This window comes from Quercus robur, chromosome 7, assembly GCF_932294415.1.
Source record: "Quercus robur chromosome 7, dhQueRobu3.1, whole genome shotgun sequence".
Taxonomy (NCBI): domain Eukaryota; kingdom Viridiplantae; phylum Streptophyta; class Magnoliopsida; order Fagales; family Fagaceae; genus Quercus; species Quercus robur.
Genome location: NC_065540.1, coordinates 28,741,195 through 28,813,283, shown reverse-complemented (window position 1 = coordinate 28,813,283; position 72,089 = coordinate 28,741,195). Strand labels below are relative to the sequence as shown.

The following is a 72,089-nucleotide window of genomic DNA, read 5'->3' as shown; positions in this document are numbered from 1 at the left end:
AACATTATCTTGTGTGGATGTTAAAAAAAATAAAAAATAAAAAAATTAAGTACTAAAAAAGAAAAGGAAAAAAAATTTAAATAGTACTTAGAAGAAAATCAACCAACAATTAGAGATCATCCCAAAAAAGATAATGTCAGTCTATTAAATATGCGCGCCATTAACGTTTTAAATGATACCATCTTTTTCCTAATGATTGATGAATTTAACGTTGATGAGCAATTTTCAAGCTCCCACAATCGAAATTTAAATTTGAAATGTTGTTTTCTTAAGTCAAAGATCACATGTATCCTTTAAACCAAAAAAAAAATAAAAATAAAAAGATCACATGTATGACCGTATCGCTTTTCAGATAAAGTACCAATGCACTAATTATTAATTTATTATGCATAGGAGGTGGCTTGCGGGCTGAATTGTTAATTTATGGACACCTTGTTACAGATTTTAATTTCATGCAAAAATTGCAATGAAATCATGACTTCACTCCAATTTTAAGTTACTATTTTTATGAAACGATTGCAGGTACTGGTTAAAAATCCATTTAAAAAATGTTTTTATGAGAAAAGAAAAAATAATAATATTTTGACAATTTTTTTTCTTTTTCCATAAAAGTTGTGTCAAAACTTTCTTAAAATGAATTGTTAACAAATGTTCTAAGGGCACTTGTTAGCATGACACTTCTATAAATGCAAAGTGTGTACAGTAAGGTGTGTATAATATTATAAGTTTTCACTTTTCACTTATCACATCCACTAGAGAAGCATGAGTGTCATTATTCTGTTGGTAGGGGGGAGTAATGCTAAAGACACACTTCAATTCACACCCAAATTCACACTTTGTTTAGAGCATCCACAGTCGGAATTCTTATCTCATCTTATTTTACCATTTCAAAAAGTCACTTTATCAATTATACAATACAATTTTACAATACTCCCAGTATCCCAACTTTTATTTTCCTATTCTACTCATTAAAATAATATTTTCACACAATAAAATAATATATCCCTAAACCCAAATAAAAACAAAAACCCAAGACCCAAGACCCAAATCACAACCACCTGTTACTAGAACATACCCAAACTGTTGCTTGAAACCCCTGCCACAAACTCCGGCAACCACGGCAACCCACAAAATCAAAATCAAAATCAAACCAAACCACAGCAATCCCCAACTCCACCACCATGAACCCACAAAAAAAAAAAAATCAAACCAATTCCTTTAAGCACCGATCACAGCAAAAAAAAAAAAAAAAAAAAATTACCCAATCCAGAACTCAGAGAAGACAGTCCAAGGAGAAGATGATCCACCACGATCCACGGAGAAGACGAGAAGCTTGGCGTTGGCAGCGATGTCGAGAGAGAGAGGGGATGAGAGAGAAGAGAAAGGATTGGTCAGGTGGCTTGCGGTGGCCTTGACGGTGGCTTGCGATGGGGCCTGTGACAATGAGTTCGGCCATGGTAGTTTGGTGATGGCGTTCATGTCCACCATGGTTTTGGGCCTGAAGAGGAGAGAACAAACAAGAGAGAAGAAGACAAGAGAGAGAAGGAAATGAAAGAATGAGAAAGGAAGATAGAGAAGAATCAGATAATATAATAATAATTTATAATTATACAATGTTGCTACAGTACCATCTTATTTGTAAGATGGTACTGTAGCAGTATTGTAAAATTTTTTACAATTGACACATTTTGCAAGTCCGGCTGGAGCAACATTTGAAGGCTGAAATGCTAAAATATCTCAACATATGCCATATAGCATTTGGGTTGCAGATGCTCTTATGTGTCAACTCTTAATTAGATTTTAACATTTTCACATGGATCTACCATATTTATTTGAAAAAACTAAAATCCAACAAAAAGTTAACAAGTAGGTGTAAATTTAGGTCTAGGATTAGGGATTATCGTTGTAGGGGTTTTGAAATGTTCTATTTTTTATTTATTTATAATGTTTTGTAACTTTTGTGTGCCAAGTGGTCCATCAAAGAGAGAGAGAGAGAGAGAGAGAGAGAGAGAGCCTATCAACTTAGAAGTTGCAACTGGTCTAGTAGTATGTAGGAGGCCCCATCTAAGTAAAAACACCCAATTGACCGGTAGCATTTTTCATCCAAATGGAGGACCCTTTAGGGGAATTCATCCATTAGACCAATTATCAAATGCTTTCAAATGCTGAAAAGGCCTTTTGGATCATTGAGGAGTGGCGAGGGTTATAGTTTTAAAGAAAAACTCTAGTATATTAAACTATGAACAGTAGAGAAAAAATAATGAGTTCATGTGAAAGTGACAAACAACCAGTTACAATCTACTATATAAATTAGTTTACAAAAATGTGGCAAAAATAAAATAAAATTTTGGGTACAATTCATTATACCCAACTTCAATTCACACCCAAATTCACCCTTTATTTATGTATCAACTCTCGATTGGATTTTAACATTTTCACATAAATCTACCATATTTATTTGAAAAAGCTAAAATCCAATCAAAAGTTAACAAGTAGGCGTAAATTTAGGTGTGGGATTCGTGTGAAAATGGAGAACCCTTTGGGGGAATTCATCCATTGGACCAATTATCAAATGCTTTCAAATGCCTCATCATTTTGTACCAAACTTTAGTATATTAAACTATAAATAGTTGAGAAAAAAATATGGGTTCATGTAAAAGTGACAAACAATTAGTTACAATCTACTATATAAAATAGTTTTAAAAAATATGGTCTTCAAATTACTCAATTCTAAAAGGACAAGATTTAGGTACTGTTCCTTAGATTCTCTTCTTAAGATTCTGCCATGTGGATTTTTCTTATAGGATGTAAGTTTATTTTTTAGTTAAGTAGTTACATGGCTGAATCTTAAAAGAGGAATCTAAGGAACAACACATAAGGTACTGTACCTAAGTTTTGTCCATCCTAAAAAATATGTACATGGGAGAGAATTTGCAGCACTCATGCTATGGGTTGAGTTGGGTATAATGAAACGTACCCAAAATTTTATTTTATTTTTGCTAAGACTATCATGCTAGTCTATTATGACTAAATATTTTTTCTAATATGTGCGTAACTATTACATGTGTAATAGAAGAAATTCTTAGACAAGTTGATGCTCGGGCCTTACAAATTCTAGAACAATCCAGTTATTTATTGACGTGAACATTTGTAATAATATCAAATCTAGCTTGTGCTTTGGGAGATCCGAATAACACAATGAAACCAACCAATCCGAAGGCTTGGGTTGGTTTGGTCTCAGGAATTCAGAATTTTGTCAGGTTGATTCAATTTTGGTTTGGATTTTTGACTTTTACAAACAATGAGTCCGAACTAACTTGACTTATTAGTAACTTGACTTATTAGTATCTTAGGGCACGTTTGATAGACTGTAATAGGCACTGTAATGTAATAGTTATTCCTATGGTTTAGTTATTCAATAATTTGGTTATGTTTTCATTACAGAGAATAGTCATTCCTTATGAATAGTTATTCTTTAAAATGAGGAATAACTATTCCTCTCTAAAAGGGTTGTAATAGTTATTCCTTAGTAGATATAATAATTTCTAACATTAATATATTTCCAAATAAATAAACTTTCCATATCCACCTAACAATTATGGAAATAAAAAATCATCAAAAAATAACTCATCTCTCTAAAATTTAAAATATATTATTTTCTAGGAAATATATTTGTATAAATGAGATATTTCCTAAAATAGATCATAAGTTTTATTCTAATATTACAACTCACAATCAAACTAATAAATAGGTTTAGTTATTCCATTACAATACCTTTTATTCTTGGTAATAAAGATTACCATTCTTGTTGTAATCCACATTCAGTGTACCAAGCGTACCTTTATACATCATTAGACTACTGTCAATTTTAGTAGGCTTTTATTGTGGGTTTCAGTTAGTTCAACTGGTAAGGTCTCCGATAGTTGTATAAGAGATTTAGGGTTCAATCTCTACCTACACCAAAAATTGATTGGTATCTTGGTCTAAACCATAGGTTGAAACTCTCTCTCAAAAAAAAAAAAAATAGTAGGCTGTTATTAATGAAGACTCAATTCAAATTAATTCAATTTTATTAATGATAAAAATGTTTTGAGTGGGCCTAAGCCTAATAGTATAAGTAATACAGACAACCGACCCAATTACCTACAGTAGGTATGGTTCAAATTGATAATTTTCCTAATTGATGAGGTGGGTTGGGTTGAGAAAATCCCAAAACTAATCCAACCCAATGATATACACTGCTTAGCTTTCGTTAATCATTATGGGTGTACACAATTCAGTACGATTGGTTTTGACTCGGTTTCTTAAATAAGTCAAAAACAATTGCTACAATAATCAAAATATCTATGGGTGGTGTCCCTCAGTGTTTCAACTAACAGTAAGAAAAAGAGGAAAAAAAAATTCTACTAGCATTGATATAATTTTTTTTTTTGAGAAAGACTAGCATTAATATAATTAATATAACATATAAAACCACTATTTTAATAAATAAATAAAACTTAAATCTATGAATTTGAACTCAACTATATTATATTAATCATTCGCTCTTGTTATTATTATTTAATATAGGATTTCATTCACACGTTAAAAAAACCAAAAGGCCATATTTTGGGAGTGGGGGAATATGGTTCTAGGAGAGGTCGATGGTTTTCAAAAACCATCATTGAGCAAAAGGTTGTCCCTAGGCCTAGGGCACTTAGACCATGGCTTAATGTCCCCTGCTTGAGAAAGGCCCCAAAATGTGGGGGCAATAAGTGATTTTTTTTCTCATATATATAAATAATAATAAAGTTGTTGATTTTATAGTTTTCCAATGGCTTTCAAGCCGAGGCTGGCCCTAGGCCTAGACCACTTAGGCCATGGCTTAGCACTATTTGAGAAAGACCCCAAAATGCATTTTGGGGGCAACAAGCGATTTTCTTTTCAAAGATATATATCTTTTATAAATTGATGTGGCAATGAAGATGATCGGTGGACTTCAATAACCTAATAAATGCATATTTGAAATTTTTTTTTTTTTTTTTTTTTTTTGTGACTAGTGATACATCTTTCTAATAATCATGTTGTGAAATTTGTAGGATCTCTAACATCATTCATTCAAATATTCATTTATTATCTTCTTTTGTGTATTATTATTATCTTCTTGAAGTATCATCAATTACATTTATTGTCACATCAACTTGTAAGATTTTTGTAATAACATTTGTTATTACAAAATGATTTTTCCACACACACACACAAACAAAAAAAAAAAAAAAAAAAAAAAAAAAAAAAAGAAGAAAGAAAGAAAGAAAGGGAAGAAGAAGAAGAAAGAAGACTAATAGAATCTAACTTAATCACTATTAAGTTAATTAGTCATAGTAAGAAAAATGGACTTTAAATAATACATATATAAAACACTAGCTAAATATTATTTAAGTGATATTTAAAATACATAAAGGCCCAATTAAAATTATCGCCTATGCCACAAGGCTAGCCCTACCACTAGGCCAATTAATTAGACAATCGTTTAAGGTTCTCAAGTGAAACAAGGCCCCCAAATTTTAACCAATAGAGATATCTATACCTTTTTTTTTTCTTTTTTGATGAACGAAGAATGGGTAGGGGGATTTGAGTTGGCGTCTTCTAGCTAGACATATCCATAATGGTACCCAACCCACTAGGTCCAAGTTTGTGGAAGCAAAGGATCTAAATAAACCATAACTGTGCACCCAGTCCCATCGAGAACACTAGTAAGCATGAGCCAAGAGTATGGTGTTTAGGCTCATAAGAGTATTAATTAGGCCTAAATATTAGCCAATAGATTAAAAAAATAATAATAATAATGCTAGGGACACAACAAATTGTACAATAATTTCACATCTATAGACACTCAATTTTGCACCCATAATTTAATCTTGGAAGATGATTGAAATGACCATTTCAAGTACCCAAAAAATCATAGTTGCATTTCATGCATTAAATCATTCATCACATATCATAAAAATGATCTTGAGGTTCTAACAGTCACGACGATATGTCCAATTCCCAAAACAGACCATCAAATTGAAAGATATCACGAGATCAAGTTTTCATAGTCTGCATGCATTTGTGGGTGAAGCTGATCACGTGTGATTAATTAAAATTAATTTTGATTGGTAAATAATTAAAATTAGTTAAGTAATTTTATGTGATTGGCTATTGGATTTGATCAAAAATAAGCTTGGTTGCATAGGAATAAATAGATGATCAGATAATAAGGGAGTTGTTGATAATTGAGTTTTTTTTAATAATTATCTTTCAAATAATTATTATTTTAAGGACCTAAAAACTGGGCCGAGCATCAAAGAGTGCCAATCAGCACTTGGCAAGTGCTGATCGGCACTTCCACAATGCCGATTGGCACAAGCTCCAAATCCGGCCCAAAAACTGGATCAAGCCAAAGCACATCTGATTCGATTTTTTAGGCGTAAGAATTCAATCTAATTTGTATTTAATCAAACCTAACTTATTTTCTAAGCACCAAACCTCTATAAATAGGAAGTTAAAATCATAAATCAGCACCCTCTCTCTCTCCTCTTACGTTAAAGAAATTCTGGAAACTTTGCTTTAGGAATTTCTTTTTTGTTAAGTGGCTCCTATTTTAGATCTTTAAAAAATTCATTCTCCTTGATTTTTGTAGTAATTCTCTCCTTGTGGAATACGTTCATGCAGTAAGTTTCCATCTCTTAATTTACATGTTCATATAACTGATTCAATTCTCCATGCTCTTAACATGTTCTTCCTTTTGTTTGCCTTGATACTTTTTTTTTTTTTTTTGTTATATGATGTATGTTTGTTTATGCATATATGTTGTGTGTGTTCATGTAGTTATGTGATGCATATGATTAAATACTAAATCTGTTACCTTATGTAAAACAAAATTAGATATGAATTATTTTTCAAAACCTCATTGTTTTCTTAAAACAAAATCAGATCTAAATTATTTTTTTCAAATCTTCATTGTTTTATGTAAACCAAAAATCAAATCTGAATTTATTTCTCAAATCTCCATTGTTTTCAAAAACCAAAAATCAGATTTTAATTTATTTTTCAAATCTCCATAGTTTTCTTAAAACAAAATCAGATCTGAATTTATTTTTCAAAGCCCCATTGTTTTCTTAAACTAAAAATCAGATCTAAATTATTTTTCAAAACCTCATAGTTTTCTTAAAACAAAAATCAGATCTGAATTATTTTTCAAAATCTTCATTGTTTTCCAAAACTACAAATCATATCTGAATTTTATTTTAAAAATTCATTCCTTTTTACTTTGAAAAATCATATTTGCAATTTTTTTTTAAACCATTTTGTTTCTTAATTAAACAATCAGATTTGGATTTTCCTTTTGGAGATTCATTCTCTTATTTAATTAAGAAATCAGATTTGGGAACTCTTTTTTTAGCAAAAAAATCCATTCCTTGTTATTTTAAAAAATCATATTTGAATTTTTTATCAAAAAATTCATTTTGCTTAATTTGAAACTTCTCTTAAAAATCCTTTTCCCTAAGTAAACTTCAGATGTGATTTCTCCTTGCATAAATACAATAAATCTAGTATTTTCCACATTAACCAACTTTAGATCTAGGAATATTGATACAATAATTTGCATATCATTTTTTAATGGGTATTTTAAAGGTCATTTAAAGTCTAAAAGACCAAACTCTGTCTAGGCAGGGTGGGTGCCTAACACCTTCCCACCCTGTAACCTAGTCCCTGAACATTAGAATTTTAGGTTGGTAGATTTTGTGTCTTATTTTATTTTTGGTAGATTGTAACTAGGAAACAAGGCTTTGTATTTTTCCCTTTTTTTACTAGATTGTACCTAGGAATCAAAGCAATGTAAAGTTCTTTCTACCTAGATCTAATTGTTTCCAATTAATAAGAATGCAAACTATTCCAGATATATTATAGTTTGTAAAGTTTTCTTATTTTACTGATAAAATAAGTGGCGACTCCATATGATCCTGAAAATGGAATGTGCCGATGCCTACACCCTTTTCTGAGAACAACCGAGTTTTCTGATCTCTCACAACAACATTCTTAAATTAACACGCCAACTCAAATATAGGCCCAACATAATCACTAATTTAAATTTTTTGCTATGCTAATTTAAGAATGTTGTGAAATTGTTGTGAAACTTTATTTTGTCTCTAGTACTACTCGAAAGAAATTGTTTAAAAAAAAAAAAAACTCATAGTATGACCTCTGAACTCGGGTTGTGAACCTGATTATTTTGTATTCATATCATTGCTGTTAACTTTTTGCCTCAAAAAGCTAATTTTTTAAAGATTGGTAGTTGCTTCATTTGTGTTTTACTCCGAAACCTTCTTCTCTGTTCTCCCACACAGGTTTGGCTTTGAGTCTCTCTCAGTCATTCTGGTTGTTGTGGTTGTAAACTAGTTGTTAAAAAACTTTGTTTTATCCTTAACAGTAGTATGACTTTATGAAACCACATAATTATTCACTATTGCAAGTAAAATGAAAACTGTGTAAAATGGGTCCACGTTCTTTACACGGACTTATTGCCTCTGCCATTCGTAATTTGGAAACAGATATTCATATAGGTTTTTTGCTTTGTTTTTTTTTTAATTGAAGTAATATAGGTTGATTCTCAAAATAATAATAATATAGGATTTTAGCTATTAAAAAATGGCGAAAGAGTAGTGGACCACTGTCTACTACTTTCTTTATTTATTATTTTTTAATGAAATTTTACCTTTCTTAATCTCTTTATTATTGCTTTTGAAACAGATATTTAGTATGGGCTTTTTTAGCCTAAAGAAAAGATTAGCAAAGTTTAGGTAAATCACCGTCCACTCATTTCTTTTTCTTTTCTTTTTTTAAATAAAATTTTATCTTCGTAACTTTATATATATATATATATATATATATTTTAAAAAAGTTTTGTGAAAAATTAATCAAGTCTCAAACGGGTTCTCTAGATAATTTGTTACAATGAACACAACATTATTAATAATAATAAAATTAGGTGAAAATCTCACAAACAAATAAGAAATTTTTCAGAAAAAAGTTTTTTTTTTAAATTAGATGAACAGTTCACAAAAAAAAACTAAATTTTTTTCCATCTAAACAAATTAGAAGAATAGATTTTAAGTAAAATGGTATTATTTAATTAAATTTAAATATATAAAATGCCTCAATTTAAAGCTCCAAAATCTCTTGGATCGACCTTGCTACGTCGCTATCCTTGATTTCAGGCTTTTAACTATTGATTACCGTTGTCAATCTCATTAGAAGCCACTCTTGTTGGGTTGCTCAACTTGACAAGATTGTCCCATTAACAGTTATCAAGTGAAAAGCCTTATTAATTACCCATACCTTCAAAACTAGTCCAACTCAACCCGTATTCACCTATACTTTTGGTAATCACCCAATGTGCCAAATTTACCCAGGTGATAAATGTGAAACACACGGCTTAATAACTCAATAACCTCATCCATTTATAATACGTCATTTTCCTTGATTTCAGGCTTTTAACTATTGATCACTGTTGTCAATCTCATTAGAAGCCACTCTTGTTGGGTTGCTCAACTTGACAAGATTATCTCATTAACAGTTTTCAAGTGTTCACCTTATTAATTACCCATACCTATACTTTTGGTAATCACCCAATGTGCCAAATTTACCCAGGTGATGAATGTGAAACACATGACTTTTTTTTTTGATGAAGTGAAACACATGACTTAATAACTCAATAACCTCATCCGTTTATAATAATTTTGTAACAAAATTGGTATCAGACGTATGAGTATCGTCACTCATTAGTGTCAATTTGAGTACAAATGTATATATGTACCGGAAAATGAGAGTATGGCATTGGACTCCTATAAGCCCAATGATTAATCATCCAAAAACAGTATAACCAGCTTGCGCCTCTCATTCCTGGCATGATGGGTAATCATTTCTTCCCAGAGTAGCATTCAAAAGAATCAAAACCTCATGATTCAATCGCCGATAACATTAGAACAAAATGCTTTTTCACTCACCTACCTTCACTTTCTGAAAGCTTTCATCACTAGGCTTAGAAAAATTTCCTAACTTTTAAAAGCTCATCAAGTCACTGAGCTCAGCATTGGTAAACTGATGTTATAAACAAAAAATAAAAAATAAATTCACAACTTCTTGTGATAGCAAATGCTATTTATTTTCACAGCCAATTTTCCATTTATTATTATTAAATCATAGGGTGACTTTGACACTACTCTTATTGCACACAATCCAGGAACTTCCATAACGTTCGCTTGATTTGGTTTGAGGAATGGATCCTGATACATCTTCATAATGAAAAAAGAGTGAAAACATGAGTTGGCTTTACAGTATCCATAGAATAAGCACTGTGAACTATCTGGTTCAAAAAGATAGTTGTAAGAATAAAAATTCATCCTTCTTTCTTCTATCAATCCACTACTGAAATCACTTTATTATCTACTATTAAAATTGTCTCTAGACTAATTGAATTAACATCGAAGAAATCTTCTAGGGAAAACAAAGTGGATCTAAACATGTTCCAAGTTTTTTGATTCAGGTAAACAAGACCACTGTAGGATCGTTCATCACATCATAACAAATCTAACCCCACATACAAAGAATTAGATGCTTATTAGCAATACGATTTATAGATCCTAGGAAGTTTTTTATCAAATGAATCTGCATGGTAAAAATAATCCAAAAAGTTGTAACAATAGAAACTAACAAAAATAAAATTACAGTACACCTGATATATCTACAAAAACAATTCTATACTAACAGAAACATGAAGAGAGTTATAAATACTGAAGTCACCAGTGAAGACCCCCGTGAAGAAGAAGATGTAGCTATCTGAATGGTAAAATTGCAATTTGCTTGTGAGATATTCTGTGTAGTCACTTGGGCCAACCCTTGAAAATTACAGGCCATTGGATCCTGATTCTGTATCTGGAAATACATATTAAATGCATATGAGGCATTCCCATTGGCATCCAAATTATTACAAGAGGACCCATATCCAAGTGTGGTGCAATCTGCGAAGGTGCAAGCAAAATTTATGTTGTCTGCTAGTTTGCTCAGATCTTTGGCATTTGGATTGAACACACACCATTTGTTGGAAAGATATTCCACATTCTGTGCAGGCAGAAGAAATTTATTTTGACTCTGACCAGAAACATCTATCGCATATTTTGGCTGGCCATCATACCTATAAATTCCCCAATGGCGTTCAAAATTTCCCGGAGCAACGCTCTTGGCATCCTCATCTATAAGACCAAACAAGTAAACTTCTATATATCCAGGGTGTAGTGGGGTACCCTTATTGGCTGCAAGTTTTGCTATAAGCCCGTTGTAAAATCTATAAGCGTTACCTACATTAGCATTCTTGTCCCCATCTGTAGGCCACCCAACCTCCCCTACAATAATGGTCATGTTAGAAATCCCAACAGCTTTCAGAGCAGAAACCAAGGTATCAAAGTTAGCATCGAACACATTGGTGTATTGAATCCCATTAATGTCAACGACGGGCTTGCTTACTCCATCAAAGAAGGCATAGTCAATTGGGAAATCGTCATTACCATAAAGACTTAGGAAAGGGTAAATGTTTACTGTGAAAGGTGCATTATTCTTGCTTAGAAACTGGGCAATCTGAGTCATTAAGTCAGTGATATCAGCCCGAAACCTTCCGGCAGAGGGATAGGCGGAGGTTGTTGGAGAGAAGTAGACATCAGCATTTAAAGGCACAGTGGCCTTGATAGAGTCTCCAACACCAGCTTCATTAAGGGCATTTTGAATATTCTGAAGTGCTGGGAAGGTGATATTCAGGAATGAGCCATTGTAGGATGTCAGGAAAGGCTCATTCCCAACTGCTGCATACCTGTGCAAAAGAGACAATATGATAAGAAAGAGAAGCTTAATTGCAAGTTTTTTGCCTCAATGCATCTGCAATGCCAAATTTACAAAAAGAATAGCAACAACAACGCAGACAAATCAAAATTGTATGTTGAGTAGAAAAGTTAGCCGTGCAACCAGTTTGCTTGAAAGTGAGGACATTGATTGAAGGTCTAAATATTATTCCTTACTTTTACCAGCTAGTAAATTTAAAACAGAAGAAACAAAATTTTATAACATTGCCCATCTTCAGGGGTTTAGCACTTTAAGAACGATAAGCTTGAGATCTTGTTCTAAGCAAATGGTCCAAGTCACATCATTGACAAGAAAGGTTTATCCCATCAGTAAAGAAAAAGTGCAGGTTGCACTCGAACAAAATGGTCGTCTGTTTTTAAAATGTAAAAATTATTAAGTTCCCCATCTAAAGCTAAAATTAGTAAATCTAATAATGATCCATATCCTTCAACTCTTCAATAAACATGAACACTTCACAAGTGGTGTCCAATATAATATTTTGCACTACTCTGTTATTGAAAAAAAAAATCTCATCGTTAATTATCCTATCAAACACCGCTAACCTCTCTTCCAAATGTCAGTGGTGAAGAGCTGGAAATAATGCCCAAAAAGGAAAGAAGAAAATAAAGTCACACTTCCATTTTCTCCTTCATCTTTCCCTGCTATTCTTATTGTTATGTTTCTAAGAATTAGGGTCTCTCAAAATCTCAAAATTTGGAAAGACACATCACATTGCAATCAACTTTCTGGATGGGAAATTATCACCGTGCTAATCATCCATTTCTCCTTTTCAATACAAAGTTCCCACAGAAAAGAACCACTATAAAGAATCTAATGTTTCCAATGGTTGCCAAGTAAACATTGAAACAAATACTAATATATAACAAGTTGGACTTAGGTTGGTTAGATTTCAAGCACCCTTTTCCTACTCCTTACTGGTGCACAACTTCTCAGCAACTAATTAAGGCATTATAAATAGAAACGACCTTAAAGGAAATTCATGCGCTACACTTTAATAGAATAAAAATACAATTAAAAACCAGATCAAATGGGGAAATAACAATGACAACACACTCAAGTTGATTGATTTCTGAATCACTTCAGAAAAGAAATTGAAAGGCATGATTGAATGCCACATAAAATTATGGAATAAATTTTTTCCTAACAGCCACCCCAATAGCAGATTGAAGAATTAATCCAACCAATAAACAAAATAATTATACTCTTACTCTATAGACTCAACATCCCAAGAAATAGAATTTTAATTGTTCAATCCCTTCCATATGAATTAGGTCATAAAAGAAGCTAATTTTTCTAATACAAAGGACGGGTCCACCCACCCCCCACCCCCCAAAAAAAAAAAAAAAATCCCAATAATTTGTCAAGTTAAAGTAATAGAACTAATCGAACAAAATCCAGATATGTGTGCTGCTCATGGCGATGCACTAAAAAAACAAAACACAAAAAAAGGAGCACATCTTTAAATAAAATTTAGAACCATACAAATTGATATTGATAATTCGACACATACTTGATGTTAACCCCTCCATTGAAGAGATAGCGTGTGACGTTTTTCTTGACCCATTGTTTGGCACGATCATAGTCAGTCATGACAGCCAGCTGATCATTGGGAATAGCAACCATGACCTCAATATCAGAGCCAGCCAAAGCACTCATCGTAGACTGCTCTGCATCAAAGAGCTTCACCTTCTGAATACCATTGTCTTTCAGCATCTGAACCACTGTCTTTGGTGGCAACTTGTGAGTTGCCATGGTTCCCCAGTTCACACCAAGCCCTTCTACACAAACACATAAACAACCCAATACTCCTCCTATAACCAAAACCCACCTCGAAAACCACTGCCACTCCATGATTCCCACCAAAGTTTCACAGAAAAATCAATAAAAAAAAATGTGTATGTTTTTGTTAACTGGGAAAAAGGGAGGCAGTTAAAGTTATAAGCTTGATTTATTTTATACTATATGTCTATTATATATTAAGAAAACTCTGCGGATCTTTTTTCCCTTAATAAAAGAGAGAGAAAAGAGGGAAGAAAAAAAAAAAAAGCAACGGTTTTTTGCAGGTGGGTGTGGGTGGGAGGAATCAGCGAAAAACCAGGGAATTTTTCTTCCCACGAAAAAAAGTGAGAGAATATGGATCCAATAGATATCTTTTTTCTGAGAAGGATCTAATAGATATTTAAAGGCAAAAGCAACCCAAAAAAATAAAATCTTGAAAGAAAGGAAAAATATATATAAAGGCAGGAATATGTAAAGTATGGTATTGTGAAAAGAATGAAGGGACTGTGGACTATATAGGTGGACTAAAATGTAAAATAAGAATGAGGGGTTGAGGAAATTTCTAGCTTTTTGTTCTGTGCTGCGTTCTATTATATTTTGGAGTTACAGAGAGAGAGAGAGAGAGAGAGAGAGAGAGAGAGAGAGAGAGAGCGTTATTGTTTTATTGAAGAAGCGGCAGATTCAAAATAGAGCAAAAAATATGAAGAAGAACCCAGAAACAGGAATTGACAGAGAACTCAAAGGACACACACTGGTTTTCAATTTATGTGATACTCCTACCCTAGTCCTATATATCTCAAAGACGCGTAAAAACTTTTAAATCGAAAAAAACGAAAGGGAGAGAATCGTGAATATTGCTTTTTTTTTTTTTTTTTTTTTTTTTTTTTGGGTATTGAAATATAATAGAGACAAGCGATTAGGGACAAGACAAAAACCACCACGGAAATTAGCAAAGTAAGAATCTAAATTCCTGTCTGTGATGACTTTCTGTCAATAAACCAGCAGCATTTGATGAGAGTTCTCCAACGGCTATAATTTAGAGAGAGAGAGAGAGAGAGAGAGAGAGATCACTTTCAGTGGAGCACAGGAGTGGAAGGGAGGCGCTGGGGTTAAAAAGCTAACCTTTCTAAATAAAATAAATTCATACTAATTGATTTTCTAAAAAAACAAATAATATATTTTTATTTATGTGAAAGTAAACAAATAAACATTATAAATAAAATTAGAAGAAACGAAAGGGAAAGTAAGAGGGTTTCTTTCAAAAATAAGCTTAATTTTTTTGCTTAAGATTGAAGGAATCAATGGCTTTTGAGTTGAAGTCATCTCACATGTTCTTGTTATAATAAATGGAATGGAAACATGGTAACCATTTCTGTTTCTGTTTTCTTTATTTGCCTTTGGTTACCATATATATATATATATATATATATATATATGTATCAGGATTTTTTAGAAATAAATAAATATTAAACTCACCTGGTTGTCAGAGATCTAAGAAGGACGAACCCTTGGATAGGTTTTCGATTGACAATGACTGGCCCACCACTTCCACCTTGTTCTTCTTACACCTCTACACGCCCAACCAACAACAACGTTAGTAAATACATTAATTCTCAAAAAAAAAAAAAAAAAAAAAAAAAAAAAAACGTTAGTAATACATTAATTAATGCTTAGGTTTTTTTTTGATAAATAAGGATATATAATTAATGCTAAGCTACTAAACAAAAAATTTCACAATATTTTTATAACAGTTAAATTTGTGTGACTTTGTGTTAAAAATTTTTTTCTCTTTTTTTAGTGTGTGTTTATTTCTTAAAATAAAATATTTGATAAATTTTTATTAATTCTTATCTAACCTGATACCATTTTTTTACTTATTATTATGAATATGCATAAAAACTAAACGGCAGATCTGTTATAAAATAAAAATAAAAAAAAAAACTAAAATATAAACTCTCTCATAGTAATAAAATGTTGTCGACATAGAGCCACCAAGGGTATGATTGTCACTTTTGAATTGTCTAGGGTTTATGTCAGTGAGACGTGTGTAGAAGTATCTCTCCACTTTATAGATAGTCGGTGACCGACGAATAATATCAGGAATGACCGTTAGAAGATGGGGTCTGTTTGTGCAGTGGGAAGTGAATAATTGCATGTGGGTTTACACTTTCTGAGCTACACTTCATTCCTTAATATAAGGGACTAATTGTTTTCTCCAATCCAAATATACACCCAAAAAAAAAAAAAAAAAGCACATAAAACCAAAAGGGAATCAACACTTTTCCGCGAGTGTAAGTAAGTGTGTGATGGTGATCGTACAACACTGGATTCATACTTTACAACTGCCAATGCACCTACACCTTTAGCCTTGTGGCTTATTTAGTTTTTTTTTTTTTTGAAAATTCACTTTTACTTTAAAAATTTTAGAAAAAGTAAAGTTTTAAAAAATTGTATTTAAAAGTTATAAATTAAAAGCTAGTCAAATATCCTTAAGGAAATAATATTTTTCAGATATATATATATATTATAATTATTGAAATATTATGTTGTAATTAATGTTTAATAAAAGTGTAATCAATGATATACAAATGTGAAAGTGATATTTACACTAATCACAACAAATTGAGCCAAAAATATTGAAAAATTTTTGTAAAAAAAATATTATATCCATAACATTACTCTTTTACTTATGTCAATATTTTTCCTCAAGTTTGTATGAAGACATAGATAGCTGTCATGAAAGCCAGTTGTGCAATATTTTTTTATACTTTTTATTTTTACAACTATTAACATACATGGGGATGGGTATAAGATTTCACCCCCCACCCCCCTCCCCCCTTTTGTCTAATCCTATGACACTCTTCACAACAAACTTGTCCGAAATGTCCCTAAATGACCTCTCAATAAGAATGTCCAAAGCCAATCATCCAACTTTGTGTGCGTTTGTTTGCACTTTTAGGAGTTGAAAACGCGTATTAGAAAAAGCTGAAGAAAAATTACGTTTGGCTCAGCGCAAAACGCAACTTTTTGATAAAAGTTGCGTTTTGGGATCAGGCAAAAATAGCGTCCAAAATGCGCAAAATTTATGGACCTCCTGAGGTCCAAAAATCAAAACGTGAATTGCGCATTTTGATATATCCGTTGGGCTCACAAGAAATTACCAAATTACACTCTATTAAACAACAAATCTAAAATCAAAACAACAACAACAGCAGATCAAGAACAGGAAAAAAAAATTAGAACAACAATAAAAGATCAAGAAAAAAAAATAGAAGCCGATCTGACAAATCTAAAATCAGAAACAACAACTAATCAAGAACAAGGAAAAAAATAGAAAAAGAAGAAGGAGATCGGGGTCGAAAATTGGCCGGCGGCTGCTCAACTGTTCGAGCGCAATACAATGGTGTTTGGTTCGAGCGCAATACAATGGTGGTTGGTTCCGATCATCCAATCTTCCCGATCCAAGCACTTAAGGGTACGTTCTGGAGTTGGATGAGTTCTTGCATGGTTGTTACAGACGAAGTGCTAAGAGGGGAAAAAAAAAAGAAGAAGGAGAGCTCTGTCTGTGGAACATTCTGGACTGAGGAAGTGGTATGGTAGGGAAAAAAAAAAAAAGTGTGTGGGTACGTGTGTGGAGGAGAAAAAAAGAGGGAAAAAAAAAAAGAAAAAAAAGGAAGGAGAGCCCATGTGTGTGGAGAGAAAAAAAGAGAGAAAAAAAAAATGCTATCACAATATTTTCACAATAAATCTTAAGGTAGGTTATTATTAGCTAATATTGGTGAGAAAAAATAATTTTTTTAGAAAGAGAAAAATTGATTTAAGTATGATGTAGTTGATTTAAGTATGAAATAAACTCACATAAAAATAAAAAATAAAAATAAAAAGTATGAAATAAACTCTCTTATATATACATTGTCCTTTTTGGTAATTTATCCTTCAAACGGCCACTTTTATAAGTGCTAGCCAAACACTCAATTTTTTCAAAAAGTACTTTTTAACAGCTTTCACCAAAATACTCAGTTTTTTGATAATGCACTTTTTCATTATGCACTTTTACAAAAAGCTGAACCAAACTTTGAACCTGCTACACGAAATATCAGCCCATCAACTGTTCATGTTATCCAATCAAGGGCACTAATCTCAAGAATCTTGTCACCATTACTCCCACACCTTCCATCACACATCATTCATGGAAAAATAAGGAAATTCTGGACCGACAATCAACCCAAAGTCCAGACTCCTATATACCCCCCAAGGCTTCTACATTTTGAGGTATGAGTGAAAAACCCTAAAACTACTACTTTAGTTTTATTGGGATTTTGTGAGTTCCTAACTTTAGCATCGAGGAACTTAGAGCATTCTCATCAGCTCTTTCATAAAAAATACTATTTTAACACTCCAAAAACCTACTTTATCATTTTAACACATCATTTTACAACATACCATTTATCAGATGTTTTATACTTCAATTCTATACATTAAAATAATATTTACTACACATTAAAATAATATATTAATTACTCCCTATCATTCTCATCCTCATCGTCAACAACAACAGCAACGGCACAACCATTACTGCCGCAACAACGGCCACCAACAACCACTGCCGCAACAACATTAACAACCACCACCAGCACAAACCCACATCCACCAACGCCACCTCAAAAAAAAAAAAAAAAAAAAAAAAAAAAAAAAAAAAAAAACATACACACACACACACACACACACAACTAGAGAGATCGACACAAACCCACATCCACCAAACCAAACAAACCCACATCCCAAACCCACCACCAGCACAAACCCACAAACCTGAGATCGACGTGGCGAGAGGGCAATGAGAATGCCACAAAGACATAGAACGATGGCATCTTCAGATCGGCGGCAATGGAGTCTTCAAATGAGAAGCGATGGCGGCGGCTTGATCGGTGAGGTCGGTGACTTGATCGGTGAGGCCGTCGTACCGTCGATTTGAGGGTGAGGAAGGGCGATCTGAAGAAGAAAGAGAGAGAACATGGGTTGGAGAGAGAGAAAACGTTGAATTAAATATTGAGAGGAGAGAGAAAATGTTGAATAAAAAATTATTATTCTAAAATGGCATTTGTGTCCGTACCGTCTCATATTTGAGACGGTACTGTAATATGTTCTAAAATTATAGAACATTTAGAACACCTCATAAAGCTCGAACAGTAGTGTTTGGTGTGCCAAATGCCAAATATTTGGCATTTGGTACACCTAATGAGAATGCTCTTAGGCTGGCACCATAACAGTGCCCTCTATTTGTTTGTTTCATTCTTCCAAATCTTCAAATGCTTCTATTTGGATGATTGTCTCACTGGTTTTTTATGCATCATCACATCGTAAAAATGATGTTTGTAATGAGCTCATGCAAAAGCGATATTACTCCAAACATAACTTAATTCTTTGACAAGTTATGGAAAATATTGTGAAATATTTTTTGCCCCTAACACTACTTAAATAATCATTTATATTAACACCTAATAAGTTCAAGGAAATTCCTCTTAATCGCTTTAAAAGAATATTTACCATTTTAAAACTTAGGAAGAGAAGTAATAATAAATAACTTAGGGCTTTCCAGAGTACCTGAAGACCCGACAAAACCGATCAGCCCGACCGGAACCGACTTGTCACGATCGGACCGACACCTCTAATGGGTCCCAATCTTCAGAACCCGACCCCTGTGAGTCGAGTGGTGGGTTCCATCCTCAAAAACCCAATCTACCCGACCCACCCGACAAAACCTCAAAAAGAAGGCTGAAATCCGACTACGTTTGGGCTTCTCAACTCCAATCCAACCACGTTTGGCCTTTCTTTACTCAGATCCACTCAAATCCTCACTCATATATGCTTAAATGCGGCGAATCTAGCCCAAATCTACTCAAACTCGGCCAAACTTTGGTAAGCTCGACTCTAACTCGACCAAATCTTATTAGATTTTGGCCAAATCTTGGCCAAATTTCCATAGATACGAAGGAATATCGGCCAAATCTTGTTAGATCCAACCAAATCTGACGAGATCCGGCTAGATTTCGGCCAAAATCCGACAAAATCACAAAACTCGAAACTGACCGATTATTACCTGAAACTCGATATGACCTGACTCGATTGATCTGAAACTTCCCACAGGTCGATTGCGGGTCAAAATTTTCCCCACCCGAGAAGGTCAAGTCGAGTTCGAGTTGGGCACAAACCCGACCCGGCCCAACCCGTGGACACCCCCAAAATAACTCATGGTTGCCTTTTATCTTCTATGTACAAATCTTTTTTCTTAAAGACACGATTGTCAAATTATTGCAAAAAAGAATATAAAAAATACTTGACACTTTTGTATAATGTAGAAGACAATTTTTTTTATACAATAAGTTAATAAGCTTTATGATAACAAAAATTTCATGACCTTTTTTAAATATTGTTCATAATTAAGATGATATATTGTGGGTATTGTACAATAAAAGTAGTGTTAATGATTAGTTCATGTAAAAGTGATGTTTACCAATTATAACTTCTCATTCAATAAGTTGTGGAAAAAAAAAACTTATGATTATTTCTTCTTTCTTCTTCTTTTTGTCTATGACATTGCTCTTTTTTATATCAAAGGTAAATTTGTACATAACAATAAGACTAAAATCTAAAACTGATCTTCTAAATTTCAACTTTTATCATTTCAATTTTCTAAGTTTTAGTTTTGTCAGTTCAGTTCTATAATCAAACTTTGTCAATTCGGTCTTCCATTAACGGTTGCCGTTTTGGACTTTTTTTTTTTTAATTTCGTAATTAAAAAAAATGAAAAACTGTTATATATATATATATATATATATATATAATAAAATTAAAAATTAAAAAAACAAAGGGAAAGAACGTCGTTCCTCTGCCAACTGAAAAAAAAAAAAAAAAAACCCCCACCCCCACCGATTCCCTGGCCTGGCCTCACCGATTTCTGAGAAAAATAATTAAGGAGCTAAGGGACTGAGGGAGAAGGAAAAGGGGGGAAAAAAGAGAAAGAGTGAAGGAAGCAATGGAGTCATATAAGTCCTTGCTTGATCGCCAGTTTAAGATGGTACCTGCTACTTGCAATGTTCTTTTGGAGGTCTTGCTTAAGCACGGGAAGAAAAAGGTAGTTTTGGCATTGTTTGATTCAACGTTGGATAATCACACCCCGCCAACTTTCCAAGCTGTGAATTCAGAAACATTTAACATAATGGTTAATGAATATTTTAAGCCTGGCAAGTTTGAGGAGGTAATTCCCACATTGAAGAAAGTTGGGACAAAATCAAATTCAAAGGCTTTTCAAATGGATGTTGCAGCAGGTTATAATAATATCATTGCTCGGTTTTATGAGAATGAGATGTTAATAGAGACAGAGATGTTGTTTACAGAATTATCCTCAAAGTCATTGTCTCCTGATGTCACAACACAACTCATGGGACTTTGATTGATACATTTTTGAAAGTGAATAGGATTGATGATGCATTGAAGGTGTTGAATACAGTGGTGGATGCTAGTTTGAGGGTGGTTGCTAGTTTTGGCAATAGGGTGTTCGATGAATTGATCAAGAATGGCAAGGCATCAGACTGTGCACCCAGATTTTGTCCAGACCCCAGCAAATACCATCAGGGCCCACGCAAATGGGTTGGCAACAGCACCCTGCACCATCTAGACCCTCCCTCCCAAATGTCTACTGTCTAGACCACATTACCCATCATCTGGATCCCCTCAAATGTCATGGCAGCAGCACACACCATCTGGGCCTTCTCACTCTCTCTTTCGTCTTTCCCCCTCTTTCTTTCTTTCTTTCTCCCTCAGTCAGTCCCTCAGCCCCTAAAGTTTTTTTCTCATAAATTGGCAATGCTAGGGTATCAATGGGGGTTGGGTTTTTTTGTTTTGTTTTCAGTTGGCAGGGGAACGTCGTCGTTCCCCTTAGTTTTTTTTTTTTTTTTTTTTTTTTTTTTTTTTTTTTTTTTTTTTTTTAATAACAGTTTTTCTTTTCTTTTTTTTAAATTATGAAATTTAAAAAAAAAAGAAAAAAAAAAAACTCAAAACGACATCATTAGTAAACGACAACAGTTAACGGAAACCTAACGGATGACTGAATTTACAAAATCTGATACTTAAAGGATTGAAATGACAAAACTGAAACTTAAAGGACTGAAATAACAAAAGTTGAAACTTAGAGAGTCAATTTTGGATTTTAGCCTAATGATAATTAAGAGTACACATATTCTAAGGGTGTGTTTGTCTTGAGGTGAAATAGGGTGAATGGAATATTTTGAAGAGAAAATAGAAAAGAAAACTTTTTTGAAGTGTGTTTGGTTGGTTGAGGAAGAAGGAAAATAAATGATGAGACTCAAGTGTTTTCTCTCCAAACCCATAAAAAAGTTTTTTCTCCAAAATAAAGAGAAAACTGGGTTGATTTATGAAAAGTGTTCCTTCAACCATGCTTTTACACTTTTGCCCCTCTTTTAAACAGCAACCAACTATGCCATAGTGCTCCCATCATGCATCATTTTTTTTTCCTTTCCACTACGTTCCGAACTTCCAGACCCTTTTGGATATATACCACTTTAAGTTTATTTAAAAAACCTTCTCTCCTTTCCGTGTGTGTTAAAAATATCTCCAAAAAAAAAAAGTTCCAGACTTCCAGTATTCCACAACTCTCTCTAGCCAAATCTTCCTATTTTGTTTGTGTTTTGTTTTTTCCTTTTTGTCTTTTCTCTCTTTATAACGTGTTCAACTTTTTTTTTCTTCCTTTTTTTTTATACACATATATATAATATAATATAATAACAAGTAAAATTAATATAATGTAAGAGCATCCACATCAGTTGGTGGATAGTCTTCTATAATACAAAAACTCCTCTATTTTACACATTTTGATCAAAAAACCTCTCACATCAGCTCATGTAAAATTGTGTAAAGTCTTCTAAAAATTTTCATGAGCTACAGTAACCGTGTAAATTTACACGGTTACTGTAGCTCTTCTATATATTTTTTTATATTTTTTTCTCTCTCCTCTCTCTTGCCTTATCATACCCTCTCTCACCCACTCATCAATGCGAAGAAGAAGAAGAAGCAGTTGACCATCGCAACAACCTAGCACCGCTAACCGCTAACCACCACCACTGCAACACAGTACCGCCAACCACCACCACTACAACCCAATACCGGCAACCACCACCACAACAACATGGACACACCATAAAATCATCAAAATCGTTCTAAATCTAGATCCAAATTCATCAAACCCATATACAAATTCATATAAATAATCAAACCGAAATTGAAAAAAGAAGAAGGAGAAGAAGAAGAAAGAAAGAAGAAGATGCCAAAATCACCATTTTCTCCACCCAAAATTTTTGCTTTCTCCGCCCAAAATCCCTACCCTTAATCAAACCCAACCCAAAATCATCATCTATAATAAAAGTATAAAACCCAAATTGTAAAAGAAGAAGAGGAAAGAAAAAGATTCTCAAAAAAAAAAAAAAAAGAAGAAGAAGAAGAGAAGAAAGAGTGGCGGAGATAGAGATAAGAATAAGAAGAAGAAGAAGGGAAAAGGGGTGTATTCAGATAAAAAAGAAGGGTTAGGTGGGGTAGGTGGGAAATAATAAAAAAGAGTAAAGAAAAATATTATTTTAATAAAAATATGTGTATAATAGATAAATTGATGTGGGTATTTTGTAAAAATGATGGTGTAAAATAGAAAAAGTATATATTTTGTGTAAAATAGACGGAATCTTTTAGACACACTGATGTGGTTGCTCTTAATATGTATGATGTGTAAATTTTTTAAAATATTAATTTAATAATTTTAATTAATAATAAGTAATATTTTATTATTTAATGACTATAATATAAAGTATTTCTTACATATTATGTAATAAAGGTATGAGAGTAGTTTTACATAAATTGCATTTTCTATCCTCCAACTTTTCTCCTCAATCAAACAATAGAATTTTTCATCCTTCTATTTTTCCATCCCTCCAACCAAACACACATAAGGAAAAATTAAATTTTTTCTATCCTCTCACTTTTCTATCCTCTCACAATTTTCAATCTTCCCGCTTTTCTATCTCCCGAACCAAACCGGCCTAAAGGGCGAATACTTAAAACTCATTAGAATTAAGGGTGATTTCATTTGGGTAGAGGGGCTTTTGTCCCTGAAATTTTTACCATTTCAGCAACCGATACTTTTGGATACAGTTGAAAACTGAAAACTGAAAAACAATGTAGTAAAATAATTTTTAAATGTGTAAATAGTACCGTGAGACCCATTTTTAATAAAAAAAAATTGCTAAAAAGTGAAATTTGTGGGTCCGTGAACAGTGCACAGGACCCACATGTGGCTGAAAATTGGTTGAAAAGTCAAACTTTTTGGCTAAAAAAAAAAAAAAGCAAAAACGCAAACGTGCGTCTAGGAAGCGCAAAACACACTTCCCAAACACACACTTACTAAATACTCCCACAAAATCACATCCTTAGAGCACTCTCATCAGGTGTGCCAAATTTTGGCATTTGGCACACCAAACATCAAAAACCAACCCTCATTAGCTGTTCCAAATCTCAAAAAATTTGACACATATCTATTGTACTGTCTCAAATATGAGATGGTACGGACATCAATGCCAAACACTGTTTGGTTTATTTAATTTGTTTTTTCTCTCTTTCTCTCTTCATTTATGACTCTTTCTTCTCTCTCTTTCTTTTTTTCTTCTTTCTTTCTCCGCCTCACTTCATCTTCTCAGTTTCACCTCTCTTCCTTTTTTTTCTTCTTCTTTCTTTCTCCAGAACCCCCACCCCTCCCTTTTTCTTTCTTTTTTTTCCCCCTTTTTTCTTTTCTGTCACTCTCTCTGCGCCTTCTCTATCTCTTTTTTTTTCCCTGTCACTCTCCCTCTCTGTCTTTTTTTTTTCGGCCTCCCTGTCACTCTCACAGCCCGCCGTCGTGGAGTGCAGCCTCACCGTTGATGTCATCGCCGTGGAGTGATCTATTCTGATCTCCCTCTTTTTCTTTTCTTTTTTTTTTCTTTTTTCCTTCGGTTGTGGATTCCATATGATTGTGATTATGGGCTATGCTTGGGTATGGTCGTGGCCGGCTACACTGTGTATGGTGGGGTTTTGTTCTGTTGAAGATTTTGAGTTTTTTTTTTTTTTTTTTTTCCTCTCATTTGTTATGGTTTTTGGATTTGGAATTTGTTGGAGGATCTAGTGATTGTGGTTGTAGTTTGTGGCGGTGGTTGTAACGGTGGTTGTTGTTGTGGCGGTGGTTGTTGGTTCTTGGTTGGTGGCGACTGCCACTGGGCTCTGTGATTATATATTGCTGGGTTTTAAGTAAATATATTATTTTAATGTGTAGTAAATATTATTTTAATGTATAGAATTGAAGAATAGAACATCTGATAAATGGTATGTTGTAAAATGATGTGCTAAAATGATAAAGTAGGTTTTTGGTGTGTCAAAATGGCATTTTTAATGAGAAAGCTAATGAGAATGCTCTTAGCAAGAAAACACAATACGATGCGGTCGGTGTTGTCAGTTTCCTCTATGTAGGCTTAGTAACATAAATTTGTTCATCAAGGATTAACATTGGGCATTACATTACACCCGACCCAAGTTGCCCAAAAAAAATCACTGATACTCAAAGAGAACTTAAAAACGACGCAAAAATATTTATGAATCACCATTAAAAAAATAAAAATAAAAATAAAAAGAGAAAAAGAAGCATTAATAACCTTTCTCAACCAAACGAAATGCTAGAAAGTAATTTACAGTAACTTTTTAAGAAAGAAAACAAATAAATTAACTAAAAAAAATCTCATCTTTCTGATGTCCAGGTATACCAGGTAGGAAGGTGTCGTTTGGCAGTTTTTCAGGTTTTCTGGACTTTTAAGAGAAGATTCGTTTTTATTACAGTAGTTTGGGTTTTCAAAATTTTTTTTTCTTTTCTTTGTTTCTTTGTTTCTTTTCTTTCTTTGTTTACAATGTATTCGTGCTACTCTAGTGTATGTTAGTGAGGCAAAAGAGAAAAAGGGGGTCATATTTCCCTTTTTCTCTTCCCCATTGTATATTATGTTTCTTTATTAATAAAATCTACTATCGTTTTCTCTCAAAAAAAAAAATTCTTACTAATTAGCACCTGTCATCTCTATTTTTCGGATGTAAACTTCAAATTGTCAACTGCCTTGTAATTGTGGGTTCCAATTAGCTCAACTAGTAAAGTCTCTAATGGTTATATAAGAGATCTGAGATTCAATCATTGCCTATACCAAAATTGATTGATGTCTTGATCTGATAATCAAAAAAAAAAAAACTGCCTTGTAATTGAACTGATTGGATCTTTTTAATTTTTCCAAATGAGACATCTAAGGTTCACATCCTTCCCCTCCTAAATTATTATAATGAATAAAAAATTAAACTTCAAAATATTTGATTATTGATCCATCTCAAAATCTCTATGAGATTAGGTGAATTATGAAAATTAAGACATTTGGAGCGTGGAGGAGTGCCTTCTTTCTTATGGTAGTGATGCACTCAACTATGGAGTTTTGGCAAAAGGAGAGGACGACACTGCTAAAGGTGTAACATGAACAAATGACACATATATGATATGTCGATCAATTTTGGTTTGAGAAAACTCAAACCTCGAGACCGAGCCAAAAACTGGGATTTAAAAGAAAATTAAAACCGAAACTTATTTCCCGCCCAAAACCAATCATTTTGGTCGGTTTAATGATTTTTTGCATAGCCGTAATTATAATTAAACTTACACAAATCAACCCTACCCTACAGCCTTTAAGCTATTGTGGCCTTGTGGGTGCCGTCAGCGATGCTCATAACTATCAACATCAACATAAGAATTGGGTATTCTCCATAACATTATATTATAAATCTTTTAAACTTATCTCATTTTTTCTTAAAAGGTGCTAATCCACCCTAATCTTTCACCTGAATTACAATGTCCCCTCAAAACTTTAAAATTACACTATTAATCCCCTAATTTGAGACTATTGCTATAATGCACCCCTTGCCATCTAATTTGAAGTTAACTTTGATGGAAAAGTTATACACATGTTTTGCACATGCCCATGAACCCATAATTCGGCATGCAGTCCACATAAAATGAAATGACTAAGAGCCTGTTTGGTTACCCTTTTCAAAATACAGTGTTCAATGTTTAAACACTAAACACTCTGTCCAAAATTTTAAAAAATGTGTTTGGTCACCATTTTCAAAACAGGGTTGTTTGAAAATTATTGTTCCAAAACCCATGTTTGAACAACGTTTTTTGGAATGTGCTCGGAGCTGATTTTAAACAACAAACAGGTGTTTTCAGTGGCATTTCGGTAATAAAATTGAACACACTAGGAGCCCACCTGATCAGCTTTTTTGAATCTTTGTCTCCTCTTTGTACCCTCATCTCTTCACGCCCCAAACCCAAATACCTGGTACAAAGAAGATCACACAGTCCGAACTCTCACCCACCTCCATAACTCCCCTCACCCAGCGCCATTGCACCTCACCCCTCACGGACCCAGCGCCATTAATCCTCACAGTGGCTTCATAAATGCGTCAAAATCCCACACACCGCATCACCAATAACCCCTATCAATCTCACACAAGCACGGTGAAAGTGAGATTCGAACCTGGATAAAAAAATGGGTCGACGACGGCGGCGACAAAAGCTCGATTTCTTGCTGGTTCTTGGAGTGCTGACAATGGAGATGAGATGCTGAGGAACGTGAAGCCCAGCCGTGGGCCTTCTTTAGCGTCGATGACGACGGCGGCGACAAAAGCTCGATTTCTTGCTGGGTCTTGGAGTGCTGACAGTGGAGATGAGATGTTGAGGAACGTGAATCCCAGCCGTGGACCTTCTTTAGCGTCGATGGAGGTGACGACTACACCGTGGGTTTTTTTTTCTGCTCTCAGGGAAGAGAAGATTTGAAGAAGGAAGAGAGGATCTGGGAATATAATGCATGTTCTCTCTCCGATTAAAAAAATAATATTTAAGTACATTGGTCAGCTTTTTTTATCATTTAAAACACACATACCAAACACATATTTTATATTTCTTGAACATTGAAAAACGTTGTTTAAAATATGATACCAAACACTTTTTTTTTTTTACTCACACTAAAAATACGTATTTCAACAACACTTTTTAAACCACAATTTTCACATCTTTTTAAACAACAACTTTTGAAAACTATGACCAAACGGGCCCTAAATATCTCCTGGTTGAGTCATCTTTCTATCTCATTGTTGTTTGCCAGATCTACATTGTCCAAACTGTGTTGGATCTGAATGTAGCTGAAAATTTTGTTTGCTTTATGTGTATTTTTTAGTTTGTTAGCTCGATTTAGGTCCAAATTTGGAATAACATTGGTCCTTTCGAAATCAAATGCCGTGAGAGTATCAAATTTCTGTTTTTCCTTTTTTGGGGAACGAGTTGGGGAATCAATTTGGTTTTTATTTTATTTCATTTTATTTTGGTGCCCCCTATATATATTTTCTACTTACTTTCATTTTATTTTGGTGTCCCCTATATATATTTTCTACTTACCAAGAAAGATAGGTAATTGAGAGAAAATTGTTATTGAATATCAATTTTTTATAAAATATATTTTAATTGGAGTAATGTGGTCTTGAATGTGGTTTTTTTTTTTTTTTTTTTTTTTTTTTTTTTTTTTTTAACTTTATTTGGAGGGGAGGGGGGTTTGCTTGGGAAATAACAAAGCTGATTTTGAAAATAAGAATTTATTTTCTTTCATTTTCCCACTGCGTTTTGGTAACCAAATAGTAAAGATAAAGTTTGGCTACAATTTTCTTTAGAAAAATTAACATTGGTACATATTTTAAAAATTCAGTCATTAGATTGCATGTTCTTTACACTTTTAACATACATGTCAAATTTTGTGTCAATCAGATATTATTTACTATACGATCTATAAATTTATTTTTTATATATAATCTTAGACTACAAAAACATGCAATTTAAATAATTGATTGATGACATAGCTATTAATTTTTTATTTTTTATAAATTTTACAAACATGAATGGTATACGATGAAAATATACTTCAATGGTAGATTTTTCAAAATCCATATTTAATAAAAATATATTGAGTGAAGTTGTAACCTTAGACTATAACCAAATTTGTAGCCAGACTTTATCCAAATAGTAATGAAAGATGAAAGAAAGGGAGATTTTAATTCAGAAGAGAGAGACAGAGAGACAGAGAGAGATTACTTAATCAAGGGCAGTTTAGTCATTTTCTCATGTGGTGATCCTGGTGAACTTCAATTGGTTAAATGGGGCCACAAGTCATGTGCAAAACACGTGTTGACGTGCATACCTTTTTCCGTCAAAATTAATCCCAAAACAGACGGTAGGGGATACATTGTAGCAAAAGTTTCAAATTAAGGTTTTTTTATTTTCACATACCCTTTATCTTAGATGTCATTATCAAACTCTCTTACCTACATATACCTTCTGAAAAGTGAAGATACTTTAATTGATGCCAAGATATGTTTGTAAACTTTAAGTCTAAAAAGCACGAGGACAAGACATGTCTCTTTCGAAAGAAGAAGATGGCATTTGTGCCTGATTATATATACCGATTAGAATTTAGAAGAAACAAGCGGGGTTTGGCTGCTGCTGATGTTATGAATTATGAACAAGAAGATAAGGATTGCCTTACCTTTTTTTTTTTTTTTTTTTTTTTTTTTTTTTTGAAGCGGATTGCCTTACATAAGATACGGCTACCGACCTAAACCATTCACACTACTCATAAACGGACCCATGTCATTCAGAATTTTTTTTTTTTTTTTTTTTTAAATTAGAATGTGTCAATATTATATAGTATGATTATTATAAAAAAACATACTTGGCCTCCTTTTAAAATTGATATAAAAAGTTATAAAGTAGCTTCGATTTTATTTTTTTAGCCTGTTTAGGTTTTTTTTATTTTAAAAAAAAATACTTGGTAACACTAATTAATTTTTTAGCTAAAAAATTTGGACATATAATAAGATTATATATATATTTATATATATAATAACATTCTTTTGATTAATTGATCATAGGAAAGTCAACTATAATATTTGACTTTTCAAACTATTAAAATTGTTAAGGGTAAAAAATAGTTAACATGTCTGAGAATTTGGCTAATGTCAATCAAGTTTAATATTTTTGAAAAAATACAAATTTGGTCCCTAATTACCATGAAAAAGACAAGAAAAACGAGTAGCGGTTTAGGATTCAGGTTGGATTTAGAAATCAAGTTGGTTGGTTTTGACTTTTGAAAAGTTTTTACTTGATTAGCATTAGTCAAAACCTCAAATATATTAACTATATTTTACTCAATTGTTAAATCTAGTTTTGCAATAAAATGGATTATCAAAAAAAAAAAGTTTAGCAATAAAATGAAAGACAATTTTGTAATGAATTCTTTATTTTGTGCATTAAAAAGAAAATTACTATGAAATTTAGTACAAAATCAATTATAAATTATTTTTTGGAATTAAAACAATGTCATGTTCCATTTTGATAGATGATTTAATAGAAATGTAATAAAAAATAGTTCTTTTATGTCTTTTATTTTATTTTTATTATGTTAGTTATAAATATATACTAGTTTTGAATTTTGATTTCCATGTATTAATTTAGTTTTTAGTATATTTCTTATTCTTTAATGTAAAATTTTCTTGTTAATGCTCCGGTTGCTTAAAGATAAAATCTGGGTTTCATCCTTGCCACTACTATTGCTACTAAACACTAATCCCAATCTCGTAATGAACATTTCTATTTCCTTTCTTTTCCTTTCGGCAAAAAGCAATTTATACTTGGGATCTATTCTAGCTAAATATTTCTCAACTTTTAACAAGTGTTGGAACGATGTCAATGTGACTTTCTGTCATAGTCTATCAACTATTCACGTTTAAAATACAAAAAGTTACATCAATTTTTACAAGAAAAACAGAAAAAAAAAAATATATATATATATATATATATATAAACAAATAAATATGAAAAAGTTACCTCTTAAAACACACACATATAAACAAATAAATTATTACTTAAAACATATATATGCAACCCCCCCCCCCCCCCCCCCCTAAAGTGATATCAAATCTTTTGGAGGCATATAGCATCACATTCGCTATAATTTGTCCTTTCTTTAACAAAATAAATACATATATATAATTTCCCTTTACACCTCCCCCCACAAGGCCACAACCACCACCCTAATCTACTGCCACAGTAAGTTGACCCAGCCTTACCCACCCCATGTCGATCAACCCGCCCTAACCAACCACATCACAACCCTAACGCAAGTGTCAATAGGAATGGCAACCAAGGTGGGTATGGAGCAGGTTTCCTACTCCCCACCCCCACGCTGCTCCCGCTTTAGGGCATATTTTCTTCCCCTTTCCTGTTCTAGCAAGTACTTGTCTCCTACCACACTCAATTTTGTTTATATAAAATTTATTTAAATTTTATTTAAAATATATCATTCATTAAATTAAAACTCATAAAGCATCTAAAAACAAATTCTAACATTACAAAACATTCTCAAAACATAACAATAAAAAAAAAAAAGCAAGTATTAAAAAACACAAAAACAATACAACCATAACAATACAACAATTAAAAATTTTAAATCCTAAAACATAAAAATATAAATTCCTTATAAAAGACATCATAAATTTAAAGTTTGAAAGCTAAAACACATATTGTAGGGATAAGGGTGCAAGATTATATGTTAGGCCTTGGGCTTGGTCCGAGGACGTTGAATGGTCCAAAAAGGGACAAATAGTTATTAGGGGTTCCAATTTAACGTCTCATAAGTAAGGAACGAATGGAGGATGGTCCGAGGAGGAACTCCTCCTCGGATATGATGAATGCAGCTCAAATATCTATTCCAACAATTAGAGTGATCCTCCAGAAAGCTCCAATGATAGGGACGTGCCTCGTGAACATACGAGAAAGAAGGAAACCCAAAAATATCTAAGGAAAAGTTGCTACCACCGCATTAAATGCACTGCAGCTACTTTTCTGGCCGCATTTATGTGGAGAAGACCTCAGAACAGTATTGTCTTGGCTATCACAACTCACAGAGAGCCAAAGAGGGTGTCTGATGGGATAGGTACTTAAGTAAGGGCTTAAACGATCAACAAGTGTAGAATCAAGATGATCCAAATTAAGATATATAATGTGATAGACCCTCCATGAGAGAGGGATTGGAAATTGGAAGAGGGAACACTATTGCAATCTGAATTGTCTTCATACCTAGTTGTGATCAATTTATACTAGGTTACCTCCTTGGATTGAAAGTCGATTGATATCAAAATCTTTTATTTGTGTTTGCTTGTCATTTAATTCAGTATTAGCCGTTGTCCAACTCGTTAAGGCCTAGTTTTTTGACCTACTCTCTACAAATTTTATTGTACTAAGCTTATTGGGCCAAGATTCCATACATCTTGGGCTTGGACTGTAAATCTGGTCCTTACACATATATATACCTTATTAAAAATGCTATAATTTTTTTTTTTAATTTTTAAAATCTAAACGTGGCAATTGAGGGCCTTGAGGCAAGTACTCACAATGCGAGATTAAATTGCCATCTCTCTCTCTCTCTCTCTCTCTCTCTCTCTCTCTCTCTCTCTCTCTCTCTCTCTCTCTCTCTCTCTCTCTCTCTCTCTCTCTCTCAAACCATAAGCTCTGACTCCATCCAACCAAATTAGGTCAGTCCATGGCCAAATCCACTTAATCTAACTCCCCAACCCTAACGCAAGAGACAACCTCTAAGTTTGTCTTCCTTTTATATTTATTTAGTAGGTTAATCCCCAATTAAAAAAAAAAAAAAAAAAAAAAAAAACTAGTCTAGTTGAAACTCTGTTATTAAGACTTTCAAGAATTTTTATAGAAGCTTCATTGCTTATCAAAAAAAGTAGGTTAATCCCTTTTTTTTGGTTTGGTGGATTAATGGGTACCATGGATTTGTGTTAATTATGTTAGATGTTGTGGGAATATTCTTTGTTAAATGTTATATTTTGGAATGATGAATTTTGTGTACATTATGATGGTGTTACAAAAAACACCAACTCTTGAGCTCGTCCATATGGCTCATCCAATGAAAGACCAACTAGGGCGAACCAGGTGCATGTAGTGACCGTCCTAAGCGTCCTTAATGACCTCGTCCGTCCTTAGAGACGTTTGGACGAATGAGCTCTACACTGATGAATCGTTTCCAACGACAGTTATGGAAAAGATAGTCAAAGAAACATAACTCCCACAGCAGTTACAGGAGTTGACTCCAAATCCTACGGACTCCTTAATAATAGGGGAAGTTATGAGATGAATAACCGCTTACATCAACCTATATAAACACTTCGACTCCTGTGAAGAAGGGTAAGTTCATTCTAGACAACATTCCTAGAATCTTGAAATTTCAGATTTCCTGAAGAAAGAAACTAACTTCATCATTAGAGGATTTGTGGCCGGTCACCCCGGTCTCCTCTGACTTTTGTCAATTCTTTTTCAAGTCAGACACATCATCTTAATCCGCATCATCCAACCTACTGATTTTGTGAGAAACATCACATTATATTATATTTTGTGAAATACACATTGGATCTTTCATAGGAACCAAAATATCTTGAAATGTTTTTCAGAGCATTTTTCAGAATGCAACTAAACACTATAAAAAATATATATTTATATATATTTGTTTTATATTAAAAAATTAGGTGAAAATAATTTACAGTAAAAAAAATATTTGATATCAAAATAAACACATCCTTGGGTTTTCTTTAAAAAACCTTACTTATGAGGAATTTAAATATTTTTATTTTTTTAGGGAATTTTAAATCAAATTAGTTGATCTGCACTTTGTTCGATAGGGACATATCCATGTGTTAAGGTGGCAATTTGACATTTTATGCATATTTTTAATGATTTTATGCTTGAAGAAAACATACATTATATGCATTTTTTTTAATGATTTTTTGCTCACCCCTATTTTTCTCTCTTAAAAGTCGAGGGAAGCAAGATTTGAACCCTAAATGTAGATAGGAGGTATCCATTGAGCTATAAAACTCTTTGTCATCTTTCATTTTTTTTTTTTTTTTGGTAAACTACATATTTGGTCCCTAACCTTTAGATCATTTGTCAATATAGTCCCTAATCTTTCAAATGTGTTAAATTAGTCTCTAACCTATTGATATTGTGTAAAAAATGTTTCTACCATTAAGTGATGAATGAAAAATGATGACTTTGCTAATGGTCAAAATAAAATAATATTTTTATGCCACATGTATTGCCACGTCAACATAAACTAAAAAAAAAAAAAAAAAAAGGTTTAAGGTTAATTTTTCTAAATTGAAATTATCTTTTTCATCAATTTCATTTCTCTTTGTTTTCTCAGGAACCAAATAGTGGTTAAAAATCCAGAATTGAAAGCTCAACTTCCTTTTCTTTAATTTCCTTGCAACCAAACAAGAAAAAACTAACTTTGAAGTATAGGAAGTCTCTCTTACATCTCCATTCCAGTGATAACTAAACCCTTAAAAAAATATTACTATTAAAACTAATTAAGGCGACCTTTTAGAAGAAGTGAATCCCAAACGATCTAACAAAGCAGGTCTTGATCTTCACAAAGAAGCAGGTCTAGCTTCATCAAAACTACGACTAACAGTATCACAAAGAATCAATTTGAACTAAAGCATATTTACACTATCACTCCAAATCATTCTCTCTTTACATTTTTTTAATTATTTTTTTTACCATTGCCAAATTACGTTACTGATGAAACAACCAATGCTATCATCCCAATCCAAATCCTTCGCCTTCTTCATTGGTGACGGCAAGGCACATGTCACGGCAGACCCACCATGCAAACCCGAAACCTCCCTTTGGACATTCCTACTCTCATCCTCCACCACAGCCTCCAATGCATTCAGCAACTCTTCATTCTAATCTTTCTTCATCTTCTTGCTCCCAAAGCTCCCTTTCTTAGCCCCAAATCACTATCATTCCTCTTCCCTTTCTCCTTCCTATTCGAATATAAACAAGGTGGGTTGTGTTAAAGGCTTCCTGAGCTTCAAAGTTGTTTTTCATTTTTGGTTGCTAGGCAAAAGGAGGTTAGAACTTTCAATTCTGGGTTTTTAACCCCTGTTTGGTTCCTAAGAAAGCAAAGAAAAATGAAATGAATGAAAAAGATAATTTCGATCCTGAAAATTAACCTTAACCTTTTTTTTTTTTTTTTTTTTAAGTTTATGCTAAGGTGGCAATACATGTGGCATAAAAATATTATTTTATTTTGACTGTTAGCCACGTCATTATTTTTCATCCATCACTTAATAGTAGAGACATTTTTTACACAATACTAAAATGTCAGGGACCAAATTAACAAATACCATTAAAGGTTAAGGACCAAATACGTAATTTACCCTTTTCTTTTTTTTATGCTAAAAATTAAAGTGATTCCCCTCTCTCCCAAGCGAAAGTTGAAGAAATTCATTCCATATCTTTACGATTTACACTCATAAATAGAGACAAAATGTCATCAGGTCAGATGGTCGTTGACAATTGATAAGAAAAATTACTCTTACTCGCAACCCTGCAAGGCTACAACTACGATTCAATCATTTTAAAACAATTGCCGTGGGTTAAATTCTTATTGGATTGAAATAGTAATTGAAAAAAAAAAAAAAAAAAAAAAAAAAAAAAAAAAAAAAACTTGGAAAATACGCTCTTCATGGATCCAGGTTGCTTTTGTCACTTTGGTTTAGGCAGTGCATGTGCCATGTATGATGTACCCCGTAAAAATATAATAAAATAAAAATAATGGGTGACATATTAACCAATTTATGTGAGACATTAAATGGAAATGGCACATGCCTATCTATTTATGGTATCAGATTGGGTAAGTGATTTTAATCCACCCTTTTGATTTGCCATTGATATTGAACACATGCTGATGCTAGAGCTATATCATAATACTATTAATTTGAATCTTCAATTTTTGTCGGGATTGGAATTGAATCTTTGGTTTAACTGGTTGCAGGTTGAATTTGCTAATACACAAACACTCTATTCCTCTAATCCTTATTCTCAAAAAAAGAAAATATTCCTCTAATCCAAAAACAGAAACTAGACACACGTCTGGAAAGTAAATAAATGGGCCCAGAAGTAATTGAAAATGAGTCAGCGAAAGACAAAATGTATATTGAAGGTGAAGGGACGAATTGGGTAGGGTCTGGAACTGGAAGAAGAAATTGGTCAAATATACGCACGCTAAAGTCAATTAAATTGATTGTCGGTCGAATACACTCCTTTGCTCCTTCTTTAATAACTATACTTTTCAGTAATAATTCATCATGCTTTTACCCTAAGAATTAAATTATGTCCAAATAGAAGACGCCAACAGTTGTCACCTCTCTATCTTTTTTTATTTTTAATTAAAAAAAAGAATAAAAATTAAAATAAGGAATTCTAAATACCAAAAAGAAATGAGTGGCCCATTAGGCAAGATAATATTTTTAATAAAAAAAAAAAAAAAAATCTCACATTGTGGTTGGATTCCCACCTAAATAAAACAAATTTGAATATTCTAGGAGAGCTGGGTTTTTTTTTTTTTTTGGGAGAATCAGAGCTAGAGAAATTGGGAACACTCGATGCTAGGAACTATGAAAACTAATATTACCAAAGGAGCCAAATCTATGAAAAATCTGTGCACTCCTAGTCTTTTTATCTTCAAACTGGAACCATGAAAACCATAAGAACTTAAGAAGGAAGCCTTGGTTAACTAATACTATGAGACTTCCAAGATGATTTTTCTTCTGCTTTTAATGCATGCCATGCATAATAACAATGCTCTCCATTCTCTATGCCCATAAAAATTAGTTCTGCATTCAAATTGCATAACATTCAATAGTATTAGAGGGGGGGATCTTGGCATGAAAATCGTCAACTTCGGTGGTTTGGTCCAACCAACATACATAGTATTTCTATGGTATATCACATTTCTTTCTTTTGATAATTTTTTCCAAAAAAAAAAAAAAAAAAAAAAAAAAAAACTCAAGAGTTGGTGCCCACATATAGGTATAAATAAAAGGAAAATGCTAATGAACATTCTTAAAACATTAGTTAACAATCCATTTAAAGAAAATTTTTATGGGGGAAAAAAAATTAATGTTTTAATAGCTTTTTTTTCATTTCCCATAAAAGTTGTGTCAAAACTTTCCTAAAATGAATTGTTAACTAATGCCCTAAGGGCAGTCATTAGCATGACCCTAAATGAAATTATCACAAAATACTGATATGATCTTGATCGATTCCAAGATCACCATATCGGAATTCTTGGGATAGCATTTACCGTGTCAAAGAGTAATTTTTAAAATAATTTTTAAAAAATCCCTCCGTTTGGATCGTCGCATATTACAGTTTCACAATTGACCTGACAATTTCAAGGAAATACACTCCATCGGCATCTATGGTACTGGTATAGCAAAAGTGACAATTTCCAATTTAGACCTATAAAAGTATCAACTTCTAATTTTATATTTTCACGTCATCAGCTTGATCAACTATTTCTAATAAACATGTTGGCTTTAGATCATCTAAGAGTCACTTGTTGGGTAAGCAACTAACTTATTATTCATTGTAAGATCTAAAAGTAAAAACTCTGCGACTCAAGATTCAATCAACAATCAGGAACCTTCCTTATTGTAGCGTCATCTTTTACCTATTAATTTGCCATATATTCTTGGATTTTCGTACCTTTTTATTTTATTTATGAATGTACGATTTTGTTCTCTTCATTCCTACGCATTGTAATTCTACTACATGCCAAAAGCCTCACAAGTTCCAGGCTATGGATATCAGCATCCGAAAAAGTTTGTAAAGTGTAGGTTTCTTCAGAGTGAAAAAGCACGGATCATGCTTTATTACACTGCATAAAAATAGCACCATTGCACATGTAATTTATAACAAAGCCAACAATAATACAATTTGAATTCATGTGTTTACAAGATGGATTGCAGATTACGCCTTCTTCCACATGGAAATCACGCGTCACCTATTTATCATACACATGAAGATGCATGCAAGCTATAACGATTCTTCTTGAACAAGACATTCATTCCAAAAAATCAGTATAAAATTTTCCTATCTGCTTCAGAAAATATACTACTTTATAGGACAGATTATGAAGTGATGAAAGACGACATTAGAACTAGATTTTCATTCATAAATGCATATAAAGATCAAAATTCTAATACGTTGCACGTTTTTTTTTTTCCTCTTATTAGTGTTCTTTTTCTCCTAATATATTTACGTTTTAGAGAGGTTCATTTTTTTTAACCTTTTCAAAGGTCTCCATTTGGTAATTCACATCCCATTTTACAATATTCTTTTAGAATTTTGCCACTTTTTTTTTTTTTTTGCCATATTCTTTTAGAATTTTGCCACCTAAAAAGGGAAAGTGTATCTACAGCTATTTCCCATTCCTTTTTCATTTTTTTTCAATTCTATTTACCATTGCATTGTCGATCACAAAATATTTGAATGAAAAGTTTAATAGAATTTTCATCCCCATTTTGATTGTACATGGGATTGGTAAGGGAAAACAGAAGAGGTAGCATATATATTCTTCTACATTGACGTATTTCACGAAGGACAAAATGAAGATAACTAAAATTTTGTACCTTAGATTTCCTCAACCATGCTTTGACCAATGAATTACATGGTAGAAATTAATAGTCTTTGAAAAAGATACACATTTTAATGCATTGAATAATACAATCATGTGATTTTAATTGAGAAACCTAAAGTACATCTAAAAAATTTTGCCCTTTCACCACCCAAACAAATAAACCCATAATTTTCTTTTGGCAAATGGCAATCAGTCCCTCGGCTTTTTAAAACATGCAACTTACACCATCGAATATTACCATGATGTCAATTTGTCCCGTGTCCGAATATTACCATGATGTCAATTTGTCCCGTGTCCGTCATACTCCGTTACAATTTTTTTGCCATTAGTGCCAGCCATTTTTTAATGGAAATAAAACAGGAAAAAAAAAAAAAAATATATATATATATATATATATATACACACACACACACAATAAAAACACACCCAAATCCATCACTGAATCCATGCCCAAACCCACTCACTTCACATAAAAACCAAACTCAAATTACGACAACAAAAGCAAAATTAAAAGACCCATCCAAATCAACCCACCTTGTTTGATTTTGCTACTAGCAACCCAAGTCCTATCCCAATCGCTACCTCAAATCAAGATCCATTCTCCCAACACACTTAATAAAAAAAATTAGCCTAAATCCCAATTTAATCAAACCACTATGCAAAGAAAAATGAATGAATAAACAGAACAAATCCGAAGAGTGAAAGACTGAATCCATGCCCAAACCCACTCACTTCACATAAAAACCAAACTCAAATTACGACAACAACAAAAGCAAAATTAAAAGACCCATCCAAATCAACCCACCTTGTTTGATCTTGCTACTAGCAACCAAAGTCATAGCTCCCAATCGCTACCTCAAATCAAGATCATTCTCCCAACACAATAAAAAAAATTAGCCTAAATCCCAATTTAATCAAACCACCATGCAAAGAAAAGTGAACGAATAAACAGAACAAATCCGAAGAGTGAACGAAAAAAACAGAACAAAAGGAGAGAAATTTCAAGCTTGGGTTAGGTAGCAAGCAGTGGACAGATAAACAAAGATGGTGAGACAGACTCTGATCGACAATAGCTGCCATGGTAGGAATCAAAGGTCTCAACCAGAGAATCAAAGGAGTGAGAGATGAGTATCCAAGTCTCTAAACATGCAAATTGAGCAATGTTGACAAGTGGCAGCTAGAAAAAAAGGAAGGGGGTGGGGGGCCCGCTGGTGACTAGATTGTAAAACTTACAGCCCTGGAGTGTTGATTGGGTCATGTAGAACATGGAGGAAGCAGGGAGTGAGACTGGCTTTTATTTTCTTTTATTTTCCTTATTTTTTCCTTTTTCTTTTCATAATTTTAATTTTTTCCTATTTCTTGTATAAGAGAAGGGGGGGCGTCATTGTAGACAGATAAATGAAAAAATATGTAACTAAGTACAACAAAAAGCAGCAAATTGACATCATGGTAATAGTCGAGGGTGTAAATTGCATGTCTTAAAAGTCAACAGGCCGATTTAAAAAATTCCCCAAAGTTGGAGTTGTATCGCTCGTATTTGTAATGTGCATTTTAACCCCAAAAAGAGTTTGAAAAGCACAGGAAACAATATTTTCAAGCTTTTAAGTACCTCCACCTTCATATTTTCCTTCCCATACAACTATTAGTTGTTATTACCTAAGATCCAAAGGAAATTTGTTTAAACATACTTCTAATATGATGCAATCGTGCTAGTTGAAATATCAAAATATGGGAACAATAACCAATGCATTAAATGCTTCAACTAAAAATCTCCCCTTGATTAACAGGCTAAACATGGATATGGAAAACGTTAAAGCCAAGTAACCTGTACCCTGACAACAACCAGAGCAAGATTGATAATAATTTTGCACTCAACAGTTCCCAAATCCCAACCCAATTTCTGATGATACCTGCAAGAACAAAAGACCAAAAGTATTTAATAATGAACTCCATTTCCCCTGTTTAACTGCTTGAAGTGTCCAAAGCTATTTACATGTGAGTTCCATTGAGAAAAAAAAAAGAGACAATCAAACGTACATAAACAAAGATGCAGAGGAATATTTTTCAGTTTCTACTTTCCGGAAAGAGACAAGTGACTTCAAAAATTTATGCAGAAAATAAAACAGATGAAAGAATATTCGATAAGAACCATATACATAGACAAATAGGGCATGGCAAGAAAATTATTCATATCAGGTAGTTAAATTGTTCCTTCGTCATTACACAGTCTCAGGCTCTCAGCAATCAGATTGCATAAGTTCAACATTTGCCGGTATTGAACCGAGATAATTGAATCAGTGTCACAAATTTGGATAGAATTCAGTTTGTTACCTATCAATTTTTTTTTTAAAGGATGTGATAAAGATAACTATCAAGATCACTTTTGGTTCTGGCTTACATGTCAAAACTCTGGCACAGAAGTTTGGGGCATGGTTGTCAAAATGTGAATCGTATCGTGAATCGATTTTTGATTTTTCCATATCATGTATCGTATCGTGTATTGTAAGATTCACAAACACTTAATAAAATTTATAAAAAAAATTATAGATATACATATATAAAGGGTATATTCATTATAAATTTTGAATAGATAATGACTAATTTATTCATCACTTATGTAATAATATTTAACAAGCTAACTAAATAAATCAAACTAGCGCATGTTCATAACATACGTATTCAAATTGCTTAAATTCAGAAGTGATAATATATTACAAATGACCCAAAAATTAATTATATTTTCAATTAATATCTTACTCATAGAATAGAAAATAAATTTGTAATTATTAAAGTGAAGTGTAAGTGTGTACTGTGTAGTACAAATTTTGTAGGAGAAAGAGGCGGAAAAAAAACTTATGAATATATTATTTTATTAGGTTAAATTAAGTAACCTAATAATTTTGTGTTTAAAACAAGTCTAACAACTTGTTAGATTGAAATAAAAGTACAAATTTTAACAAAAAATACCATTTTAAAACATTTGTCTATGTATCATATAATACGTACAATTTTACGATACATTACGATTCATTCGATACACATTGTATCTTGTATCGTACAATTCACGAGCACTTACTATACGCCGATACAATACGGAACTTTTTACACATGATACGATACGTATCGTACAATATTGAAAACTATAGTTTGAGGTGAATAGTCTTAAGCTGAATCAATAAATCAAAGGGAGAGAGAGAGAATGAACAAATGATGCCAATTTTTGTGATAATTTATGAGCAAGGTTGAGTTAGCAGGAACATGATCAATCAGTTATAAGTCTAACCGACTGAAAGAACTGTTTGAAAACTTAGCAAAACATAGTTCACATGATACTAACCTGGAAGTCAACAACATATTTAATGCTATTTAGATCTTCTATACAATAAGTTCATCTTCAAGATAGTTGTACTCAAAAGTGAATTCTGTCTTGATCCTTTGACACCTGAATGGCAATATCCATATAATGAAACAACATGGAAATCACAAATACATATTTTAACTTAAAAACGAGAGAGAGAAAGAGAGAGAAAAAGAAGCAGAGATAAAAACAAAACAAAATATAAGTAACACTTAAAACAAGTGAACAAGAGGAACAAAGTATCCCTCACATCCTAAAACCAGGTAATGTAAAATAGAACTGATAAAAAGCAAGCTACAATAGCAACACACACACACATATAACTATGTATAGAATCACTCCTATAAAGTCTGTAGAAATAAGAATCTCAGCTCCATAGTAGACAACCCAAATGCCATTGAAGTGTGATTATTTCTCTCTCCAAATTGTCCAGTGGTGTGGGGACTCACCACTCCATCTATCTTTCCCGGTAGTGTACGGGATTGCTTCTAATAGAGAGGCTTCGGTGGCCTCGTCTCTTGAACGTTTGGGGACCGAGGCTCGGAGAAGTTGGAAGGTTCTTTTACTTAGAAATCCAAATGATTGGGAGATAGGTGTGGTGGATGATTTCCTTCAAACCATGGGTTCTAACTTACCTCAATCTGAGCAAGGAGACCGCATGGTTTGGAAATTGTCGAAGAAAGGGGTTTTTGACATCCGCTCGTTCTACAATAAGCTCCGAAGCTCCCTGCCTACTACCTTTCCTTGGAAAGGTATTTGGAAGGCTAAGGCTCCTACTCACGTTTCCTTCTTTGTTTGGACTGCGGCTTGGGAGAAGATTCTTACAGGGGATATTTTGCGGTATAGAGGATTCGATTTTGTTGATTGGTGCATTTTGTGCCGTTGTAACGGGGAGTCGGTGAATCATTTGCTTCTCCATTGTGACAAAGCTTATCTGTTGTGGAGCATGGTTTTTAGATCCTTTGGGATTTCTTGGGTTTTGCCAAGATCGGTTGCAGATATGCTTTTCGGTTGGTGGAATTGGTTTGGAAAGCACTCTTCTGGCGTTTGGAATCTAGCTCCGTTGTGCCTAATGTGGTGTATTTGGAGAGAGCGTAATTGGCGTACTTTCGAGGATAGGGACAAGTCTGATGACCAGTTGCTCGCTTACTTTAACGGCTTTCTTTTTGATTGGTCTAGGGCTTGGGGACTCACCTCTAGTGATTCTATCCCTTTGTTCCTTAGTTCTCTTCTCTGAAATTAATTTGCTTTTTGTTGTCTCCGTTTGTTTTCTTATTCTTTTCTTTTTCTTCTCTCTTTTTGTTTGTTTCCTTCTCTGTTTTCTCTGTTCTGCATTGTGTTTTCATGAGGTAGCTTTTAATATATATCTTTCTTACTTATCAAAAAAAAAAAAAATTGTCCACATAAAACAAATAGGGCTAAAATCCAAATTGTACTGTTCCTTTGCTGTCCAAAGTCCGAAAATTCCTTGCCAACAGAGGTACACAACAACCACCTTTTGAGGTTTCACCCATTTAACCCTAAATACCGTAAAGAGACAAGACCAAAGGTCTTTAGCAACAAGACAATGAAGTAGCAAGTAATCATAGACTCACCACTAGATTTACACACATGGCACCCATCTACCACAATGATCCACTTAACCAAGATGTCCACAGTTAGCATCCTTAGTATCCTTCACAAAGCTCACCTGACAAAGTATAACCTTTTTTAAACCCTATTACCCCGAATACTTCTTCGAGGGAATTGCCCCATCTACCACAATGATCCGCTTATAAGAAGGTAATAAGGGTAAGTCTACCCTTTGACAATTATAATTCCTTCCACCCAGCTGATCATTTGTCCATTCTTTCAATCACAGAATCCCCCACACTACATGGCTAATTCAAGGTGGCCGTGGCCTTTTCTATGGCTAATTCAAGGTAGTTGTGGCCTTAGAGATAGGTGTGTTCACATGGCATTCTGAGAGACATCCAGTCAGCATAAAATTATTGTTTTAATCTCACCATTTGCCACATCAGACTTTTCCATCCACTATTTGACGGCAAGGAATATTTTGAAACAGGAACAAAAGTTTAAGAGCCAAATGATACATTTGAAAAGTTAAGGACCATTTTGAAACATGATGCAAAGGTTAAGGACCAAAATGGTAATTAAACCTAGTAATAATAATAATAATAATATAACAAATATTTACTTTTATATATAAAAGCAAAGGGTATAACAGTAATGTAATTATAAAATTATTCCTTTCCATTCCTTCTCATAGTACTCCCAAACAATATTATTTACATTTCATTCCTTTCCATTCCCGATACTTATTCCAATCCATCCCCTTCCTATATAATTTACCCATTCCATTCCATTCCTTTATGAATTCTCAATCGAAGCATTAGTTGGTACGCATGACTATAATACATCAAATGAAAAAATTCCAATTCTTGATCTAGGAAAGCTCAAACAGAAATAAGATTCCGAAAGCAAGCCCCCCACCCAGTACCCTTCAACCCAATACAAAGTTCCTAACTTGCCACCCACTCCCGATACTTATTCTCAAACCTCTTCCATGGTAGTCAATTGGCCCCAATCATGGCCAGTTTTTGCTCCAATAACCCACCTACACAATTGATCCCACTCCACTACATCCCCAACCATTTCCTAAGGAAGCTTGGTTAAGAGGAACTCTACTTCCTAACAACAAACCCCTCATTTATAACAAAGCTACAAACCACATTGCAATCCACAAAATGAAATTTAAACACATAATCCAAAGCACAGCATAAAGGACCCTACTGTAGCTTCTTAATTCTAATAGCAACATGGACAAGCATGGTAAAAAGAGACAAACAGGTTAGAAGCTAGACAAGGTCCACAAACGATCAAAAGATTTTTTTTTTTTTTTAGCATCTCTCTAAAAGAATGTAGAAATAAAATCAGACTTACATCAACAACAAAATGAAGTTTCAAACAAAAAAAGCCGAGAGGTGAGAAAGCTAAAAAGTTTGCATACCATCCATGATGGGGGTCATCACTGGCAATATGAAAATCAAAGTACACATACGTCCCCTGTTCATATTCATCTGTGGCTACTTTTGGTTCCTCGTGTCGTTGAAACCATGTGTTATATTTCCTGTGAAATCTCCAAGATTGTTTCTTCAACTCTTTCGCAGCCAAATATTGTTGATAAGTGTTCTGCAGACAATTACTGACTTGAGACCAAGCTCATAGATATGGCATCACAGGGATACTTGCATACAAACAAAAAGATACAGTTAGGTACCTACCTGTTGATAGTAAAATGCAAAGAACAGCGTATCAGTGTTGTGAACATCAAGACCTAATCGTTCCCAGAAGGCAGGATTATTAACAATTGGCGCCTGTACTTGAGGATAGCTAGGAGGAGTAATTGCAGGGTGCCTCTGTATAAGGCAAAAGAATGGAAGTTAGAAAATCATGTTCGAGATTATAGTCAACAGGGTTTAAAGAGATGAAGATAGTTGGGCATCCATACTGGAGTATAACTTCTTGCACGTTCCGAGTCTTTGGGCAGAGGAAGTTTATAATATGAAGCCTCAAGCATCTGCAAATTGTATGATTGATCATGTGTTCCCCCAGAGTTTACAGTTGACCCACCAAGGTTATCACCAATGGCACCAAGGTCAGAAACACTTCTTCGGCCAATAACACCAAGGCTTCCGGAAGGTTGATTAGTTTGCAAAGGTTGCCCAGGAGAGAGATCAATATCTCTTGGCACTTGAGCAGGCTCTATCAAAGAGCCAGATACCCCAGCCTGCATACAAGGATTTACGTGCAGCTGAGATCATTGTGACTTTTAACATTAATTTATCAAGAGACTATCACTAATGTATCATACACAATTTGTTCATTAAGATAAAGAATTGGCATATAATTCAAAATAGAGAAAAGCAATGGCTGAAACAAAGGACACTGACACCAGCAGATCTGGCCTGGATGAATATTCCAATGGAAATGGGAAAAAAGATTGGCATCAATCATCTCAACTATCAAATACAGCATGCTATTGCTAGTTATTAATAGTTCACACAAATCAACCATTTGCACTTTATTGAAACAGTACAGATAATTCATATCCAGCAACAAAAGAAAATGCCAGTCATACATACATGCATACATGAATCACAACTATCAAATACAGCATGCTATTACTAGTCATCTCAAATTCTCAACTATCAAACACAGCATGCTATTACTAGTTATTAGTATATCACACAAATCAATCATTTGTACTCCATTGAAACAGAGCAGATAATTCACATATAGCAACAAAAGAAAATTCCAGTCATACCTACATGCATACATGAATACATACAAATTGTTACAGAAGTCTCCCAAGAAAATCAGGTATACAGTATAATGGTAAAATTAATAACTGAGCAGAAGATTCTTATGGCACAGGGAAAAATTCACTTTCAACTATCACTCTCACACACAAACATAAACTTGCATACTTTTCTTTCCCCACCCTTTTGCTTTTTTCTAAGCAAGATTCAAACTACACCTCCCAACACTACAAAGCCATTGACACTTGTGAATAATTTGATCATAGAAGCACGGACACTTCATTTGGGCTGCCGTGTCCATGTCCGATGTGTCAGACACCGGACACCATTGGGACACACAAACACCTTTGGGATACAGCTGCAGGCATGTCCAAGCCTTTTTTTTTTTTTTATAAATATAATGGGACATGGCCGGGGAGGTGTACTTTGGTTTTTTGGAAATTGCAGAGTATTATCCATTATTGCTCTTAAATTGATACATGCTTAACATTATATGAAAAAATAATTTCTTAAAAAAATATGTAATAATTAATTAATATATGTATCCCCCCACCATGTCGTGTCCTAATTTTTCAGAAATTGTCATATCGCCATGTCCATGTCTGTGCTTCCTAGTCGTAGATACAAAAAGCTCATCCAATGATGCAGCATATCACCACCTTTAAGCATGTCTAAATTACTCAAATAGGAGAAATATTGAACTAGGTCAGCAATCAACATAGAATCTCAACTCCATCTCAGTTGGCTTTTTTCCATACAAGTACCATTTTTCACTTAAGCATCATCTCCTCAAAATCAATATTATGTCTGTACCTAGACATAATTTTTTTCCCTACTCAAGACTAGAAAAACTTATACCATCTCTATATTAATAGCACCACTCAGAACACCAGTTGCAGAAAAAATTATACCTCCCCCAACTTAATGGGACTAGACAACATACATCACCAAGAATCCATGATGCATTGACTGTTGAGTTATTCAAATACAATCTTATAGTTGATGCTTTAAACCAAATACCACTTCTATGCATACGCATTTAAAAATCATGATCATTTACTTCTTTGATACCAGGTTTTAATAGGTTTTTATTATGATAGTTACTACAATTCAAGTATAAATATTCTTGCTTTACTGGGTTTATTATATTCATCATGAGCCTGGAGACCTATACTGAGAAAATATAGGGTGTCTTTCCAGTTTTGAACTAGAGGCTTATTTAAAGGAAACATACACATTAACCAACCAACCAAAGCATCACCAGTTTTTTCTGCATATCAACTGTATCTAAGAAATCAATAAAACAAGATAGACAACCAAAGATATTAATATATTATTGCTAAGCACACTAAAAGCATAATAGACAATTTAGAGATGTTCAACATACCGGAGCATCTATGGCATGGGAGGTTTTCAAATCATCGTCATTCATGAGATTCTTTCCAAGCCCAGAACCAGTTGTAGAGTCAATGGTTGAATCATCAGGTAAATTTTGTTGTTGCTGCTGCTCCTCAACCTTCACATGGCCAACATCTGCATCATACATAAACAAACATTAATCTGTTCTATTTCTATCAGATAGTGGTACAATAAAGGCTAGCCATAATACCCTGCAGTGGTTGCCAATGTCGCCAGTTCTTAAACCTTTCAAAAGTTCATTTTTGTAAATAGTAAGTTAAAAATATGTGTGCAATCTCAGCACATATATATACACATACGTACAAAAGAAACACTGATGCGAAGTATATGTCATGAAGGTGGGTAACATACTACAAGAAAAGAGGGAAGGCTTATTCAAAAACAAACGTGGCAAATTGGCAAGATTCCCAGTTAGAGCTTGATATATGGCATGGTGGCTTGCTAGACAACGGAATGGTGATATTAGGAATGCGATCATATGTATGTGTATCTGATGTCAAGTAAACTGCCCCTCCCAGCTGGATCTTGATATATGCTCCATCCCAGATGAAGCAAAGTTTGCTTTTCAAACTATATATGGTGTGGGATACTGCTTCAAAAAATCTAAATCCTGATTTATTTATAATTGGTGAGGATAGGGATGTTTCTGTTTATTATTATCTGTCAAGCATCTGAAGATGGGGAGGATTCAACACTGGAACCTGAAGTAAAATTAGGATCGGTAGATTATCTGAGGGTCTATATGATATGTAATATCCCAAAGGGGATGGGGATGTTAGGTCAATTTGGAAGATTATTTGCAATGGAAACTTTGGTGTCTGTTTTTTTATGAGGCTTTTAGAAGAACTAATCACTTGATGTTCCCAAGGAAAAGTATTTGGTCCAGTACAGTCCCTAAGAAGGTCCTCTCTCTTTTTTTTTTTTGGGGGGGGGGGGGGGGGGGCATGAGCTTTGGGTAAGATTTCAACAATGAACGCAAAGAGTCTTGTAGTTCAATGGCATTCACTAGTCACCTTTATAAGGAGAACTAGAATTCAAATCCCCCCCACCCCAACCCAGTTGTAGCAATAGAATTATCAAGAAGATAATGGTTAGTAATCTAAGATGATGATGACTAATGCAGAATTAGTCCTAGTTTTGGGCTTTTTCTCAAGACTACAAGCTTCTCAAGACTATAAAGGAACAAAGAAGGACTTTGAGCCAGTTATGTGAGAAGGTGAATTCATTTTGTTAGGAATTCTAGCTTTCATACCAAATAGATGTAGGACAAATTAAGGGATTTTTTCTAAGTGTGGTTTTGGTGGGCTAAGGATTAGGAGGATTTGTAGATTTTGGGGTTTAGAACCCTTTTTAGAAGAAAGGTTAGGGATCAAGAGAGAGAATATTGGATTTATGGATGAAAAGAGAAGAAAAAAAATAGAACTCAACTGGCACTTCTTAGTGTTTCCAAGTGAGGCATCCAAGTTTCAAATCCCCCATCCCCATTGTAACTATTGAATTATAAAAAATAAAAATAGAAATCAATTTTTTATTAGACATGTGAACAGTATTCGTAAATAGTACCCAAGAAAAGAAAAGGAGAAAGAGAGAAAAGAAAGGGAGAAAAAAAGAACCCTAAGGCCAACATGCCTCAATACTCAATAATTTTATTAATCAACTCTAAATTTTTTTAGTACAATAAGACACTTATATAGACTATACTCTTGAATTCTCCTAGTAGAACTGGAACTAGGACTTTACTTTTGACTATTAAACCAAACCTTAATTAAATTAAATCAAAGTCCATACATGATGACCCATAAACTAAATAGGACTTATTAATAGAAAAAAAAAATGCACAAGCCTTGTAGCTTAACTAGCACCTCTTGGTGTTTCTAACATAAACGTCTAAAGTTCAAATCCCCCCTCCCCCAACAATTATATTATCAAAAGAACTAAATGAAGAAAACCCACAGCCCATAACTATGACTCATGCCCAACAATTGTAGAATTACTAAAATACTAACTCTAGAATAACCGAATAAAATATAAAAACCTAATAACTAACATGGATACTTATTCTTGGGCTTTCTCTAACCATGCTATGGTTGCACCATCATGTGGTCTTTTGCTTTCTCTTTATTTGGAGTGCAACTGATTCACAACCGCCACCACAACAATATAAAACAAAAAACCAAAAAGAAGAAAAGAGCTATGGTTGCGCCATCGTGTGATCTATTGCTTTCTCTTTATTTGGAGTGCAACTGGTTCACAACCACCACCACAACAATATAAAACAAAAAACCAAAAAGAAGAAAAGAAATACAATAATAGGACTAGGAAATGAAAGGTACCAGCATCTTTTGGACCACCTGACATCAATGCCTGTTGATTAGATTGCTGATGGATGTTATTTGGCTGCTGCTGTAAGGTGGCAGAAGTAACATTATTGAGACCTGGTGCCTGAACTCCAAGTCCCAGACCAGCTTGAGGAGAGACAGATGAGTTTTGGGAATTAAACTGGACACATAATTGGATGTCAAAACAATTACATCAATCGTACAAAAAAAATCCAAAAAATACAGATAGTGAACATTTCAATTCAACAAAATATCCACAGTAACATACAGAATGAGTTCGATAATCATAGGAAAGCTCAAAGGGTGCATCCATGGAGCTACTACTAAAACTAAAAGCTATTGAAAGTAGAAAAACTATAAAAGAAGAAATGATAAACATCACTATGCATAGAAAAGTCCATTATCATACACAGTTCATTTAACAAAGACAATATCCACTATTTTTCTTTCTTTTGATAGGCAAATACAACCACGCACTTGTATGGGATTACAACCATGGACACACCCTCCACCCCTTGTTTATGGTGGAAGGAGATGTTATTTTGGTCCAAAGACATAAAAGGCAAGTGGCCCACCTATAAATAAAAAAATCAACTTTAAAAATCTTTAAATCAGAATTAAAACAGAAATCAATGGGGAAAGTTACATAGAACTTTGGGGCCATTGAAAAAAATTCAAAGAAAGATATAAAGGCACAAAACTACATTAAATCCTCTTTCCAAAAATCTGATATATATCTATCAACAGAAATTAGACTATAAAAGGATTCATTCAGCAGACCCCAGTCAACTGGAATTAAGGATTAATTGAATTATCCATCAAATAACACTTTTATGCACAAACAATTGGCCAAATATTTCCTCGCTCTTGCCAAACTTGAGGAGATTTTTGGGCAAAGAAACCACAATTTTAGCTCACCCTGTGTTTAAAATGTACAATTATTAAAAACCGCCCCCCATTAAAAGAATAAAAAATTAAGAAAGGTGGACAGAACAAAACCATGAAAAAAAAAAAAAACTTTTTTCTTCAACATCACCTATTTTGAACCAAAACATGTACATATTATTATCATTATCCCCGTTTATTAACTGCTTACATATACGAAATGGAATTGATCCAGCTATAGGATGACTTGCAATATATGATGACACACCATCAGCAAAAAATCGCTTTCTATGAAAAAGGATCCACCTTTAAGGAGAATCCATTTGATGTATTGACATATCAAATTTCTAGATTTTTTTTTTTTTTTTGAAGGGCTTGCACAGTGGCTGTTCAAAATAATAAAAATATTCCCTATACTTTAAACAATAGGGTATGTGATAAAGTGGAAAACTTAAAGCTTAACCCTCTTTTGGGTCATAGAACAATCATTGTCAAAGAAAACACAAATCTGTATTTCGTGGGTGTATATGATATGAATGTCAAGTTGGAGACCAAACCTAATTTCTTACATGACATGCTGATTCTAAATTTTCTTCATACCATCTAATTAATCACAAAACTGCAGTCTGAAAAATCTTGGTCAATACTAAATTTTCCCATGAGAAGTTGAATGTGGTTTAGAGACAAAACACAACCAAAAATATTGAAAGAACAAACAAGAAAGAGCACCTGCTGCAAGAGTGGGCTTTGCTGTTGAGCAGAAAATTGCTTATGATTTCCTCCAGAAAGAGGCGGCATGCTAAGAAGGGTACTGTGACCTTGTTGTTGCACTTGTTGAAGGCGTTGCACATATTTCTCCCGCTGATCAGGTGCAATTTCAGTTCTTCCACGAAATTGACCCTGAAAAGGAAGATAGCTTAGCTCCAATGATCATCCATGTTTTTTCCAAGAAATAACATCACACATCGCTGGAAATTTTATTGGACAATCTTATAAAGGTCATAGCGCAAATGTGAACTGAAATTCTTTTGCGAAAATCAACATCAAAAGGCCTAAAGACCACTTACTTTAACCACAAAGAATGACAATAATGACCACGTAGTAAAGAATTTTTTTTTTTTTTTTTTTTTTTTGATAAGTAATAATGATACATATTCAAGAACACTACCTTATGCAAAAAAACATAGGGTAGAGAGAAAATTACTAAGGGAAAAGAAAGAGAAGAAGGAAAAAAAGAAAAGAAAAGATACTAATTATACAGGAGCGAGCTAAGGAACATAGGGAGAAAATCACTAGAGGTGAGTCCCCAAGTCTTAGACCAGTCAAACAAAGAGCCACTAAAAGAAGCCAATAGCTGGGCATCCGAGCTATCCATGTCCTCAAAAGTCCTCCTATTTCACTCCCTCCAAAGGCACCACATTAAGCACAATGGAGCTAAATTCCAGATACTAGACAAATACTTTCCAGGCCAATTCCACCACCCAAAAAGAGTATCCGCAGCCAATCTTGGCAAGACCCAAGAGATCCCAAAAGATCTAAACACCAAACTCCACAACCGAACCTGTCATTGCTTGGAAACAAAGAAGAAGCATCCAAACAAATAGAATCTACTCCTCATCTACATCGCAAAACAGTAGCCCTAAACCCTCGAATCAAACCAGCCCCTTCAGCTCTTTTCATCATCTTACTGAAGACCTCCATCATAACCAGAAACAACATAGGAGATAGTGCGTCCCCTTGTCTCAAACCCCTCGAACTCCCAAAAAAATCAGTTGGAGACCCATTAAACAAGACAGAGAATTGGACTGTAAAGATGCAGGTGCGGATCCACCTACACCACCTCACCCCAAATCCCATTCTCTTCAACAAATCAAGGAGCGCTTCCCAGTTCACATGATTATAGGCTTTCTCAATATCTAATTTACTCTTCACCCTACTATCAACACATTCATTAGCAATAAGAACTGAATCAAGTATTTGTCTACCTCCCACAAAACTGTTCTGAGACTCGGATATCAGCTGATCCAAAACCTCTTTCAGTCGGTTTGCCAACACCTTAGCCAGAATCTTGTAAGCACTCCCCACCAAACTAATAAGTCTAAAATCTCGAATATTGGAGGCACCATTCTTTTTAGGAATTAAAGCTATGAAAGTTGCATTAAGAGATTTTTTAAACTTAATGTGTTGATAAAACTCTTCAAACACAACTAAGACATCTCTTTCCACAACTCCTCAACAATGGTGGTAGAAAGCCAAAGAGAAACCATCTGGACCTGGAGCTTTATCTCCTTCCAATTCCTTGACCACTCGAAGAACCTCCTCCTTTTCAAACCTTCGCTCGAGCCAATCCCTCTCCAACCATTGTATCTAATCAAACTCCAGGCCTTCCACAAAAGGCCTCCACTCCTCTGTCTCCTTGTACAAGTTTTTATAAAACTGTACAGCTTGGTTTGCCATCTCGGATTCGTCCTCATAAATAACCCCATTCACCTCCAACATACTAATATGATTATACCTTCTCCAAGAATTGGCCACCTTGTGAAAAAAATTGGTATTGTTATCTCCTTCCTTAATGCAAAGCATCCTCAATTTCTGTCTCCACGAGACTTCTTCCAATGAGATAAGGTTTCTGATTTGAGATCTCAACAAAACCCTCTCACCTAACTCCACTTCAGAAAGGCCATACTCCCCTTCCTTAACATCCAATAATTTCAAAGCCTCCAACAAGACTTTTCTTTGACATTCTACATTTCCAAACTCACTTCGGTTCCACTGAATAATATCTTCCTTCAATGCCTTCAGCTTCTTGGCAAGAGCCCTATCAACCTCTATTTCTGCCTTACCTAGTGTGATCGGAGGCTCAACGGCGCGAGACCCACCAGAAAAAGCCTCCACCAAAGTCTCCGCAGGGCATCCCATAAGCTCGGGTAGAGGAACAGACATCAAATCTGTCCTTGTGGTGTGGAAAAGATCAAGATCGGCCCTACCCAATGGCACCAGTGAGTCCCCGCCATGAAAACCATCTGACGAGGGATGACGGACCTCCACCGATGCCTTCGCAGGACCGTTGTTCATCTCGGTTCGACCCACTGGGCTCATCATTGTCTTCAATGCTAGGTGTCGCGCCATACCGGCCTTCTCTAATGGCACCGGCGACACCTCAGTAAAATACCCAGCAACACCAGTATTGTCCTAAGCAACCAAAGCTTCGTGAGATGCTTTGGACATCGCCGATGTGTGGGCTTCCATATTTAAGGAGCTTGGGTCACTCAAAGATGGGCTTAAACCCACTACCATCCAAAAAGGGCCAGTGGGCTCAAGATCAGGGGTCACAAAAAGGCCCACTTGAGCTTGATCTGAGCCCACCACATTTAAGTGAACCCGTGACCCACTAGGACCCCCCCCCCCCCCACGTGCTCCCTCTGATCCCTAGTGACCCATATAGAACTCCTCAGTCCTCCTTTCTTCCATGACACACACCTTTTTCCTTCTCCATTCAGCTCTACAATCAAGCCTATTCCTGTCCAGTCAGAGTTCCTCAGTTCACCTTTTTTTCTAGAAACATGATCAATCCAATTTGATTTGAAATACAATGGGGATCTCCTTTTTTTTTTCTACCAGTTTTGTCTTTTCAAAATTACATGCCTCTGTGCTGCGCCGAGAGTCCATCTGACCTGGGAAGCTCACCGGAGTTTCGCTCAGCAATCTATGTTCAAGTACTAGGTTCTGCTTCTCCCCCTTTTTCTCCCCTAGTTGCAATTTCCCTTTACCATGGGCACTTAACAGATGTGGCTGATTTCTGTCCCTTACCTGCACCTAATGCCCGCGCACCGTATCGGCATAAGATTTAAAAGGATGAACCCCTGAGTTATCCTTATAAAGCCGAGCCACAAATTTTGAATGCCCAGTCCCACCATTGACATAGTTATCAAGTTCCAACAACTTCCTTAGCTCTAACCCAAAAACCCTCCATACATTCTTTGCTCTGCCTACTGGAATGATAATGGACCTCCTAGACCCTCCCACTTTAAGTTCAGTCAAAAGATGGAACAACCCAAAAGAGTTGGAACTCCGTTGGAGGGTGTATGCTACATCACCATCCCTAAACGTATAAAAATACTTCGGATTAAACCCCACGACTATCTATTCTGTACTCTTCATCAGCCATTGTGCCGCATTCTTACCCATGAAGACCGACTTCATGAAGTACCTACTCTGCTCAAAGATCCTTAAAGAAATATACCGTCCCCCTTCCTCTACCACCAGTTGAAAAAAATTGGATTCAATACAAAAACAGCGAGAACCACCCATGCTCCTACACTATGTAGCACCTAAATAATGCATAGACTCTATCCACAAGTTCTCAGAATTTAGAGAAAGTGGCCACAGGAATCTGGAGATTTACCCATATAGCATGTAGCCCATTGTTGTCTCCAAAGAATTTTTTTTATTGGTAACTTTACACAACAAGTAGGTTTTGAACTCACAACCTTCACCTACACCCTTTCTTATGGCCCAGAGGTGCCATTTGAGCTAGACCCCATTGGCACCAAGTACACTAAAGAGGTTAGGGTTGTCATAACTCTACAAACAAAGTGGAGAAAAAAAAAAGATACCTGAAGTATCTTATAGTAGACAGTAATGTTGCGAATACTCATACTACTTGCAAAAACAGTTCTTTAGTAAATAATTTGGAGTATTTGGAATAATAGACCACAACTGAGCTAGCTTGAAGATTTCCTCAAACCTTAGTGGCTACCAAAGCATCAGAAAAATGATCATCGTTCGCTAATATGATGAATTCATGTCCAAATTACTATCAATGTTAAAGCATTTTGTGTGTAAGCCTTGTGAATAGTGGAATTTAGACCAAATCAATATTTAAGCATTCATTAGGATTCCTGCTTCATTTAACACATTTTTTTATGATACTAGTCACACAAAAACCCATGCATACACACATAGAGGTCCAAAATGGAAACTACAGACAGAACCATTACTGGTGAAACTTAGGAAGATCATAGTAAAGCAGCACTATATACGCAGAGATCCAAATGCAATGGTCCTAATAATAACTGTTAAAAAGCCTATTTTAGAACAAAAAAGCAATAGTTCCACAAACTGTTAAATTGAACAATACATATGAAAGCCTTTGCTTGTACAACTATGAATTTCCAGTGAGCATAGCTACTTAGTATAAAACTCTTTTCCTTATTCTTTTTCAAAGCTGCTGCAGTGAGACTAAAGCATAACTGAGGTATGACACAGGATCTAACAAATTTTCCCTAAAATTATTACATCTTTTTTTATTGATCAGTAAGTTAAACGTACAGTAGCAGGTATTAAATGAACAAGAATATGTATTATATTTTTAACTACAGATATTTTCTGACAACCCCCTATTAGCCTTCCCCCAAAAAAAAAAAAAAAGTTAACAGCCAGACATCAACCACTCAAAATCAGTTCAGGTTAGACAAAAGATGGGCATGACCACTTTAATCACCTCTTATCTTACAACCTCCACTTGTACATCAATCACCAACACTACCACCACCACCAAACAGAGGTAGAGCACAGTGACCCGTATCACCTACATTGTGACAGTAAGCGAGAGGCCCCATCCCACTTCAGGACAGGTGCACCTTAAGTGGAATACTTTCATTGTATATTTTTATCTTATCTGCCTTTTTTTTTCTCTCATTTTCTCTTGATTTCATCTATATTTCCTTCTAACTCTGCCTAAGCCTGTGCTTAGTATCACAAATTTTGTTCAGAGACAGTTTCAAGCCCAATAAAAAGAAGGGTTGTGGTAGGTTGACAACTATCATAAAATTTAGTCGCTCTATTATGAATGGATGTACTACTTGAGATGGTTTGGTAATGTTCAAAGGAGGGTAAAATTTGAAAACAAGGAGAAGGGAAAGAGTTTAATACCCCCTCAAGATAAATTTTTAAAAAAAATTGATAAATTAAACCGCAAGAAATCAAATATGATTCTTCTTTTCTTTTTTTTTTCTTTTTGTTGGTGGGGGTGGGGGGGTGGGTGTGGAGGTTGAGGAGTGAAGGAAGGGGAGGGGAGGAGATCCGTATAAATCTTACACAAAAACAAATTATAGATAAGCTACTCTACAAGCCCATACTCAGATGGCCATCAAAGATAAGCATTTAAAAGGTACAAAGTAACATACTGCTTCATTCTGATTCTGAAAGGTACTTCCAGTCCTCCACTGCATACCAGGGACCACAGGAGGGGAAAAGATTCTGCCACCTATAGTTACAGGATCACCAACATTACTAGTATCAATCAAGCCAGTTCCATCATTTGCCTTGGCAGCCTGAGGCAAAATAATTCTATTACTTAGTGGGGAAACCAAAGGCTGCACCATGCCACTACTCCCAAGTCTCTCATCAGCTCCTAAAATGTTTCTCTTTGCCATGTCCGAGGCTGTAGGGACTGCACCAACAGCTCCATTGGTAGGAACTACATTGCTAGGACTAAGAGGAATACTAGCTGATGGTTGGCTGGAGAGGCCACCTCTACCAATGCCCCTTACAAGTCCAGTATCAGAAAGAGATGGAGATGATCTGCGGCCAGGAAAACTATCTTCTTCCTTTGCAGCAGTAGGCAGACTCAAAGGAGAAGAAGAATTGACAGGACCACTGTTCTCCATGGCACCTCGAACAGAAGCTGAACCTGGAAGGCTCACTGTAGCAGTGGAGACGCTGGATAAATTATGACCTGGAAGAATAGGGGTTGCATGACTCCCAACTGGTGTTGATAATGCAGAAGAACCAATTACACTACTTTTGGCAGGTGGAGTTCTTGCAACAGTATCAGAATTACTATCCTGGGAAGCTGAATCTTCAACTTGCTCCTGGACAACACCCTGCTGATTAGGGGCAGCAGTGGCCTGGAAAGGAAACCATACCCTTATTAAATGAGGAAAAAAAAAAGTAATTACAAAAGAAAATGGGGGGTGGGGCATCAAAAAGCCATATAATTATACATAATAAAAGTCCAGCTCAAATAATAAAAACTCCCATGTATGAACCAGAGTTATTCACAATAACACAATGATAGTTGTTAATCCACTCAAAAGACTTCCTAACCATCCCAGTGAGAAAGGGAGGAGGAAGGACTTATATGATATCATATGACCAAAAATCTAATTAGTATATGGTTAGATGGCACCTCCAAAATGAATATAACACATATATAGGACTATTTGACATCAAAACTGAACAAAATTCCAGCAACAATAGTCTATACAATTGAAAGGGACCCTTCAACTAGATGCACTTAACCTGCAACAATATAACCCACATTTTGTCACATATTAAAACTTAAAAGAAAAGAACAGCTGCACCCGCGCCCCGGGGGGGGGGGGGGGGGGGGGGGGGTGTGGATGATGTGTGGGATGGTTCTCTGTATAATATAAATAAATTTCTTTGTTAATTCCAATGCGAAAATTGGAAGATGTAGTGCGTTGACCAAACTGAAACTTGAAGGAACCTACTACTAAACATGCCTTGCCTCTTTTTTTGACCATCCTACTTACGCAAATGCTCTCAAGTCTCATATGAGGAGCAAGAATGGGGGCTTTTCCGCAGCTACCACTGTCCGTGAGAAACCCAAAAGAACTGCCATCATGGCGGACTGCAGCATTGCTAACATACAAGCATGCAAGTTAACTAAGTTAATAAGAAATGACCATTATCAATCAATTAATCTGGGCAGTGAAAACCAACATTTTCAATGGCAGAGCCCTGGGAAGCTCCTACTAATTGGGAGCTTACAGTTTCATGCTCTATTTCATGCCCAGATGGGGGGTTCTTTTCAGCCTTCCTTCACAGTACTACTTCACTATCAATCAGCCCCAGAACCTTTGGCCTCGAAGGTGGCCCTCACTGATTCATATGGGATTCCATGTGCCCCATGCTACACTAGGTTATGACCTTTCTCTTTCGTGATAAGTGAAAGGAAGAACCATTTTTATATTAAAAAAATCTAAATGTTTTTCCCATCAAACCTAACGAATAATGCTCCTGTAATCAAAACAGTGAGAGTGCAAAGCTAGACCCTTTTTTATTGGTAAGTTACACACACATCCAGCGGGTTTTAAACCCAAGACTCACCCTTCACCCATTGTTGTAAGAGGAGGAAGTTCCATTGAGTCAAAAGTCATTAATCCATACCTTCAACCATATTGGTTCAGGATTAATGTCTTTGTCAAAGATACATAGAAACACTTACAGGCACTTGAGGTGCTGATGCTACCAATGATGTCTTCAAGCTAAGAACAGGTGTACCCTGCCAAAAACACAATTAAATTGGGTTTTCAGAGAACCTAATGCATCACCTCATGTCCTAAAGTTCAGAAATACTAACCAAAATGAGAGATATTTTGCCAAAAAAAATGGTAGGGCACTCCATAATAGACCAGGAAATGAGTTAAAATACCATAAAGAACAGAAAATTGAATTAATTGAATCTAGTACTGTCAAATCAATATGCCCTGAAATCACCCAGCCAAACTCTGATTTTGCACAGTTCTGGCAATCAGAAAAACCAACTCAACTTGGCCTTTACTGAAGCTTATGTAGTTATGGCAAACTCTATTACTAGACAAAAGGTTAATGTAAAAGGATGTCAGCTTCTCCAACTTATCAACAAAATAAATAAATAAATAAAGATGTCAGCTTCTCCAACTTAACCTATAAATCAACCTCAATTGGAAGAGATATTAAATCAATCGTTTTAAAAAATCTACATTACAACAGCTAAGAAAATATCTTCCAAACTTCAACTAGATATTCGAAATCAGAAAATACATACTGTGTGATAAAATAAAATAAAATAATAAATAATTACCTTAACAAGACTGGGAGGACCAATTGCAACCAAATCTTCAAGAGACTCCACCTTGTCTAATGGTAACGTGCTGTAAAGCTCGTCAACATCACTAAATTCCTCAAAATCCTCCTGCCAAAAATTAAAAATAAAAAAGTTAGTCAAAATAACTCTGAAATAAGAGATATAAAAGGAAAGGTTAAACAAATATTCCTGATTAAATAGGATATCACATGAGTAAAAAATTAAAAAGAGGCATTACAGAAACTCTTGACAGAGTGTATTTAATCTAAATTATACAGCTTACAATAGCAATGAGAAGAAAACAAACTTGAATATGAAGCACTACAGACCTGATTACGGTCCACATAGTCTTCCAAAAAGTCCTTAACATCATTAACCTGCTCAGGACTCAGTTCATCATTATCCAGTAGCCTCAAGATTAGTTCCAACTTCATAATATGAGCCTTGTGCCGGGTAATGGATGTCTCTAAATGTGTCTGCCATACAAAAAAACCAAAAACTGTTGAGGCTCAGGAAAAAAAACAAAACAAAACCAACAAAAAAACATTTATAAAGTATGTGTTTGTCCTACCAGTCTTGGTGGCCTAGTCTTTCCCTTCTTAACAGATAGCCCCTCCAACTCAGCTTCAAAGCTATCAATCTGAGACTCCAACTCCCCAACCTACTTAGGAACAGAATACATCACAAAATTATTTACTGAATAATATTTCAGATAGATACAATAACAAGAGTACGCAATCTGACCATGTAAAATGTAAAATTTATGTTGACAGATCAACATATTGTAGATTTTCTAAGAAGTTGCACTTACTAAGAAGGACCAAACAACATGGTCCAAAAAGAGTACAAACAAGTAACGAAACAAGCCATCGAATACATGGTGGAAAAAACAAGCCGGTGACATTTAGCACGCACCATGCACAACACATGTAAGCTAGTAATGAAACAAGTCAGTAAATATGCATGCAGCATTCACAAACACATACAAGCTAGAATTAGACAAGTCATATGAATCAAAAGGCTTAATTTCATACCACAGTGTTCAACCAATCCCTTGTCTCTGATTTAGCCTTCTCCCTTGGATCCTATCACCAAAAAATATAAGTAAAGTAAAGTGATCTGCAAAAACTTTTCTAGCGGATTATAGAACTACATACACATGCTTTTAATGGGTAATAAATATTTGTTTCACTTTAAGATGTAAAGTACAAGGTACACTTTATGTAAGAAACAAGAAAATGATTTCTAGAAAAAAAAAAAAAAAAACATAAGAGATGATCTTGTGAATTCAAGTGAAGATACTCCACCAGCTGCAAAAACAAACATTAACAACTACTAAGTTTAACAAAAAAGACCTGAATAATATGCTATTTGCAAACATTCTCCTATTTATCCTTCTAAAAAATGCATAACTGTGACATGAGAGGCAAAACAAGATCTACAAGTATATGTGGAAAGAAAATGTTGGAACCAAAACAATTCTCAACCCCAGATATCTACACTATCAAATTTGCCCATGGTTAGACACTGCACCAAAAGCAATACAGCTCCAGGAAAGGTATAGTTAATTTATTCAATGGTGCCACCTCAGCAACCACTTTCACTATCCAAAATTGCTCCAGAGGAAAGGAAGTTCTAGAGCTCTAACCATACATACAGATATACATATTGAAGAGCGAGAGAAAACGTGTGACAAGAAGCACGTGCATTGTGTCTGTCACCATCAAGCAAAAAAGAAGGCAAACTCTCATATTATGTTAGAAAAAACTGTATTAGCATATGCAAAGCTAGCAGACAAAGGTGAGCAATTGTCCCATTATTAAAATTGGACAAGACACAGGTCATTGCCGCTTGCAGATCTGTCATCACACTAGCCCAAAAAAGAAAGTTTTCAATTTGGAAGGCCACATAAAAATCTTACAAACAGCATTTCTCAACTTTAACACAACATCAGGTCATCAGGCAAGGCATCACAAAATGTACTGCTTACAGTTTTAGGTTGTTGACCCAGTCCTTCTTTAGAAAATGCTTTTGTCTTAGTCTCCTTTTCACAGATCTTAAATCTTTCCATTTCACGCTCAATAAGTTTGCGAGCATCCACGAGAGCCTGCTCATAAGAGGCACTAACCTACGTCAACATGTATCAAAAGAAAAAGAATTAATTGTCATCTTCAAATCAAAAAGAACAAATCCATAATTGCAATATTAACATGTTTCAGATCAATATATCATAGCCTACCCAACAACAACAACAAAGATATTTTGACGTGTTACAAAGATTAATTGCTAGTTTGCTACTCTCACACACAACCTAGAATTATCTCATATTAAACTTAACACTCATTTTTTCAGTGTGATCAAACTTGATAAGATACATTTGAACTCATTGGCAAGGAGCTGATCCCCCCAAGCTCTCCACATCCTCAAAAGTTCCCTCCAAATACACCTCATCAAACACGACCGTGTCAAATTCCAAATGTCAGACGGTGTCCTCCCATTAGAAGGGTGTCCCAAAACAACATAATTTAGGTATTTTTTTTAATTTCTAAAACTAAGACGTTTTTAGGTCACCTAGATTGAATTTCGAGCAAAGTTAAAGTGTGTAATTAATAATTTAGCCAAAAACACAAAATTGAAAGAGAAAGAGAGAGACCTTCTTGTCCTTGATCTCGCTAGACTGAATCCACGTCTTTATTTGGTCTCTGTACCTCTGTAATTTCTTAATCTCCTTTTTCAAGTCCGCCTCGAACTTCTCCTTCTGGTTCGCATTATCCGTATCGTAAACCTAAATTTCCAACAACAAAAAATAATAATAATAATATCAATCAAAAATTCGAAGCAATTGCTGCATTATTATCACAGCGCAGATTGCGTGAATCGATGACCTTGTTCCAAATACTGTCGAACACATCGACGCCTTCTTGAACCTTCTTGAGAACTCGATCTATCTCGCCCTGAAGTTTGCGGCTCGCACCCATTTCTGGTTCCGAAAATTGTCCAACCAAGAATTCTCAGGCCAATTCTATCATCTAAATCGCAAAGATTGTTGTGTTGTTGTTCTTGCTAGTACGATTGTGATTTCGGTTACTTTTTCTTTTAGATTCTAATTCTAGGGTTTTTTTTATTAGAATACTGTTTTTGGTTTATGGTGCTTTGGAAGTTGGGATAGGAGTGTTGAATTGATGGATAAGTCGTGGGAATTATATTAACGACAGATGTTTAGGCCCAAAACAAAACTTTCAGAATTTGAGGCCGCATCACTTTCTGTACTTTTTCATATCCTATCCGTCTTTCAATCTTTTTACAGCTCTTTTTTTTTTTGTGTAAAATATTTCTTTCTCCAAAACTTTTTTTTTTTAATTTAAAAAAAAAAAGTGTTACCTATATCACATTTTTACAATAAATTTTAATAGTAAATTGTTATTGGTTATAATTTGAATACACTACCAAAATTACTTGTTTATCCAATAACGGCCAATAACAATCTACCATTTAAAATATGTTATAAAAAATTTGTAAAAATATTGTGAATATAGCATTTTTTTTAATTTTTAGAATATATAATTTTTTTTTGGAATTATATTTCTTTTTCTTTTCTTTTTTTTGATAGATGGAGTTATATTTCTTGATAATTATTTTTAGAAGTATATTTCTTGATACTTGGTTAAATTAAACTTTGCTCTAAAACTTTTAAAAAAAATGATACTCCATTCTTTTGAGATTTGAAGTAAACCAACACATTAATTATTCTGTTAATAACAGTTAGAGAATATTTCAATTTTTATAAGATTACCTTGATGGGTAAAAGCTTTTTTTGGTTAAAAATTTTTTATTGTCATCAAACTTTAAAAAGTTCCAACAATAATTTTTTTGCACAACCCCAATAGAAAGCAAAGACGAAGAAGGTTTTTTTTAAAAAAATAATTTGATATATACAATAGGGAGGATGATTTGAACCTATACATTTTCGTGGAAAATAGTATAAGCCATCAATTGAGCTACCAGCTTATAAAGTTCATAACAAACAAATAAGGTATAGTTAAGTAACCATGTATATATATTGTAGGGATTGGGTTTGAGCACTGTTCTTAAGGGATAAGTGAATTCAAACTCAGCAAGCCCAATACAATAAATTTGTAGATAGTGGGTAGAAGAACTAAGCTTTAATGAGTGTAACAACAGTTGAAGATGATTTAGAGAATGAATAAGTAAAACAAATATGGACTTGAGCAAGCAATTCAATCCTCGGCATTAGTTCGAGGAGCTTCAACTTGTTATTTCTTGAGTGACAGTGACAATGGTTACAAAATTAGTTCAGATTGCTACAATGTTTTATCTGGTAAGATCTCCGATCCTTTTTCTTAGAGCTCCTTCTTCCTTATATACTACTTTCCTCCTTCATCTCCACCATACACGTGCAGGTCAGATCTGTTGTTGTTGATCTTTGTCACATCAACCTCCTCCCAAAGCTTTTAGGTAGTAGTTGTGAGTTTGAAAAGCCAATGCTCAGATATCATTTCCACATTAATGAGGCTAGAGGATTAGTTGTGGAGCATTTAATGTGGAGGCAGCAGCTTTTCCCTGGAATTGCTCTACCGCCATGCTCCGGTGTGCTTACTTGTTGTACTTATCTTTTTCCTTGGAGTGCTTTGGAAGATTGTCTTTGCCGGTAAATCACTTTTCTTCTACCTTGGCTTTGGCTAGCCAAGGACTATCCTCGGCACGGTTTCTTGGGTTGCATGATCACCACTGTCTTCTTTATATACGATTATAGGCCTCGGCATGGGCCTCAGGCCCAGTGCAAAAGGTGCAAAAGGTGGATGTATATCACTGGGCAAAAGGTGGGTGTGCCCATATATATATATATGAATATATATATATATATATATATTTTTTTTTTTTCTTCATTCCATTAGGAATAAAAAAAAATGATTTTTTGTTTGTTTAGAAATGTCGTTTTTGAAATAATTGCAATTTAGGTTGGATGGTTTTGGTTTTGGATTAAAATTTAGCAAGCAAAGGCCTATAGTAATGAACAATTCTCTAGGTTTAAAGTTTATTCTCACACTTTGGAATCAAATATATAAACTAATTATTTTTTACTTTTAGATTTTTGGGTTTTAACAATTTCTTTAATCTAATTTGGTAATGATCTTTATTTATTTATTTTTTATTATTATTATTAATGGAATGATTAATGTGTTAATTTTCTTGAAACTTTAAGGGAGGAGAACTGTCATTTACCTTAAGTTTTGAAGTAGAGTGTCAAGGGAGGTTTTTGTAATTTACCCCAAGATTTGTACAAAAATTTATTTATTTTCCCATATTTAATTGTGTTTGAAAATTTATAGAAAAACATTCCTTTACATTTGGCTGATATAAAATATCACAAACTTTCCAATATTTATAAATATATTGAAAATAAAAACTTTAATTCACCTCTTTAAAATATAAATACAAACAACTAAAATCAACCTAAAGATGAGAATAATCAAAATGAAATTATTCGAACTTACTTTAATAAACACAATCAAAATAAGTTTGTGGGAGTGTCATTCCCACAAAAAAAATAAATTTCAAACAAAATTATTGAAAATTTACATTAATAAACATTGATGGTGAAGTAAAAATTGGATGGTCTCCAGTTTGTCCATAGTGTCGTCCAAGACCAAAAATGTCGTCTAAGTGCAAGAGGGTCGTCCAGCGTGAAGTCACCTAGACGACCCCCCAACACTTAGAGATTTTCAGAGTGAATCTATATCCAAAAGCTTATATTTCGGACCACATTCTACTATTCTGAAGTAAGAGCAAAATTCTTATTCATCACTCTAACTTCTCACTAAGTTCTTAACTTCTAATAGCAGTTGTAGAAGTTAAGTCTGAACCTTCTAACTTCCATCCACGTTAAGGAAGTTACTAAACAAGTAACCACTCCAAAACTCACTATAAAAGGACTCAGCCATATCAAACTAAGGGAAGTTTTCACCACTCATAAAATTAGAATTCCTAAGTTTAAGAGAGAAAACTAACTTTAGCATTGGAGGGTTCTTGGCCGATTCACCCGATCACCTTTGATCTTGTGCTTCTTTCTTTTCAGGCCTTCCAAGCAACCATAAGCCCATTAAAGTCCGGAGCATTCAGCCTACTGATTTTCTGTACATCATCAATTGGCGCCATCTGTGGGAAGGTTAAATTTGTGTTTTGCAATTTATCTTTCTTTGACAAAAGAATGTATGGTCCGAACAAGGTCAATAGCCACTAGTCTAGGCCACCAAGAGAGTGGAAACGCTTCCAGCCACCCCAATCGACTCAACAATCTGCACCTACTGTGCAACCACCTTTCGTCCAACAAATGCAGTCCATGGTAGCCTCATGGCAGAGTTAACCGTCAGAATCAAGAGTTAACTTGGGAGATCAATCAAAGAAGGCAACGTCATGAACGGTGTGTGGAAGGGCAAACTCAAAGTCAAGAAAGTAGAGAAGGAGAAAATGTTAAGCGTGAGAATCACTCAAGGGGTACCGTTTCACGCAGGGTGCCACATTTGAAAAATGAGATGGATCAAATGAGGGGAGCCATGGACGAGAAGAGGGAAAATATGAGAAGGACCAATCATGTAGATGATTTAGTTCATTGAACTGATTCCTTTTTCATAACATCCATCAACAGTCATCCCCTGCCTTCCAAGTTCAAGATGCCTATGTTGGACTAATATAATGAAACACGTGACCTATGTGATCACATTGCTACTTTCAAGACCACGATGCACCTTCAAGGGGTTCTAGACGAGATAATGTATAAGGCCTTCCCAACCACCCTTGAGGGACCAACACGAGTGTGGTATAGTAAGATACCTCCAAATACCGTTAGTTCCTTTGAGGAGTTGAATAAGTTGTTCGTCAATAACTTCATTAGAGGTCAAATGCATAAGTGCTCCTCATCCAGCCTGCTGACTATAAAGTAAGGAGATAATGAAAATTTGCGATCCTTCATTACCCGCTTCAACAAGGAAGCCTTGACGGTGGACGAGATGGATCATGGGCTGTTGTTAGTAGCCTTCCGCAATGGAGTTAGTTCAGATTTATTCATCCACAAGTTCTATGATCAAGAACCACAGACCATGGCTGAACTCGTCCATTCAGCCCAAAACTTCATGAATACAGAAGATGCGATCATTGCCAAGAAGAGGAAGAGAGCAGAGCGGATGAAAGCGGAGCTCCCATGTCATTCTAAACAAGGCCCTCATCCAAAGAAGGCCCAGACGGAAGAGAAAAAGGATAGAGACAATAGGAAGGCAAGTTTGTATTTAGTACGAAGTCTGCATTACACACCATTGAACGTTTCGCTTGATCAAGTGCTTATGCAAATCAAGGACGACCCATCCTTGAAGTGGCTAGAGAAGATGAAGGGAGATCCTAATAAGCACAATAAGAACAAGTATTGTCGCTTCTATAGAGATCACGGGCATGACACGAACGAATGCTATGACTTGAAGTAACAGATTGAGAATCTCATCAGGCAGGGAAAGTTGAGGAATTTTCTTGGACGAGATCATAAGGATGAGAAGTTAAATGGGAAGGTAGAAAAGTCATCGCAGCCCTTACTTGGAGATATAAGAGTTATTGTAGGAGGAACTTCAGTAGGATGATCCTTCAAGTCAAGGAAGACCTACTTGAAGGGGGTGTAGAACATCTAACTCTCTGAATGACCACCAAGGATTGAAGGGGCAGACGAGTAGGCTATCACCTTCACGGACGAAGATGCTAGAAGGGTCCATCATCCACATGACGATGCAATCATCATAACTTTGCTCATTGTAGACTACACAACTAGAAGGGTGCTAATAGATAATGGGAGTTCAACAGATATCCTATATTATCCAGCCTTCTAGTAGATGAGGTTTGGAAGAGATCAATTTCGTCCAGTGAATGCACCCCTAGTTGGATTCAAAGGAATGAAAGTACAACCAGTGGGCATTATTACTCTACCAGTCATGGTAAGGGCATATCCACAATAGATAGTTAAAGAAGTGAATTTCCTCATCGTAGATTGCTCGTCTTCTTACAATGCCATCATTGGACAACCAACTTTGAATAATTGAAAGGCAGTGACATGCACCTACCACCTATCTGTCAAGTTTCCAATAGATTATGGAATAGGACAGGTACAAGGAGATCAGTTAACAGCTAGAGAATGCCACGTAGCCATGTTGGCTATGGGTGAGCATGTGCAGACGATGAATATATAAGAAAGAAGGGTTGCTGCAAAACCTACTAAAGTACTGGAAAACGTTCCTCTAGACGAAAGTAACCCTAAGAGGTTTACCAAAATTGTAACAAGCATGGAAGAGAAGACGAAGCAAGACCTCGTCTAGTTCTTAAGGAAGAGCATTGATGTTTTCGCGTTGAGTCATGAAGACATACTAAGGATTGATCCAAGTGTCATTACCCATCATTTGAATGTGTATCCCTCCTCCAAGCCCGTCCGTCAGAAAAAAAAAGGGTTTTCACTCCAGAATGAGATAATACTATCAAGGAAGAGGTCCAGAAGTTAACCACAACAAAGTTTAATCGGGAAGTTTATTACCTGGATTAGTTAGCTAATGTGGTGATAGTCAAGAAGGCTAATGGCAAATGGAGAATGTGCGTGGACTTCACCAATTTAAGCAAGGCTTGCTCCAAGGATAGCTATCCATTGCCACGTATTGACCAGCTGGTAAACTCAATAGCGAGTCATAAATTGCTAAGCTTCATGGACGCTTTCTCAGGTTATAACCAGATAAGGATGGACGAGGTAGATCAAGAGAAGACATCCTTCATTACCAGTCAAGGCTTGTTTTGCTACAAAATAATGCCCTTCAAATTGAAGAACGTGAAGGCAACCTATCAGAGGTTGGTCAATCATATGTTTCGTCTACTAATAGAACGGAATGTAGAAGTATACGTGGATGACATGTCGATAAAAAGCTTGGACGAGAAGAAACATCTGGACAACCTTCAGGAGACTTTTGACACGCTTAGAGGATATAACATGAAGTTGAATCCAAGCAAGTGTGCCTTTGGAGTTTCATTAGGGAAATTCCTAGGGTTTATGGTTTCACATAGGGGAGTCAAAGCAAATCCTGATAAGATCCAAGCAATATTGAACATAGAGCCACCAAGGAATATCAAGGAAGTCTAGTCTCTCACTGGATGAGTTGCTGCCTTTAACAGGTTTGTCTCAAAAGCTACTGAAAAATGTTTGTCATTTTTCAAAGTTCTCAAGAAGGCATTTGAATGGATAGACAAATGTCAGAAGGCCTTCCAAGACCTCAAGGCCTATCTCACAATGGCTCCTCTGCTAAGCCTGTTTATACTAGGTGAGAAATTGTATTTATACTTAGCAATGTCCCCACATTTAGTGAGTTTGACATTAATTAAAGAAGAATGGAAGATGCAAAAACCTGTTTATTATACAAGTCGAGCACTAAGGGGAGCAGAGGGACGATATCCTATGATGGAGAAGCTAGCCTTTACACTAATAACAACTTCTAGGAAGCTAAGGCATTACTTCCAGGCTCATGTCAAGAAGGTAATGAATAAGTTGGAAGTTGCAGGACGACTAATCCAATAGGCCATAAAACTTAGTGAGTTTGATATTAGGTATCAACCAAGAAGTGCGATAAAAGCTCAAGCATTGGTAGATTTCATTGCATAATTCACTCCAAACCATGGTGATCTAGACGAGGTGGATGAAGCTAAGAGATGGGTTGTCTATGTAGATGGTTCATCCACACAATATGCAGGAGGTATAGGAGTTATACTGAAATCTCCAGAAGGGGATAAGTTAAAATATGCAGCCCGTTTACAGTATCAAATGACCAACAATGAAATTGAATATGAAGCCCTCCTTAAAGGGCTAGAATTGGCCAAGTCCTTAGGGTCAAGGTCAATACTTGTCCAAGGAGACTCTTAGTTGATCATAGGTTAAGTGAATGGAACATGTGAAGCTAAAGAAGAACAGATGAAGAAGTATTTCAATAAAGTGAAGCGGTTTGTTAAGAAATTTAAGGAAGCTAGTTTTCTTCAAGTTCCAAGGGAGGAAAATATGGAAGCAAATGCCTTAGCAAAGGCAGTGTCGGCAGATGGGTCGGTGGATGAGTATGACAAAGTCCAATACATGCCAAGCATAGATCTTTCAGAGGTGCAGCAAATTGAAGGAGAAGAAAACTAGATGACCCCAATAGTGGCTTACCTCAGGGATGGAAGGCTTCCAGAAGATAGGGACGAAGTTAGAAAGCTAAGGATCAGAGCGGCTAGGTATGTCCTCATAGATGAGGTGTTATATAAAATAGGCTTCTTTCAGCCTTGCCTAAGGTGTTTAACTCCAGACGAATCAAATTATGTATTGAGGGAAGTTCATAAAGGAGCATGTGGAAACCACTAAGGAGCAAGAGCTTTCACCCATAAGATCATTCGTGCAAGTTATTACTAGCCGACCTTTCAGGAAGATGGTAAGGCTTATGTTAAGGTGTGTGATCAGTGTCAATGCTTCAGTAATATCCCTAGACGACCCTTGGAGTACATTACTCCGATGATGAGCCAATGGCCCTTTGTACAATGGGGAATAGATATCTTGGGTCCCTTTCCAATAGGAACCAGGCAAATGAAGTTTTTAGTAATGGGGATTGATTACTTCACTAAGTGGGTGGAAGCTAAACCCTTAACAAAAATTACATAGCAAAACGTCAAGAACTTCTTCTGGAAGAACATCGTTTGCCGATTTAGGGTTCTTAGGGTACTAGTGTCAGATAATGGAAGGCAGTTTGATAACACACCCTTTAGAGATCTCTGTGAGCAACTTGGAATGAAGAATCATTATTCCTTACCCTCCCACCCACAAGCAAATGGACAAGTTGAAATTGCAAACCGATCCTTATTGAAGATCATTAAGACTCGACTTGAAGGGGCAAAGGGAGTATGGCTAGACGAGCTACCGGGTGTTTTATGGGCCTACAGGACGATTGTTAGAATCCCTACAGGGGAAACTCATTTCAAACTAGCTTATGAAAGTGAAGCAGTCATACCTGTAGAAGTACACATGGCTAACCACAGGGTGATGAAGTATAAAGACGAGGAAAATGAAGAACAACTTCGTCTTAACCTTGATTTGATAGACGAGGTAAGGATGGATGCAAAACAGAGAACAACAAGGTATAAAAACCTCATGGCCAGACAATATGATGCAATGGTGAAACCTAGGCGCTTCAACGTTGGGGACCTCATCCTAAAAAGGGTCTCCTTAGCAATCAGAAACTCGGCCCATGGAAAACTGGGGCCTAATTGGGAAGGACCCTATAAGGTTATCAATTGCAAAAGATGAAGATCATATTACTTAGAAGCCCTAGATGGATGAAAATTAGAGCACCCCTGGAATGTTGAGCATTTAAGAAGATATTATCAGTGAAGTATCAGCTTAGATGAGCATCATCCTAGACGAGTTTAAGTTCTGTGTTACTTTCCTTATGTTTATTTCTGTTTGTTACTAGTGCTACATATTTTTTAGTATTTTAATTCCCTAAAGTGCACTAGTTTCCAACTTGTGCACTGTTTATGGACGAAGTCATGATGGACAAAGTTATGATGGACGAAGTTATGAACTTAGTCCATTTGTACATAAGTATTTTCAATTCCCTGAAGGCACCAGCTTCTAATCATGTGCCATGCTTGTGGACAATATTTATGTTATGTATATACAGTTTGGATTTCCAATGTATATAAAGTTGTGTGAATTTTCAATCTTAATATTGTTGAAGTTCTCATTAAAGCTAATCCACAAGAAGGCTAAAGGCCCAAGACGAGCAAAATCTTTGGATGCAAGGATGTAATGTCTATTAGCTTTCCTTAAATAAGGTAAAAGCAAAGTAAAATAAACTTAAGGTATCTTCATCTAACTAATGGACGAGGCAAAGCGTGCATGCAAGAATATTCAAAATCCACAGATAGATGTAACCAGCTAAACAATCCAATCTTTGGATGAGTAAATGCTAGAAATGTCTTGCCCAAAGACGAACAATGAGCTGTCCAACCTAAGGACGAAGATTAATGCAAGCTATAAGTCAAACCTATGGACAAAGAAAGCTGGCAATAGAAATTCCATTCATAAACGAGTTACACTTGTAAAATATAATGAATGGTAGGATGTTGAGCATGAAAAAGTTATCCTAACATGGACGAACTAAATGCCTTCACAGGTGGACAAACCATACTTAAAAATCATAGGATAAAACATGGATGATGTAAACAAAAGAAAATTCGTTCATGCACAAAATATAATATGTTCAACAATGAATAAAGAATGAAGATGGAAATAAATATTTATTCATAAAACTCTAAAAAGGGTAGATGATCATTGTCCAAAAACCCTTATACTGTTTAGGCCAATGAAGGCTATTGTATCTGTCATACGTCCAT

The 72,089-nt window shown here is 34.9% G+C and overlaps 2 protein-coding genes across 4 annotated transcripts; both read right to left on the bottom strand.

Moving 5' to 3' along the window:
* Window positions 1-10,533: 10,533 nt before the first annotated feature.
* On the bottom strand, window positions 10,534-14,880 carry LOC126693032 (glucan endo-1,3-beta-glucosidase 8-like). The gene is made up of 2 exons (XM_050388890.1): window positions 13,445-14,880; window positions 10,534-11,884 (listed from the first exon to the last, which is right to left on the bottom strand). Exons 1-2 carry the CDS (start codon window positions 13,783-13,785, stop codon window positions 10,780-10,782), a joined length of 1,446 nt encoding a protein of 481 aa, XP_050244847.1. The 5' UTR covers window positions 13,786-14,880; the 3' UTR covers window positions 10,534-10,779.
* A 25,234-nt stretch (window positions 14,881-40,114) lies between these two features.
* On the bottom strand, window positions 40,115-62,848 carry LOC126693031 (general negative regulator of transcription subunit 3). Of its 3 annotated transcripts, none has more exons than XM_050388888.1 (17): window positions 62,525-62,848; window positions 62,293-62,424; window positions 61,630-61,746; window positions 60,674-60,724; window positions 60,211-60,300; window positions 59,969-60,115; window positions 59,637-59,747; window positions 59,019-59,075; window positions 56,953-57,675; window positions 51,494-51,664; window positions 49,874-50,039; window positions 47,509-47,654; window positions 45,311-45,589; window positions 45,084-45,218; window positions 44,810-44,991; window positions 41,779-41,883; window positions 40,115-40,351 (listed from the first exon to the last, which is right to left on the bottom strand). In XM_050388888.1, exons 1-16 carry the CDS (start codon window positions 62,615-62,617, stop codon window positions 41,817-41,819), a joined length of 2,667 nt encoding a protein of 888 aa, XP_050244845.1. In that variant the 5' UTR covers window positions 62,618-62,848; the 3' UTR covers window positions 40,115-40,351; window positions 41,779-41,816. The 3 variants fall into 3 exon arrangements, with proteins under 3 accessions (XP_050244845.1, XP_050244844.1, XP_050244846.1); XM_050388887.1 differs by having other exon boundaries at window positions 61,630-61,767; window positions 62,525-62,847; XM_050388889.1 differs by lacking the exon at window positions 59,019-59,075 and having other exon boundaries at window positions 61,630-61,767; window positions 62,525-62,846.
* Between the last annotated feature and the right edge of the window lie 9,241 nt (window positions 62,849-72,089).

Excerpts from the sequence above, each read along its gene's own strand:
- LOC126693031 (XM_050388887.1), bottom strand. The coding sequence starts at position 62,617 with ATGGGTGCGAGCCGCAAACTTCAGGGCGAGATAGATCGAGTTCTCAAG. Across the intron at positions 60,116-60,210 it reads AGACTAGGCCACCAAGACTG|ACACATTTAGAGACATCCAT; the intron begins GTAGGACAAACA and ends TTTGTATGGCAG. Across the intron at positions 44,992-45,083 it reads TTGCATTTTACTATCAACAG|AACACTTATCAACAATATTT; the intron begins GTAGGTACCTAA and ends AATTGTCTGCAG.
- LOC126693032 (XM_050388890.1), bottom strand. The coding sequence starts at position 13,785 with ATGGAGTGGCAGTGGTTTTCGAGGTGGGTTTTGGTTATAGGAGGAGTA. Across the intron at positions 11,885-13,444 it reads AATGGAGGGGTTAACATCAA|GTATGCAGCAGTTGGGAATG; the intron begins GTATGTGTCGAA and ends TCTTTTGCACAG.